Source organism: Carassius gibelio, chromosome B6 (genome assembly GCF_023724105.1).
Source record: "Carassius gibelio isolate Cgi1373 ecotype wild population from Czech Republic chromosome B6, carGib1.2-hapl.c, whole genome shotgun sequence".
NCBI lineage: Eukaryota > Metazoa > Chordata > Actinopteri > Cypriniformes > Cyprinidae > Carassius > Carassius gibelio.
The window spans coordinates 24,395,716-24,456,663 of NC_068401.1; the positions used below are offsets into that span (position 1 = coordinate 24,395,716).

At 36.5% G+C, this 60,948-nt stretch overlaps 1 protein-coding gene and 1 long non-coding RNA gene across 3 annotated transcripts; both read right to left on the reverse strand.

The window, feature by feature from the left end:
- Positions 1-26,595: 26,595 nt before the first annotated feature.
- LOC127960068 (uncharacterized) lies at positions 26,596-34,407 on the reverse strand. 2 transcript variants are annotated; one of them, XM_052559617.1, is made up of 10 exons: positions 34,286-34,407; positions 33,087-33,175; positions 31,162-31,264; positions 30,868-30,973; positions 30,528-30,580; positions 29,718-29,787; positions 29,243-29,299; positions 29,066-29,125; positions 27,947-28,140; positions 26,596-27,316 (listed from the first exon to the last, which is right to left on the reverse strand). In XM_052559617.1, the coding sequence occupies exons 1-9, from the start codon at positions 34,388-34,390 to the stop codon at positions 28,097-28,099; spliced, it is 687 nt and encodes a 228-aa protein (XP_052415577.1). In that variant the 5' UTR covers positions 34,391-34,407; the 3' UTR covers positions 26,596-27,316; positions 27,947-28,096. The 2 variants fall into 2 exon arrangements, with proteins under 2 accessions (XP_052415577.1, XP_052415576.1); XM_052559616.1 differs by having other exon boundaries at positions 29,243-29,302.
- A 511-nt stretch (positions 34,408-34,918) lies between these two features.
- LOC127959879 (uncharacterized) lies at positions 34,919-56,193 on the reverse strand. The gene is made up of 3 exons (XR_008154312.1): positions 56,092-56,193; positions 35,352-35,383; positions 34,919-35,167 (listed from the first exon to the last, which is right to left on the reverse strand). It is a non-coding gene; the product is annotated as an uncharacterized LOC127959879 (long non-coding RNA).
- Positions 56,194-60,948: the final 4,755 nt, after the last annotated feature.

Here is a 60,948-nt window from a genome sequence, read left to right on the forward strand (position 1 = left end):
TGCCAGTGATTCATTAGATCACAAGATATGTAGTAAATTCAGGTAGTTAAAAAGCATTTAGTAGTGGTCAGTTAACTATTTATGTGAGCTCATCTAAAGTGAGTCTAGTTATGCCTTGTAAAGCATTTATAAAGGATATTTAAAGGCTCAGTTATCTTCTAAACAAAAAACGCTGCACAGTGATACAGAACATAGAAATATTAGCAGCCTTTAAATCTCATTTGTAAAAGCTTTACAAGGCATAAATAGTCCTCACTTTAGATGAGCTCACAAAAATAGTTAACTAACAACTACATATGTTTTATAACTACCTGAATTAACCCTGAATTACAGTAGATATACATGTTAATACACTATAAGTAACTATTACTATATGTCTGAATAAAAAGATGTATGAATGCACATTTAAATAGTTTATGAATCATTTACTTACAATTTCTAAGTGATCTTATGAACCACTGACAACTCCTTAATAACTGGTGTGTAAATAATGCTATACTTAATTTAGAAATGATAAATTGATCATTAATAAAGTATGAAAAAACAATTATTAAATACATTATAGATATTCTTTTAAATCAGGTATAAAGCATTTATATCTGTATGTATAAACTGCTTATAAATGTCTATTAATGCTTTATAAATGATCCATTAACTGTTTCCTAATGCTTAACTAATGATTAATAGCATGCAGTTATTATAAAGTGTTACCAATAAGTATTTAAACTGAAAATTAAAATTTGTTGGGAATTTACTCACCCTCGGGCCATCTAAGATACAGAGGAGTTTGTTTCTGTATCAGAACAGTTTTGGAGTAAATCATCTACAGTAATTGGGCGCCGTGAGAATAAGAGTCCAAACAGCTGATAAAAACATCACAATAAACCACAAGCAATCCTCATGACTCTAGTATGTCTTATGGGGACTTAATTATCATTAAGTCCATAATTCTTCATTCTTAATAATGCTTTGGATATGTTTCTTACAAACATGCAGCTTTTTAAAGATATGTCACTGTCCATGGTGCTGAAGGAAACCTCTTTTGGTATTATTTCTTTGACTTTAAATTCACTAAGAGATGAAAATGACAATCACGTACCCAAGGATAATAAGCCCAGTAAATGGCGTGAATCTTTTAGCTTAAGGAAAAAATAACAATAAGAAACATCTGTGCATTAAAATTGTCTAAGCAACACAGGTGTATGTGTATGTGAGTGACTCCAGGCAGCCCATGGGAGCTGTAGTCAGCCGTAGAAGAAAATGATGAGAAAGAGATAAAACAGGGGAAGAATGAGATCAGAATAGGGCCTTCGGGACAGCTTTAAAGTATGGCAATGTACAGACCGTAAAGCAGGAGATTTCACTGGGCTCAAACTCCCAGCAGTCTCTGCCGTAAACACAGATACAGAGAAATATATTTTTTGTCACAGTGTAGATCTGTGCACAGTGATAAACCTTGGGAAAGCAACACGGTTGAATACAGCAGATAATGTGTCATGCTTCATGATGTGATTGTTATAAGCACTTTCCATGAATATGGTACAAAAAAGAGATACAAAAAACACTTTCTTGCAACTGGTCTTTCAGCAACTGGTCAGTGAAAAGAAGTGCTTAAAAATTTGGAAAATGTTGTTCAAACCCGAGGAGTTCTAACTAATTACTATATGAGCCATTTTATTTTCTGATTATACAAAATGTTGTTTGTAATTACAATTATTTTTTACTACAATAAATAAAATATTTTTTCACATTATATTAGATTATAGGATACAGTTAAGAAGTTCTAGACCTCAAGGATTTGTTTAGATTAGTTAAAATAACATACATACTACGGAATCATGCTACTGCAAGAACAAAATGATCTCTAAAGGTGGAGCTGGGGAGGAAGTAGATAAATAAGAGATCTTATAACTGCGCTGCAGGACGATTACCAGCTAAAGAACAAAATAAATGGTTATGCAGATTAGGAAGTACGTTTGTTTGGCTACTGTCACAGTGTTGAAAGAACAAATCATCACTCAGAGTTTCATGACTAAACTATGAAAACAAAAATTTGTGTCAGAACGAATCATCAGATTTGCAAATGACACAGAGTTTATTAGAAGCAATGATAAGACAGTATACATAAAAGAGGTGAGGGGCCAGTAAACATGATGCAGAATTAACAATGTCTTTGAATGTCAGCAAGACATAAGTATCTTGTCAACTTCAGCAAGTGTTTTGCCGACCATTTCCCTCTTGCATGTCTGGAAACAAATGATTTCTCTTCAGAACACCCTTTTCTCTCTGTGAAAGGCACAACATGTTTTCTGTTTTAAAGGAGTCTCATGAAAGCCAGTATATGAGCTCCTATTGTTTGCTGCTCCACATCTAACACCAGGACCTTCACTAGTAGATGCAGGTAGATGAACTGCATACTGGGTCCAATAATACATGTACAGTTACTGAATGAGACCCATTGTAAGTAACAGTGTGCATCCAAACTTAAAAAGAAAAAATACTTCTGTTACAACTATGGTTCATGCCTGAACACTAATTGAAATCACATTGGTTTTTCTTATAGTAATGTGATTTACAGACTACAAACAAGGTTACCCTGCTCAGTATAAACACCCTCTTATGAAACCTTTTTTTTAAACAAAAAAGAAAAAGAAAAAGAAAACTGTCATTCAAAGGCCTTCGGTTTACGCCACAAAATCCTACATCATAGACAGTGAAACAAATGCTTGCTTATAAAGTTTTAGCTCATTATATAAACCAGGTCTGCAGTTTCTGTGGTTAGCTAGAGGCTGGGTTTGTGAGGGCGACTTCAACAAAAGCTCTGCTGAGTCTGGAGGCTCTGACAACACTGCAATTTAACAGCAACCCTTAATGGGCTTGAACAAATCTGCCACAAGCCTTCCTGAGTACATGAAAGCAACAAAGTGCTTATTTTGAAATATTGTGAAGTCACTCAACATGTAAAGGGCCTGACGAGAGAGTTGTAGTAATTCAAAACCTGAGAGATAGAGAGAATTCACACACAAATTTAATCCAATCACCTCTGCAATGAAACAACAGAATGTAAAGATACAAAAGTTTTTACACATAATGAAACACAAACAGCTCTTCATTCCTGTGGGCTTTTCACGTCTGCATCATTATGATTCATCAATGTTTTTCTGCTTGCGTCAAACACAATATCAGCTAAATTTAGACTAAGGAAATGGAGTTAATGAATGGTACATGTGTTGTGTGTGTTTACAGTGCACACATCAAGAATGAGTAAAGGCAGAGAAAGATTTACAGCTGTTAGAATAAATGAATAGCTCACCCAGAAATGAAAATATGCTACAAATGTACTCAACCTCAGGGAATCTAACATGTAGATGAGTTTGTTTCTTCATCAGACAATTTGGATGGGAGTCCAAACAGCTTATAAAAACATCACAATTATCATTTCATAATTGTTTCAAAGACAAATCTACAATTAATTTATTTGATGCTACAAAAATGTACAAAAGAATGCAGAAGGGATTTTTTTTAAAGTAATGAGCATCTAAAAATTTGGTCTGTTATTGTATCAATTTAGAAGTTCTGGAATGTAGTGTACGAGTAGTACCATCTACTTTTGATTTTAAGGCAAGTTTTTGGGCTTTGATGAGCCTTAGTGACCATTTACATTCATTTAATGTAAATTGAAAACAACAGCATGAACATTCTGCATAACATCCGTTTTGGTGTTGAAAATGGCACAACGTGAAGGTGAGTAAATGATGACAAACTTTAAATTTTTCCTTGAACTATACTTTTAACCATCAAATATGTTTTGACTGGCTATGATCATGTCATGTCATGCAGATATTTCACCTTAGGTGTGGACAGACAAATTTCTTGAATCTTATCACATCAAACCTGGTTAGGACAGTGTAAGGCGAAAGCAAAACCACAGACTCTATTCAAACCGTCTAGACTGTGAGAATCCATTCCATCAATACATCTTTCATCGGGTGGCAAGGATCAGAGTGACTTTACAGAACATTTAATTTCTCTGCAATTACAGAAACCAGTCTAACCTATGGATCTCGTCTATATAGTTCTCACTTTTATTCATTTTGATTTCTCTTATTTCTTCTGTCTGTCTCTGTTTGTGTGTGAAAGCTAAGGTCACTAAGCAGCACCACAGTATATGTCTTCTCAAAGAACTTACTGTATTTACCTATTTTCATTGGCTGCTCACTGCAATATCTGGATTTTGACAATTATTTGCACTGAAATAAATGCCAGAGATGGTGCAAACAACTGTTCTCACAGACCAGTGAATCCCAACCGGTAATAATAAGGCATGTTAGATATTTTAATCAATTAACATAAATAATAGTTATTAAAGTTAATATGTTTGTTCTTTTTAGAAATTAAACACAACTAAAAGTGTCAGATTCTGTTATTTGGTTTGATGATGCTGTGCTTATATAAAACACTGGAGAGAGGTAGATTTATGCAACAATGTATTAATCTCACTTGAAAAAAGAAAACACACACACATTCTTTAATCCACACAATGCATACAAATGAATGAATACTGGAAACACCATACTGCATGCATATCTCATAATTAAATAATAAATCTGTTTTTCCTTATACTTAATCTAACATTTTCCCCCTCACACTTAATCTAGCAAAGTTATTTTTCCTGCTGACTTGTGATTTCCTTCACATTCATGTTTGTATAAATGAATACCGTGTAAAATATAATTAATTAATAGATACTTAAAATGTCATGACAATGTCTATACAAACAATCTATTTATAAATAATTTTAAACAATTATCTCTCATTCAAAATGTCCATGTTTTCTGGTGTTATTTGGTCTGTACTAACTCCAGGCCAGCAGACATTATGGACCAGCATGGGTTACATATTCAGTCCAAATACAATAATCTATACCAGTTCCGTATGGAATATGCCAGAAAAAGAATGAGGGACAGCTGTGCCCTTGTTAATATGTAAATGAAATGGCTTCACTGTCCTGGTTTTATTTGCAATACTAGATGATTCAATAATTCAGAAATAATGTGCAAGGTTTGCATGCCATGCTCCTGGTTTTTATGTAGAACTATAATGAATAGAGCAACTAATTTCTTAATATTATACAAAGTAGTGTCACATTCATTAGCCAGTGGTTAACCTTTGTTTAGGCTTCCTGTTTCCTTCAAGCTCAGATGAAGTGATTGAGTCCTTCATGGTGTCGGGTACACATGCGTATCACATAGGGCTCTTTTACAGCCACTTATAGGTCAATTGGTGCTTAGAAATCACAAGCACAGATGGTATACAGTAATTAACATAACTTAAATTCCCCACTTCAGTGACTGGATGTTTTTGAGTCCCAAATGGATGTCATATCCTTCCTTTAAATCTATTGCACCTGCCAAGATCTTAATGACATTACGAACCTATGTGATAATTTAGTCTCAGAGTTGTCCCTTTATGTAGTTTCCAGTCAAACTGGTGTGTGAAACCATTCAACAAAAATTCATAACAAAAAGAACAACAAAAATTACCGGTCCTTACACATTTACATTTGGACATGGTAACATACAGTTTAACATACAAAAAAAGATGTGTAATTTTGTTATTTTCTCGTAAAAAACATTAAGTCAAAATTAATTGACTTAAATTACTCATATTTAAATTAATGATAAAACTACACTACTGTTCAATTGGGTTAGTAAGTATCTATATATACAGGTGTTTTGATCATTGTCTGTTTGAAAGATTCAGCTTTTCACATCAGAGCTGTGAGTGTAAATTTCAACTTACAAATACAAATATTAATATGACAAGTTCTCACATTCAGATTTTCAACCTCTCGAGTTTTGCTACTCTATTACCTTCATAGAAGGAGACACCAAAGTGTATCCCTCTTGTGTAAAGTTCCACCTACAAAGCTAAGAGGCTGAGAGTGAGAGAGCTAATGAGTAAAACTGCCAAAACTTCACATATCCTTTTTTTTTTTGCACCTGCTGTGCTTTTTCACAGCCTTCCTCTACTGATGCACTCAGCCCAATACTTTATTTCTCAAGTGCACACTGGCCTTTAAGCCAGATTGGTGCTGATTGAGTTTGTGATATCCTGAGGCCATCTTAATCACTACCAAACACACAGATACACATACATCCTGATGAGAAGTACTGTGAGCAGAGTCTTCTGAGAGAGATAATGACCATTAAAGAGGAGAACAAAGAGATACAATCACACCATCAGAAATTAGCTATCCTCTATGTCCTGATTAGCTGCTCTACCCACAGAAGAATTCAGATATCAGCACCTGGACCTGCTCAAACACCATTTAGAAGTTAATGTAGATGTGAATAAAAAGAACTCAACTTCCTCAGCATGTTAATGGTGCATAAAGTGGAAGTGGATCAAAAGTACCTCAATAACAATTTCTTTCACAGTTTATTCCCTCAACAAGCTGTCAGACTGTGTTTTAGAGGCCATTTATCTGTCAAATTATAGGCTGATGGAGGTGAGGGGTTGTGTGTGTGTGTGTTGGAATGAATCAGTGTGCCTGAACTCACTAAATATTGCTGAGGTAACATGCTGTCAGTGCAGTTTGCCAAAGCAATGTAGTGTCCACAGTAATTAAACACACACAGAGTCAAATGCTCACATATAGTACGTAAAGGTAAATTATTTCATACCAGAATGAAAAGAAATTCTGATTTTAATAAAAAATGTTGAGTGTTGTGAACAATCATTTTGAAACCTTTAATCTCAATTAACATTTACAATTACATTAAGTCATTTTGCAGATGCTTTTATCTAAAGCGACTTTCAATTGGGGAATACATAAAGCATTTTTTCTTAAAGAGGCAAACAGATACAGTAAGTGCTCGTAATACCAACTATCAGCCATTTGTTCAAATAAGTACAAGCTAGAAATGGAAGGTATAAATAAAGGAAATACAATTTCTTTTTTTATTATTATTATTTTTTTAGGATGAAGTCAAGTAGTGTCAAAAGAGATAAGTGATCAGCTGTAACTTGAAAATTGTAAGGGATTCAGTATTCCGGATAGGGGTGGAAAGATAATTCCACCAGCCAGGAATGGTGATCGAGAATGTTTTGGAAAGTGATTTTGAGCCTCTCTGTGATGGGACCATGAGGTGTAGGTCTTAGTGGATCTTAGACTTCTGGAGGGGATGTACAGTAGATTCGTAATAGTGGGTGGAAGTAGGCGGTTGCTGAGGCTGCGGCTGTGCTATATGCAAGCAACAGTGTCTTAAAATTGATTCGACCTGCAACCGGTAGCCAGTGCAAGGAAATAAAAAGAGGTGTAACATGGGATCTTTCTAGCTCGTTGAAGACCAGCCATTCTGCTGCATTCTTAATCATTTGTAGAGGTTTGATTGTGCTTGAGGGAAGTCCAGCCAGAAGAGTATTGCAATAGTCCAACCTAGACCTAGAAATGGCAAGGGCCTGGACAAGAAGTTGTGCAGCACGCTTCATAAGAAAGGGGTTGATCTTTCTGATGTTGTGCAATGCAATTTTGCAAGATCGAGCAGTCTTTGCAATGTGGTCTTTGAAGGTCAGCTGGTCATCAAAGATTACACCAAGATTTCTGACCAAAGCTGATGGGTTAATTGAAGAAAAACATCCCAGGTTACAAATGTAACCATGGTTCCCTGAGTAGGCAACAAGACACTGCATCCTCTAGGGGTCGCTATGGGGAATGCCTCGTCGTGACCCATGTCTGAGCATACATTGATAAAAGTCAAGTCAAGTCACCTTTATTTACATAGCGCTTTAAACAAAATACATTGCGTCAAAGCAACTGAACAACATTCATTAGGAAAACAGTGTGTCAATGATGCAAAATGACAGTTAAAGGCAGTTCATCACTGAATTCAGTGATGTCATCTCTGTTCAGTTTAAATAGTGTCTGTGCATAAAACACCAACAAGTTGGCCGGCGACATCCATGAAATTCCTTATAGTGCCGTGCCAGGACTGATGATCACTAAGGCTCTAAACCTTTGATCTGGCCGCCTGATACCGGAAACATGAAGCTGGAACCAGGGCTATCATACTGGCTGGACATAATGCCGACGAGTGTTTAGTAACCACTGTAATTGAGCACTGCAAAGAAAACTCACAGAGGATTAGTACACACATAACCAACAGCAATTTGAAACATATATCAGTACATATAGAATGGATCATACTCACCCACCCTGGTTCCTGCGCTGGAGCCCCACTCAAGGGGTGACTCCCTTTAATCCGGACCATCAGTAAGGTGGTTACTATGAACATAGAACCAACCAAAACATCATAGGTCCAGCATAGGAGACTGTTATGCAAGAAGTTCCCACCTAACCTTGGTCAGGTGGAGAGCTGGTGGGAATTAGCAAGGGGCAGATGTAAAAACCCCAAAGGGAACAAGTAGATACTTAAGTATCGCTCGGATTCTGACGAGAACGCTGATACCTCATCTGGATCACATCCCTTAGGTCTTGCCTACCTTCCCGTGACCCACGATTCCTCTTAACCCTACCCACAGGTGGGGGAGGCGCGTGAGTCGTGACACTAGCCTTCTGTGCCCTTCTCTGATCCTCAGATCTAGACGGACCAGGACCCCTATGTTGTTCAGGCTCAGACCTGGACCTTCGTGGAATGAAGGATTTGAAGGCAGCTGAGTGCGCCTTCCCCTCCCTGAACTTCTCGACTACCGTCTCAACGGAGGTACCGAAAAGTGAAACCAGAGTATCGAGAAGAAAACCCCTTTCTTTCTTCACGATGTCTGTGAGGTTCACCCACAGATGTGCCTCTGTTACCACCATGGCCGCCATATACCTTCCCATGGTGGAGGCGGCCTGCTTTGTAGCACGGAGAGAGAGATCTGTGGTGTGGTGCAGCTTGGCTACCTGATCAGGAGAAAGGCCTTCGCCTTTATCCAGGTCTTTTAGCAGATCAGCTTGATATGCTTGAAGCACTGCCATTGTGTGAAATGAAGCCACAGCCTGAACTGCTGCTGCGTATGCCTTGCCATTTAATTGAGATGTATCCTGAAGGGGCTTAGATGGCAAGGAGGGAGGTTTAAGAGAGGACGTCTCCCTCACAGAAAGATAGCTAGCCAGCGTCTCTTCTACAGGGGGCATCCTCTCATAGTCAAAAAATCCTCTCAAAGAAGAAAATGGCCTCTTCCATTCCTTTTCGATCTCTGCATGGAGATCAGGCAGAAATGGAAGGCTCACCTGAGCTGGAGGGCTATGGTCAGAAAGATAATGCTCGTCAAGCCAAGCTTGCCGCATCACCTTGCTCTCTCTTGTAAACCGCCAATGAGCTCCCCATATGCAGAGCAGAAGGATTGAGAAGGCTCTGTGCAGTTACCGTTGGATCATCTGGCTGAAATCAGAGATAGAACTGTGTATCATCAGCATAGCAATGGTAGGAGAAGCCATATGCCTGTATGATAGGAACTAGTGATGTTGTGTATATGTAGAAGAGGAGGGGTCCAATAACTGATCGCTAAGGAACCCCAATGACCAGTTGATGTGCTTTGGATACCTCCCCTCCCCAGGCCACCCTGAAAAGACCTACCAGTTAGATAGGATTCAAACCAGTGAAGTTGAATCCCTGTGATGCCCAGTGATGAGAGGGCGGACAGGAGGATCTGATGATTGACAGCGTCAAAAGCAGCAGATAGACCCAGCAGTATAAGAACTGATTATTTGGAATCAGATTTTGCAATCCGCATGGCTTCCATGACTGACAGTAGTGCAGTCTCAGGCCCCGTTTACAATAGTGCATTTATATTATAAAACGGCGTTTTAGAATTAAAACGATCCGCATTTACACAGGCGTTTTAGCTGGATTTCAGAAAGGATCTCCATCTATACTACTTACCCGAAAACGCATTTCACGTGACCATTCATACACACTGGGCATATGGGTGAAAATGTAAACAAGAAGTCGGTTGCTAGTCACTAGATCCATAACCTCCAACAGCTCTACATACGCAGGGCAGAAGGATTGAGAAGGCACAGCCTCAGCTTCTTTGCCCTCCTCGGATACCTCCTGTTCTTTTTGGGTAGAACCCAGCAGAGCACTAACCTCAGTATCAGAAAGTGTTAAAGATATAGTCAATAGCAGGTTCAACAATGAGCATGATTACTGTTCATGATACGGTTACCATCATTTTCTAAAGTCTCCATTTTGGTCTGTTTACACTAAAACGCAACCCCAGAGTTTTCAAACTAAAACGGGTTCAGCAGCGTTTGTCTCAGTTTTCGAATGTGGAAAACGCTGGAGTAGTGTAAACAATAGGCGTGACTGTATCAAAAGTTATGCGTTTTAAATGAAAATGCACAAGTGTAAACGGGGCCTCAGTTGAATGATCACTCCTAGAACCTGACTGTTTAGCGTCCAGTTTGTTGTGTTCTGTGAAAGAAACAATGATACCTGGTTGAAAACAACTAGTTTGAGGGTTTTCATTATGAATGGAAGGAGAGAGACAGATCTGTAGCTATCTGTAAGTGAAGTGTTTAATGTAGGTTTTTTGAGCAATGGGGTTACCCAGGCCTGCTTGAATGCAGTGCGGAAAGTGCCTGTGAGGAGAGATGTGTTGATGATGTGTGTGAATGCATGTAAGAGTGTAGGAAAGATTGCTTGGAGAAGGTGTGAGAGGATTGGGTCTAGAGGGCAAGTTGTAGGATGGCTGGAGTGGAGAAGTTTTGATACTTCTGCCTCAGTAAGGGGACAGAAGTAGAAGATGGGAGTTTAAGTTGTGGATGTGGTTGGTTTGATAAACTTCTTTAAATATTTTTTTCCCACATCAATATACAATCCATACATCACACTGACAATGCAAAAAACAGAATTGGCACAACTTCGTACATTTATATAAAATAAAAAGCTGAAATAAGTACATTGCATAAGTATAACTAAATATTTAGCTGAAGCACCTTTACAGTTTTAAGTCTTTTTTGTCTTATGCAACAAGCTTTGCTCATCAGCATTTGGCAATTATCTGCCATTCTTCCCTTCATCTCTTCAACTTTCAGGCTTTGTCAGGCAGATGCACATTTCCAGGTTTCTTCAGAAATATGTGATTGGGTTCAAGTTCAGGCTGAGGCTGGGCAACTTAAGGACATTCACAGAGCTGTCTATAAGCCACTCTTGCTGTGTGCTCAGGGTCACTGTCCTATTGGAAGATGAACCTTCTGCCCAGTCTGAGATTCTGAATGCTCTGGACTGGGTTTTCATCAAGGCTATCTCTATATTTTGCTGCACTGAGCATTTCTTCTACTCTGATGAGTCCCTCAATCCCTCACTGTAAACCAGCCCCACAACATGAGGCTGCTACCAGCACACTTTACTTTTGAGATGGTACTCTGAAGGTGATGAGCAGAGCTGGTTTCCTTCAAACATTATGCTTAGAATTGAGGTTAATCAGATCAGATTATCTTGTTTCTCAGACTCTGAGGGTCCTTTAGGTGCTTTTTTTTTAAAATGCCAAGCGTGTTTTCATACGCTTTTACTGAAGAGAGGATTGAGTTTGGCCACACCCTCATAAAGACTGGATCAGCAGAGTTTTGGAGTGATGATTGTCCTGTAGATTTCTCCTATCTCCACATATGATCATGGAGCTGAACTAGAGTGACTATCAGGTTCTTGTACACCACACTAACCAAAGCCCTTCTCTATCAGTTGTTCAGTTTGGCCAGGAGGCCAGCTCTCATGATTTTAGTCCTTTTTTTCAAACTTCTTCCATTAAGGGTTACAGAGACTACATGCTTCTGTGACTCTTCAATGAAGCAGGATTTTTTTTTCTGAACTCTTCTACGGATGTGTGGCTTGATGCAAAACTGTTTCTGATCTCTACAGGCAGTTATTTTGACCTCAATGCTTAATTTTTGCTCTGATATGCATTATCAGCTGTTAGACCTTTTATTAAGATGTGTGTGCCTTTCCAAATCATACCCATTCAATTGAATTTGCCACAGGATAACATCACTTGATAGATAGTGACATCTACAAGCAAAATTAATACTCCTGAGCTACTGAGCAACTGTCCCAGATAAGGTTATGAATATTTATGCAATGGGATCAATTTAGTTTTTTATTTTTAATAAATTTGCAGAGTTTTTTTTTTACTTTTTTTCTTACAATTATGGTTTATGGAGTGTAGATTGTTGTGGGGGAAAACTTAAAAAAATAACTTTAAAAAACTAACAGTTTTAAAACATAAGGCAGCAATATATATATACATATATATATATATATATATATATATATATATATATATATATATATATATATATATATATATATATAAGCAAGAACATGAAATGTTGCAAATATGTTTCATCATGTCTTTCAGTATACATTTTTATTAATTATTAATTTCTACCCTTGTACAGCTATTCATCTTTTATTTTATGTGGTGTAGTAGAAGTTAAAGATTTCTTTGATCATGTTCTAAATGTGGGCACTTAGTGAGTAATAACATTTATGAGTGGTCGAGAGCTTGAAATTTTTTCTCTCTAGCTAATCTTGAGGATGTGACAGAAACCACATTTGAGAATGATAGAATTATGAGTTACCCTGGAAATCCATCAGAAAATTCTGCCCTGTGGTGAAAATACATGATATAACATCCACCATCGCTGTAGAAAGCGTAGCCAGAAAAAGATCACCATCAGGACAAACACAAACAATCTAAAGGAGTGTGCAAAGGAAAGCAGAGACATGTTTGTATGCTTTCAGAGTAGAGTATAAGGTTGAAAACAGGACTCGAAAGCTGGAAAATATAACACTATCAGCATAATTTACCCAGAACATTCTAAACATGCTGAGGTTCCGAGAGTCAAAATGAGGCAGAAATATGGTCAGCAAAAAATAACAGTGAAAATGAAATTCCTGTAATCATTTACTCACCTTCAAGTCATTTTAAACGTTGAACATGAAAGCTGAAAATCTGCAGAATGTTCAAGCTGCTGTTTATCATAAAACAAAATGAGATGTGGACCAGAAACTACCATTGCTCAACATTAAGGTAATGCAAATGATAAAAGAAGTAAAAAAAATAAATAATAATAATTCAAATGTCAAGGACAAGCAAGTGCATTTTGTATGTGTACTTGAACTGTTTGCATTCGTGTGCATGCGTGTGTGCATGTTTGTGTTCCTGCAGAAAATCATTCATCATTTGATTTTGCCTGGAGGGATGTTCATCACAAAAACCAACTGAGAAAACCCCTCCAAATGAAAAAGCTCAGACTCCCCACCTATAGACATGAATAACTTCATACTTCTGTGACTGATAATATTTTATTTCATCGCCTTTGTACCAATCAATAAATATCTATTTTATGAAGTCTAACAAAAAAATGATTAATGATGTTATTTAGGGCCCAAACAGAAGACAAATGAAGACATTATTCCCTCATTTTATGAACTGATACACAATTCGAGACTATTCTGTCTCCTTTTTCTCTTTGTGTGCCTAAAAACTAAATTCACTACACTGTAATGTTTTGATCAGAATTAACAGTTTACCCATTCCGTTAAGATATAAGGTAATGAAACAGAGGTTGTTGTTTGCTATAATGTATCAAGCTGTACACGATGATGAAAGAAAAGAAAAAAATAGGATAGAGGAGGAATATTTGATAGAGTCAATCCTGAGTACTTGTAGCAGACAGAGCAAAAACTAATGCAGAGACTGTTGTTCTGTTGGCTTTGCATAAGAGCCTACCTTCAAACATGTGATACATTGTTTTCCAAAACTGTGATCAGAGTCCTGCTCGTGGGAGAAAACCTGATGGGTGAACAACTTATATTTGATCTAATATTTTAATGTTTACAGTACATGACTGAAGTTTATCAATGATGTGTTTTGATTGGTTTTCCTTCATGGGGGTCATGTGTTGCATCAATGTCTTAGATGGTACAATTTTCAATGATGCTCCTGACAATGATTTTCCCCCAGCGCTAAAACAAATGTATGCCTATTTGTTTGAAAATCCAGTTGTTGTTAATGCAAGAACTCTTTTTATGTTGCATGCAATGGAAGTAGCAATATTGAGAAACATCTGAGTGAACTTGGTCCTATGCATTGTTGTTTTAAATGGACGGAGGCAGGTCTGAATGTCAGCCTGCAGTCTATTTTAAGAATGGGACGGGATTATGAGTTATGACATTTTGACAAAAAAAAAAACAAACAAAAAAAAATGCATAGATTATAGTTCACAATGCGATCAATGAGATGCATTAACACAATAGATCTATAGATGCAGTCTTTAGATGCAGTTTGATATGTCATCAACTGATTAAAGACCACTGAGATGGAGATTCACCTACAATGAGTCTGCCAGTGTGAGAAGTTTTTAGGCATGGTCCTTCAGTATGGCTTCTCCCACAACAAACCGCCACGTTTTTTTTCAGTTTTTTAAAAAAAAAGACGAGCTATGATCAAAAGTAATGCTATATTGTTTTTGTTGTCTGTCACAGAAAATATCACAGACTGATGAAATAAAACTCCAGAAGAGTCTTCTTGTGTGTGTGCGTTAGCTGGGATCATGTTTGTAAAGTCTGACAAGCAACTATCATAAAGGAATATAATAAACTGTAGAATGTTCAGTCTGGAATCTGAAAGAGAACAGAGTATGATATGCTTTTACACACTTTATGACTCAACGTAAAAACGTAACTTACAGCCATCTGTCAGACAAACAGACAAAGAAGAGGCGTCAAATCTGTATGAGATAAAGTTCCGTGCTGTCTGAATACATTTAAAAATTGTTTTTGCAGTTTTATTTACACTCTACAAATCACTGTGTGGGTCATTGAAGTTCAGTTAAAAGACTGAGAAAGCTTACCAGAGATAGCAGAAGTTAGACTGTTGGTTACAATATTAACTGAAGAGAGAAGGTTACACTGTAAAATAAAAATGGTGACATTTACGGTAAAATACACCACTTTTTGGTGGTGATGAGATGTTTATATATATATATATATATGTTAAAATATATATATTTAGTTTATAGTTTATATATATATATATTACTGTTAAAATCACAATCATTTTTACAGTGTAGAAGAGCCATTTTTGCTTGTTGTGCCAGGCAAGAATCGCATTTGTGTTTCTTAAGGAATTGGGTCAGAATCAGGAGATAATGCTAGTTTCACTGCTAAATTGCAATGTACATATTGAACAGTATACAATCCAAACAAATCTACTTTTGTTTCTATAGCACATTTTACAAACACAAAGTTTGCAAAGTGTTGCCCAAAAGACTCAGAACATACAAAGCAATTAAAATATATAGAATACAAAATATAAAAATAATAAAAACCACAAAGGACTTTAGACGAGCCTTAAAACACTAGCTGCTAACACGTAAGTATTTGTACGTTTTACTAATGATTTAAATTGTACGTTTCTATGTGCATGAAAACGTAAGTAAATGTAGGTGTGGTAGAACCACATTTAACGTAAAAATACACACGTATTCTCATGAGATCACGTTGTCAGTTCGGACATGGAGGGGCAGAGCGTTCCATAGTTTAGATCCCACCACAGAAAATGCCCCCCCCCCCCCCCCCCCCGAGTTTTAAGTCTTGACTTAGGGACTGCAAGCTGTAGCTGTCCCTCCGACCTCAGTGTCTGCGCTGGCGTATAAATTTGGATGAGGTCCGAGATGTTGGGGCCAGTCCATTCACAGCTTTAAAAACAAACAATAAAATCTTAAAATCAATCCTAAAACAGGAAGCCAGTGCAATGAGGCAAGAATTGGAGTTATATGAGCGCACTTTTTGGTTCCTGTTAAAAGACGTGCTGCAGAATTTTGGACTAACTGTAAGTGTGAAAGTGAGTTTTGATTTATACCAATATAAATTGCATTACAGTAGTCTAAACAAGAAGAAATAAAGGCATGTGTAACTTGTTCAAAACTGTTAAAAGACAAAAATGGTTTAACTTTGGCTAAAAGGCGAAGATGATAAAAACTAGATTTCACTACTGCATTTATTTGTTTGTTTAGTTTAAAATCTATTTTTACCCCAAGGTTAGTTACAACAGGATGCACAAAATAATTGAGGGAGCCCAAACCTATAATGGGATTAGTGGGGCCAAACTAGATAATCTCGGTTTTACTCTCATTTAGTTAAAAAAAAGATTTGGGCCAACCATGCTTTGACGTCATTTAAACATTCAAGAAGTAGTGTCAGGGGCCTTCATGCTTTCTGATTGGCATATACACTTGACAATCATCAGCATACAAATGATAGGAGATGCCATGCTTTTTAAAAATTATTCCAAGTTGAAGGAGGTACAATTAAAAAAGAATAGGACCAAGAATTGATCCCTGGGGGACCCCACAGTTTAAAGTTGCAGTTGATGAAGTAGAGTTCTCCATTTTAACAAAAAAGCATCTCCCTGAAAGATATAACTGTAACAACCACAGATACAACCCGTGTGGTACTCCTCTTTTTCAAACATAGTTTTATTATTATTATTATTATTTTATTAGGTTTTTAATGCATCTTTAAATTACAGAATATTTCATACAAGTGTAAATATAATTACTTTTTTATGACACACAGTTTATGATTACATCCGTTTCTTGCTTGCAATGGATTTTTTCTCATGCTAAGAACACACTGTCTCAGCACACTTAGGAAAGTTTAATAATTTGAAATGGTTTTAAATTATCCCCTAGCCTCCTTTTTACTCAAATGTTTCTGAAGTTGTAAGTTCCAAGTTTTCTTTGCTCTCATAAAGTGGGGCACTGAGCCACTGGCTCCAGAAATTAGAAACTAATCTGAAGAACAGATGCTGAGGCATAATTTGATCACTGGCTTCTCTCACCGTGATTAGTTCTGTTTAAATATCTCAGTTCTATTTTAGAGCCAGGAATTCCAGATAATGTGAAGTAAAGTTGGCATGAGTGCAGGTGTAAGCAAGCCCAGGTACTGTCAACTTCCCACAGGACATTTCTAGGTAATTTCTTCTAACTGATGTTCAAAGTGTGCTAAGTTATTTAGTATGGTGTTGTTGAGTCATTTGGAAATCGTTGAGTAAGGAGTATGCACAGCGAGTCCCCGGAGGTTCTATATTGCTCAGCATTTGTCTTGGCATTGATTCTGTGCATATGCTCTTGTTCCGGTGTGTTATGACGATCACTGTATACTCTGCTGTATATGCACATTTAATATGACACCGTTTGAGTACATTAAGAAAGATGACCTGGGATCAATTTATCATATATATAGAGTGGTGGCCAAAATTATTAGAACATTAGTATTTCCATCAGCTAAAAATGGTTTCAAGTCAGTTATTTCTATCTTTTGTTGAAGTGTGTGAGTAGGAAATATCACTTAAAAATTTGAAACATTCATTTTGCCATTAATTGTAATAATCCAGTGACATTTTTGTTTGCACAAGGAGTCTGGCAACAGCTAGTGCTCCACAGAGATCTGATCTCATCATCATCCATTCTGTGGAAATGTCTCCAAGATGCTTAAAGAGACCTACCTGCAATGCTACCTGAAAAACTATGAGCAAGCACACAGAGGGCAAAAGCTCCTTTAAATGCAAAGGGTGGACACACCAAATATTCATTTAATTTAGTTAATAGATGAAGAAAATACTAGTATTTGGCCACCACTCCACACAGCACGTCCTGATTTTGCCAAGTCCTCGTTGTCCTGAGACCAATATTTTTTTATGATGACCCTGGGACAACAACTGCCTCAGCCAATCAAAGTTTATGACGTCATCACTATGTGCGCAGTGCAGAGTCCGCCAAAATAACAGTAACGTCCCTCTTACAAATTCAAAGAAAAGAAAAACTGTCCTGCATCTGCAAGCACCGTGATACCAGAGAAGATAGCAAGTAAAAAGGTAAGACCACAACTTTTTATTTTCTCGTATAAATTTATATCAGTATATTAATGATAGTACAATTCATTTTTATTTTTAGATTATTTTTACCACCGAAGTTTTAACGTTAGTTTGCATTGGAAAGTTAGCCTAAATAGCCGTTCCTACTAGTCCAGACTGATTCGGTTAAAACAGTCTGATAAATGTTGTTTTTACATTTATTTCATTTTTTATTTTGTCCCAAACTATAAAAAGGCTGCGATTAAATAGTGGCCGTATTGCGATCTTATTTTCTGCCGGTTTAGCGCTCGGACTGCCGCCACCACAAATTTTCTTAATATTTCTCTCGTTAACATGTGAAGTTACATCACTGTGCCATTGTCCATTTCCGTTTCGTTGCATCCAGTAGCATTCAAAGACAAACGTCCGAAATGCGGAACAAAACAGCGCTAGTTTGCTCGCCGCACGGACCATTCAGCTCGGTCCACCATCAGAGAGTACTGCAATTCGCTGCGAGATCCAGGTAGAAGCGATTTATTACTAATCTATTACTGTAATAATCCGTGATCACTGATTTATTCTGTCACATATAAATATGATGACCTCAAGTCATCACTGATTTATTCTGTCACATATGAATATGATGACCTCAAGTCATCACTGATTTATTCTGTCACATATGAATATGATGACCTCAAGTCATCACTGATTTATTCTGTCACATATGAATATGATGACCTCAAGTCATCACTGATTTATTCTGTCACATATGAATATGATGACCTCAAGTCATCACTGATTTATTCTGTCACATATGAATATGATGACCTCAAGTCATTACTGATTTATTGTTACATATGAATATGATGACCTCAAGTCATCACTGATTTTTTTGTTACATATGAATATGATGACCTCAAGTCATTACTGATTTATTGTTACATATGAATATGATGACCTCAAGTCATCACTGATTTTTTTGTTACATATGAATATGATGACCTCAAGTCATTACTGATTTATTGTTACATATGAATATGATGACCTCAAGTCATCACTGATTTATTGTTACATATGAATATGATGACCTCAAGTCATCACTGATTTATTGTTACATATGAATATGATGACCTCAGGTCATTACTGATTTATTGTTACATATGAATATGATGACCTCAGGTCATTACTGATTTATTGTTACATATGAATATGATGACCTCAAGTCATCACTGATTTATTGTTACATATGAATATGATGACCTCAAGTCATCACTGATTTATTGTTACATATGAATATGATGACCTCAAGTCATTACTGATTTATTCTGTCACATATGAATATGATGACCTCAAGTCATTACTGATTTATTGTTACATATGAATATGATGACCTCAAGTCATTACTGATTTATTGTTACATATGAATATGATGACCTCAAGTCATTACTGATTTATTCTGTTACATATGAATATGATGACCTCAAGTCATTACTGATTTATTCTGTCAAATATGAATATGATGACCTCAAGTCATCACTGATTTATTCTGTTACATATGAATATGATGACCTCAAGTCATCACTGATTTATTGTTACATATGAATATGATGACCTCAAGTCATCACTGATTTATTGTTACATATGAATATGATGACCTCAAGTCATCACTGATTTATTCTGTCACATATGAATATGATGACCTCAAGTCATCACTGATTTATTCTGTTACATATGAATATGATGACCTCAAGTCATCACTGATTTATTGTTACATATGAATATGATGACCTCAAGTCATCACTGATTTATTGTTACATATGAATATGATGACCTCAAGTCATCACTGATTTATTCTGTCAAATATGAATATGATGACCTCAAGTCATCACTGATTTATTCTGTCACATATGAATATGATGACCTCAAGTCATCACTGATTTATTCTGTCACATATGAATATGATGACCTCAAGTCATCACTGATTTATTGTTACATATGAATATGATGACCTCAAGTTATTACTGATTTATTGTTACATATGAATATGATGACCTCAAGTCATTACTGATTTATTCTGTCAAATATGAATATGATGACCTCAAGTCATCACTGATTTATTGTTACATATGAATATGATGACCTCAAGTCATCACTGATTTTTTTGTTACATATGAATATGATGACCTCAAGTCATCACTGATTTATTGTTACATATGAATATGATGACCTCAAGTCATCACTGATTTATTGTTACATATGAATATGATGACCTCAAGTCGACACTGATTTATTCTGTCACATATGAATATGATGACCTCAAGTCGACACTGATTTATTCTGTCACATATGAATATGATGACCTCAAGTCATTACTGATTTATTGTTACATATGAATATGATGACCTCAAGTCATCACTGATTTTTTTGTTACATATGAATATGATGACCTCAAGTCATCACTGATTTATTCTGTCACATATGAATATGATGACCTCAAGTCATCACTGATTTATTGTTACATATGAATATGATGACCTCAAGTCATTACTGATTTATTGTTACATATGAATATGATGACCTCAAGTCATTACTGATTTATTCTGTCAAATATGAATATGATGACCTCAAGTCATCACTGATTTATTGTTACATATGAATATGATGACCTCAAGTCATCACTGATTTTTTTGTTACATATGAATATGATGACCTCAAGTCATCACTGATTTTTGTTACATATGAATATGATGACCTCAAGTCATCACTGATTTATTCTGTCACATATGAATATGATGACCTCAAGTCATTACTGATTTATTGTTACATATGAATATGATGACCTCAAGTCATTACTGATTTATTCTGTCAAATATGAATATGATGACCTCAAGTCATCACTGATTTATTGTTACATATGAATATGATGACCTCAAGTCATCACTGATTTATTCTGTCACATATGAATATGATGACCTCAAGTCATCACTGATTTATTGTTACATATGAATATGATGACCTCAAGTCATTACTGATTTATTGTTACATATGAATATGATGACCTCAAGTCATTACTGATTTATTCTGTCAAATATGAATATGATGACCTCAAGTCATCACTGATTTATTGTTACATATGAATATGATGACCTCAAGTCATCACTGATTTTTTGTTACATATGAATATGATGACCTCAAGTCATTACTGATTTATTGTTACATATGAATATGATGACCTCAAGTCATCACTGATTTATTCTGTCAAATATGAATATGATGACCTCAAGTCATCACTGATTTATTGTTACATATGAATATGATGACCTCAAGTCATCACTGATTTTTTGTTACATATGAATATGATGACCTCAAGTCATTACTGATTTTTTGTTACATATGAATATGATGACCTCAAGTCATCACTGATTTATTCTGTCACATATGAATATGATGACCTCAAGTCATCACTGATTTATTGTTACATATGAATATGATGACCTCAAGTCATTACTGATTTATTGTTACATATGAATATGATGACCTCAAGTCATTACTGATTTATTCTGTTACATATGAATATGATGACCTCAAGTCATCACTGATTTATTCTGTTACATATGAATATGATGACCTCAAGTCATCACTGATTTATTGTTACATATGAATATGATGACCTCAAGTCATCACTGATTTATTGTTACATATGAATATGATGACCTCAAGTCATCACTGATTTTTTGTTACATATGAATATGATGACCTCAAGTCATTACTGATTTATTCTGTTACATATGAATATGATGACCTCAAGTCATTACTGATTTATTCTGTTACATATGAATATGATGACCTCAAGTCATTACTGATTTATTGTTACATATGAATATGATGACCTCAAGTCATCACTGATTTATTCTGTTACATATGAATATGATGACCTCAAGTCATCACTGATTTATTGTTACATATGAATATGATGACCTCAAGTCATCACTGATTTATTGTTACATATGAATATGATGACCTCAAGTCATCACTGATTTTTTGTTACATATGAATATGATGACCTCAAGTCATTACTGATTTATTCTGTCAAATATGAATATGATGACCTCAAGTCATCACTGATTTATTCTGTTACATATGAATATGATGACCTCAAGTCATTACTGATTTATTGTCACATATGAATATGATGACCTCAAGTCATCACTGATTTATTCTGTTACATATGAATATGATGACCTCAAGTCATCACTGATTTATTGTTACATATGAATATGATGACCTCAAGTCATCACTGATTTATTCTGTTACATATGAATATGATGACCTCAAGTCATCACTGATTTATTCTGTTACATATGAATATGATGACCTCAAGTCATCACTGATTTATTCTGTTACATATGAATATGATGACCTCAAGTCATTACTGATTTATTCTGTTACATATGAATATGATGACCTCAAGTCATTACTGATTTATTGTTACATATGAATATGACCTAAAGTCATCATATGAATGCTAATGTATTATTACGGTTTTAAATCTGTTTAGAAGAAGTTACAGTAAGCATTGCATTGTTTTCTTGAGATTATCATGGATTTTAACTTGACATTATTGATGTTTAGTCTAATTTTTCGGGTCCCTTTGCTTTTTAGATTTCGACATCAGAGATGGAGGAATTCATAAAAACAACGGTCTACAAAGAGGAGCGCTTTAAAGGAAACAAAAAAGAGACTGATATAACAGTCCATGTTTTAGAAAAGGATTTAGATGCCTGTGCATTTATACAGCAAAGACTCACTACCATAAACACCTCCAAAGATGCCAACTTCAGGACTGTGAATTCTGCAAGTTTGCAAAATCAAAAAAATGGATATTTCTTGTTTTCATGCAAACGGTCTGGAGCATGCACGCAACGAAGTCGACGTGCCAAAGGATGCAAGGCCTATGTTTCCTTTAAAAAGAGGACAGACTGGCTCAACAAACTGGTTATAGTCGAAAGGCTTTACACCATTCATTCAGGACATGACCCATCAAGTTCTTCTGAGGGCCACTTAGAAAACATTAGTCAAGAGCTAGTCAAGCATATCCAGGATTTAATATCTCTTGGTGTTAAACCAGATACAATTCTCCTAAAATCACATGAGTGGTCAAAAGAACAAGGACATACTGATCTCAACAACCGAGCTTATTTTGTTACCCCAAAAGATATTGAAAATATTCGCACATGTATGATGCGAAAAAATCAGCAACACAAAGATGATGCCACTAGTACCTCACGCCTTCTGGAGGGCCCTTTTAAAGACTATGTTATTTTTTATCAGCCTTATAGTCCTCAAACAGATCTTGTCATAGTTCTGCAAACACCGTCCATGAGAGACAACCTTCAAGAATACGGAAGAGATATTGTTTTTATGGATGCGACACATGGTGTCAACCAGTACGGTTTTCCTTTATTTACATTACTTGTCAGGGACAGTCATGGTCATGGAATCCCTGTTACCTATATCATCTTGGGGAATGAAAAGCAAGAGACACTTCAGTTGGCACTGGAAGAACTGAAACCAACATTTCCTGTACCTCCGAGGTAAATACAAACAGAAATGAATAAATTAAATTAAAATGTTTAATATAGTTTTTTTAATATATACAATAAATGTTTCAATACTGTTTTGGGTATACTCAGTTTCTTAAAGGGTCAGTTCAACCAAAGATCACCTGAATGAGTACATAGCAACTGCAATTAATGTACCATATTTAATCTAGTGCACAGCAAAGTGTATCCTCTGCACAGGATGTCTAAAAACACATGGCTATATGTATTACACAGATTGTGTAATTAGGAGTCAAGCACCGATTTTGAGTCTATGGTCGCCCATAGAACTGCTTTGTGGGAAAGTTATGAAATTTGCCACACTGATAGAGGACAGTTTCACCATTAACTGCAGTAAATGTCTCCAAACTTTACAGTGCCACCACATGTACAAATTCATGTTTATGTTAAATGTAATTTCTTAACAAAATTATTTTTTTCCCTGATTCCTTGGCTCAGTACAATTCAGTTGGTGCCATCATGTAATTGTGCAATTATCTATGTCCTTTTCCATAAAATAAAATTTTTCCCGGTAATTTTTCCCACCCAAAAAAAACAACAACAACTAATCTTCCCTTAAATGGTTGCTCCAATTTTCTAGAAAATCAAATCAGATAATCTTCAAACTATGCTGGTAAAAAAAAGTTATCAGAAGCTTTTTGATAAACCCAACGATTCTTGAATAACATGCAAACAAATTCGAAGAAGGGCATGCAAACTTGGACTCAAGGCTATATTTCTGCAATGGTTTAGCATATTTAGACCAAACTTGCTACTTGGTAGATGTTACAGTACAAATTGGTTTGGTTAGTAACTTCTAAAGATGGTAAACAACAAAGTATAAAACATAAGGCATTTTTATCAGCAAATATCTGTAATATGTTATATTTTTCTCTGGCTTGAAGCTTAAAATGTTTCTATTTTTATTAGGTGCTTTATGGTTGATAAAGACCAGGCTGAAATCAATTCCATCCGTAAGGTATTCAATGAGTCAGACGTTCTCCTCTGTTGGTACCATGTAACACAAGTAAGTACGAAGTTAAGATATAATTCTTTTTAAAATGAATATTAATATATGGTTATAATATTAATACGAGTTGAAATTTATATTACAAACAGTTTTAGCATTTACTGCAGTTATTATTTAGTTATTTAACTTTCATTGGCTAAATTAGCAGTGGATAAAAAATAACTATAATGTAGATACAACTGAGAATACAGCTAGCCTATAAAATGACTTAATGTTATCTGGGTAATAAACCTCAAAGTGGCTTCATGTCAGTCTGCCAGTCATCAGCACAGTTTTAATTATTATTCCTGATTACATTACAGTTTGGCTCCTAATTCAGTTTTTATTTTATTTTTTTTGGGAGAAATACATTTTTGGGGCAAAGTTTTCCTGGGCTATAGTAATAACATATTTTTGTTGTTTTGTTTTGAGTAACCCTTAACTGTAAAAAATTGTTGCCATCAATTGATTGTAATAATTCTAGCCAAGTGTCAGGCCAATGGAAGTTCTCACCTGTTTAAATTACTTTCCATTTGCCCACCATTTATTACACACAGGCAGTAACTCGATGGCTGTCAAGATCTGAATCTGGTGTGAGTGGACCTGAAAAGGCAGATTCAAGAGCGCACATCATGCAGTTCATGTCAGAGCTGAAATCCTGTTCAACGGTGTGTTTCTATTTCAATTGTTTTAAAGTACAATTTTATCTTGTAATGTGACATTCATGAAACTTTGGTAACAAGCTTGTAACAATATTTCGTTTATAAAGTATAAAGTTTTTATAAAATGTTGTGTACGTGTGTGTCTGTATATATATATATATATATATATATATATATATACATACATACATACATACATACATATATATGAACAACTACTCAGACAGTGTGCAGATGTATTACTATGCAAAATAAAAAAATTATATTTTAATATACATGAAAATGTTATTTATTCCTGTGATCAAAGTTGAATTTTTTAAAGATTGTTTTGATGAATAAAAAGTTAAAAAGAAGAGCATTATTTATTTAAAATATAAATATTTTCTAACAATATACACTACCATTATTGATAAGAAGTGATAGCAAAGATTTACATTATTTGCAACTATTTATAGTTTGAATAAATGCTGTTCTTTTTAACTTTTTATAAATCAAATAATCCTGAAAAAAAGTTTCCAAAAATAAAATTAAAATAATAATAATAATATGGCAGATTAATATGATTATTTAATTAAAAAATCAGCATATTAAAATGATTTCTGAAGATCATGTGACACTTTATACTGGAGTAATGGCTGATGGAAATTCAGATTTACATAACAGAAATAAATTATATTTTAAAAGATAATAAAATGGAAACCATAATTTTATATTGTAATAACATTATGAAAGATTACGGTTGTAAAGTCTTACTGATCCCTAACTTTTAAACAAAACTTGTGTACACTTTATGTCTGTAAGCATTATATTTGATACATTTGTAAGCATCTCTATTTATATTAATCATCTGTTAATTATTACATAATTACATAATGTTAAATAAGTTAATAAACACATCTCATATTTCTATCTATGTAAATATATATATATATATATATATATATATATATATATATATATATATATATATAGTGATCTATTAAGCATTACATGTTTTATAATGATTAATAAAGGTTATTTAAATTGTTGGCCTCTTCAGGTCAAAAGTTTACATACACTTTACAGTATCAGCAATATGTTATTTTAAATTAATAAGTTTATTTTAGTTCTGTCTTGAATAAGATATTTCAGATGACAGATCTTTACATATATCATGGACACACAACTGCAGGCCCATGCCAATAACTTGATTCGAACAAATAAGTATAGCATTACTGCAAAGCCTCAAAAAACATTAGAGGTTGAAAGCTTATTTGGAAGAGCAGCATCAAAACCGTGTATTGTGACAAGTATATGTGACTGCTGTACTTTCTCATACCATAAAAAATGTGCTTGTCTACTGCTTGCGAAGGGACTTTTGAATGAGGTGATTGAGACAAAATCAAGAAGTTCTATGAACAATTCAGTAGAGCCGATACAAATGTAACTGAGAATGAAAGTGCATATTAAGATATGCGTCGTACAACTATCAGGAAACTGGAAAGCGTACTGAAGATTCTACAGACATGGGAGAGAATTCCAGAGGATATTGCCCATAAAGTGAATGAACTAGAAGTGCAAACAAAAGAAGAAAGTATGAACATTAATGGATTTGGGAGACTTTGTGATGCGGACATGTCACGTTAAATACATCCACTGTTTGCAACAAGAAAAAGAAAGACAGACAGAGAAACTAACTCAAAAACAAGGACATCTGTCACATCAAGTTTTCCTGTTAAGTCAAGAAGAAAACGCAGAGCAAACAGTGGGCCAAAAAAGTAATTCAAATAAAGTTTAAAAGAAATGTTTTATTCAAGTGCATATTTTTGCCATTTTTATCAAACTTTGTATTTGTTATCTAATACATCTGTTACCTTCAGTAATCCAATATATATTTACTATAAAAAAATAAAACTTTGTATTTTGTATTTGTCTAGAATGAAATAAAAATCAAATTATGATCAAGTAATCTGAACTTTCCTGTTTTTGTTTACAAATCTGAACTGATTTGTATGATGTGACTTCCACATTAGTATATGTGTGCCCCTTATGGGTGCTGAGTTTTTTTCATACAGTCCTCTAAAAAGGAAAAGAAAAAATCTGCGGCTGTAGGTCCAAAGCGGTGAGTGGCCAAATCCAGCTCTGATTCAGGGCCAAGGTTTTGCACATTAAGCTTCATTTGTTCAATGGTTCTCCTGCAAAACAATATTTAAATGTACATGTTACTTGAGCTGCTATCATCACTTTTCTGTTATAAATCACAAAAGACATTACATTTTTTGCTCTAGTTGATTAACTGACTTCTTGATACAGGGACTAGTTGACAGGCTAAAAAGGTTTGTACAATGGTAATGTAAGAATAAAATGCACATTAGGCCAGTTAATTTTAACAAACAACTAAAACATCTACAAAAAGTGCTATTTTTTCACTGTGTGCTAATAAAAACTTAAATTCAGTAAGATTTTAATGCCAAAAGAGGGTTTGCGCTAAACCCTTAGTAAATATGGCCCTTAAAACCAAGGAACTTTTGCCATTGGTCGTACATTAAAACAACATTCAAGATGCCCAATCCTTAAAATGTATTTAAATGTTCAGCAAAGCAGACATAAGTTTAAAAATCATTATTTTTCAAAAAGGATGTCAGGCTGAATACAATAAATAATTCATATTTCTTTGGGAAAATAAATACTGATATACAGTGTCACATCTTAACTCACTCCTGGATGTTTTCCTCATAGCCAATAAAGAAAGGTGCAGCCACCAATATATTATAAGACATGATACCAAACAGAGGAAGAAAGAGAGCTTACACAGACATACTTACAGTGTTGCTGGGATGTCCTCTTCAGGTATCCCAGAAAGTAGTTGGTCTTTTGGCACATGTTTGGTCAGTGCCATTCCAAACCCCTTGGCAAGGTCTTCCGCCTCTCCCTCTGTTAAAGTGCTGAATATCGTCACCTTTGTCTTTGCCTTTCTAGGCTGCTGCAGCACATTGGGTGGAACATCTTTTTTGCCAACCTATGCATAAACAAGTACAGTGTCACAGATGCAAAGCATGTGAGCAGAGAGCTTTCTAAATATCACTCATGTATTCTATAAATAGCCATAAGAGGCAATGTGGCAAACTGTGTATGATTTGTGACCACTAATAATCCAAGATGATGCACCTTGCATTTAAAAAACAGTGATATTTATGCTTCTTATTAACTTGCAGCCCTTAAACTATTTTATTTGGCCACTACATCTTATAACTACTTTTGTGCTTTTATACGTAAATGTAAGCAATACAAACCCTTATTAATGCTCTGAACATGTTTGTGGACATGTTTTCTCCTTTGACTCTTCTCTTCAGCTCATCTTCATCTACCTGGTAGGTCTTTCCTTGTGCTGTTAGCCTTCCTAAAACTTTATACACTTTCTTTTCTTTTTCCTGCACTCCCTCGTGTTCCCTATGTCTTTCTCCATTGTGCTTATGCCTCTCTTCCTCCTTGGTTTCCTCCATCTCTTCCTCGCTGCAACAGGCCACAGGTTTACCTATGGCCTCCAACATGGATATAACTTTCTCTTCTGTTCAAAAATATGTCAGAATATGTGTGATTACTAGCTAACAACACCTGTTTCTAAACAAACAATACTTGTGTCTAACACAAACAAACTAAACTCAGACACTCCTTTTCTGACATGATTTCTGATATGAAAAATGACAAATATCGACTGATATGTCGGTTGACCACTAGAGAAAATAACAACAAACAGACCATATATGAGAACTAGGGCCTTGTTTTGGCCTGCAAATGTGCATAGTGTTTACACTGACTCATCGAATATGAATTGAAAACTAATTTGGAAAATGGCTATCCCAGGTGAAGTGACTGTAATAGTGCAAATGAGGTTTAGCCAAAGTTCAGTTAGGTCAGTCAAATGCAAGAATTAGAAAAGTTACCCTGTTGTAGTGCAGAGCCTTCATCAGATCCAGAGGTCTCAACTAACACGTCTGGGTCAGCTGTGTTAAACAGAATACATAAATGTGAGAGATAATCTAAATGAGACTTCATTACAACTGGTGCAAGAGATCCAACCAGTCAATAACAAAAAAGTCATTAATATAATATATAATTACCTGCGTGTGCTGCAGTATCTGATGCAGGCAAAGAGATTTGGGCCAATGGGTTGCTGTCTTCTGTATAGAAAGTTATACACAAAATTTTGTGACATCACCTACAACAAATGTGCTTATGACTAGTGCATAAAAACATCACTACAGTCATAAAGAAAACAAGATGAGTGCAAAACCTTTTTGGTGTTTAATGTTACTGGAATGAGTGAGTGAGCAAAGCCTATGTGAATAAAAAATACTAATTGCATTTTTGCATTACATTTTCATTTGTTGAGATAAAAGAGCCATGCAGTAGAGTTCACTTCTGTTATGACATTACTTCTTAGATTTACTCATTAAACAGACAATCAAACCACATTTGCCACTTGTTAGGGAACCATGCATACCCTCATTGTATGTGCATTGATAACAGGACAAAGGAGATTGCTTAATGTACCGTATGTGCATGCGTGATGAGACAATTCAAATACAGTTTTACCTTGACATATGTAGCACATGGGTGTGGCTGCACACAGTACATGCAGCACTGCCCCACAGGTACATGCCATCTGTTAAAACAAAATACAGTGAAATCACATATACAATAGGGATGTGAACCTCATGTATACAAGTCTCATATATATATATATATATATATATATATATATATATATATATATAAGGCTGCTAATATAGATTATTTTAACAATCTGTTGATAAGGTTTTAATACAGTAAATGCTTAAAAAAATTATATTCTATACATTGACCCAAATTACCCAGTCAATACACTTAACTCAACCCACTGATCATCTGACTTTAAACTTTCATACAGTGTGAATCCATATGCATACAGTAAATACACATTTAATTCACAAATAATGGAAAGTAATAGTATTAAATGAGCAAGAAATATGTCAAGGGTCCAATTTTCGGAAGGCGAGCTTGTGAAAGGGTTATGTGTAATATACTTATTTACAGCACAGCTACCAGAAGCATATTATGATTTTTTTATTCAACTTACATCAGCTGAAATACGGAACCTTAACTTAAAAATGTATTTGCCTGATTTTCGTAAAGTTTGAGATATATGTGTCCTAGTGCCATAAGATAGACTATTTAAAGCTATCCCACATAACTGTGCAAAACTACAGCTTTGATGAGTTCAATTCAGTTAATTGAGGTAATGAAGGTATAAATGGCAAACAAATGTAGCAAAGTTATAAGTAGATTTGTGGCCCTAAAACGACAGCAAAAATATACAAAAAATAAATAACTTATATATACATATACATACATAAATGCACTTACTTTCTTTCTTCCTGAAATATTTTTGGCACAAATTCCACATTTTTTGGTTCGATCTGTAAACATATACAAAAAAAAGTGTTTATTAATTTTTTTTTTTTTGCTTGCATGCACTTTGGTTTATAGATTTTTATTTATTTATTTTGATTGAATAAATATACATTTACTTATTCAACAGTGGCCTGTTACTTTACTTATTTGACTGACAATGGAGGATCTGATTACCCAGTATCCTTCAACAACAGTTTTAAATGAGCAATAAATATGGCAAGGGGCCAAATCTCAGAACTTTTAAATGTATAATAATACCCATTTAAAACATTTCCATCAATAAGGCACATACCTAAAGATTCAAACAAAAGTGAGGACAGGCGCATTCTTTCCTGTTGTATTACAGGGCACTGGAAGGAGGTTATAAAGCCACCAGCCTTCAGAAATTCAGTGGCAAACTTAAAGGAAGACAAACATTTTTAAAGAATAAAAATAAGATAGAGAGAAACCTATCTGTCACTACAGAATCTGACAATTATTGGCACTTTAATAAAACCATGTACAAAGGAAGATTATGTATGATAATAAGTTTAAATTTAATTTGTTTAAAAAACATGCATGCAATGATCTATGCTTGATAACTTACTGCAAGTGTGTGGATACCACATGACACTGAATCGGTTTGCAAATTATGTTTTGTGGTTTTGAGGTCCCACTCTCCTTTTACTCCCCTTGAGGCTGCAAATGCACTGTAATCAACAAAATCACAATTGCCACTAGCATCAGAGATGTATAAAGTACTAGAGAACCATACTTGAGTAAAAGTACAAGTGCTCTATCAAAAAAGTGACTTGAGTAGAAGTAGAAGTGCTCTTTAAGCATCACACTCAAGTAGAAGTACTAAAGTATTCAACATTTTTTGTACTTAAGTATTGCAAGTAGTCTATTTTAAAATTTACTACTCAAGTACTGAAAGTAAAAGTAGAAGTATTGTGTTATGTAGCTATTAAAGAAAATAGTCAAAAGTTTGAACATATTGTTTTTACTATTTCAAATGATTAACCTAAAGGACAATCACAATTCCTTTGACTGTAACTTCTTGTAAACAAAAAACAGTTACTAGGGTTAGTTAGCCCAATTTGCAAAATGATGTCATTAATAACTTACCCTCATGTTGTTTCAAACCCATAAGACATCAGAGGGTCATTTAGAATTTTTTGAAGCATCGAAAATACATTTTGGTCCAAAAATAGCAAAAAACTACGACTTTATTCAGCATTGTCTTCTCTTCTGTGTCTGTTGTAAGACAGTTAAAAACAAAGCAGTTTGTGATATCTGGTTCGCGAACGAATCATTCGATGTAACCGGATCTTTTTGAAACATCCCACCAAACCGAACTGAATCGTTTTAAACGGTTCGCGTCTCCAATACGCATTAATCCACAGATGAATTAAGCTGTTAACTTGTTTAATGTGTCTGACACTCCCTCTGAGTTAAAACAAACCAATATCCCGGAGTAATTCATTGACTCAAACAGTACACTGACTGAACTGCTGTGAAGAGAGAACTGAAGATGAACACCGAGCCGAGCCAGATAATGACTCGTTCACGAGTCATGAACCGTTTCTGTAAGACGCGTCCGATTCGTGATACTGATGATGATACTGCGCATGTGTGATTTAGCGTGAAGCAAACCGACACACAGAGCGTCTGGAACCGAACTGATTCTATTGGTGATTGATTCTGAACTGATTCTGTGTTAATGTTATGAGCCCAGGTGCAGTCAACGCCAATGACGCCATTACATCGAGCGCAAAAGAATCGGTGAACTGTTTTCTTCAACTGGTTTATTGAATCGAACTGTCAGAAAGAACTAACGTTACTGGTCATCCGAAAACCGATGCAACCGGTTCTTGACTCGTGAACGAGTCATTATCTGGCTCGGCTCGGTGTTCATCTCTCTCTTCACAGCAGTTCAGTCAGCACGCGCAGTCTCGCTTGATTCGCTCAATGATGTGCCAGCTTCATCAAACCTGCCATCTACAGTTCTGGCAGTGGTTTGTAATGGAATGATTCGTAACCTTTTTATAATTGTAACGAGTAACGATGCAGCACATAAAAAAAATATCGGAGTAAAAGTATTAAACTCAGCGAAAATATGTACCGAAGTAAAAGTGGAAGTAGGAGAAAAAAATAATACTCTAGTAAAGTACAGATACCGCCTTTTAGTACTTAAGTACAGTAGTGAAGTAGTTCTACTTCGTTACTATACATCTCTGACTAGCATACAATTCCAACAATTAATTTCAAAATAAACATTTTGTCATAATCTACTCTTTTTTGTGTGTCCTAATAACAAACTTAAGATACAGTGAGGAGTACTTGTGCTAGTCACGGGAACTAATTGTGCAACAGTGGGACTGTATACTGGATACTATGCGAGTTGTGGATGTGAGGCATTTGATTAGAAATCGGGTCAGCTGGAAAATTAATTATAGTACTAGCAGGTACTGCCATTTTAGATAAATTGGCACTTAAAGTAGACTTTTAAACAAAACAATGAATACTTACGACCAGTGCTGAGCAATTGCTTGGCATTGCCACTCTGTCTCTCCAAGTGAGTTAAAGTAGGTGATGCACCTTCTGTCAACATTGCAATGCTAAAACAGAAATATATGAAGTTATAATAACCATAAGACAATTATTGCAATACCATTCACTCTGCCTTATGGCAAAACATGTAGTCCTGACATGCTCAAAGTGCCATGCTCCAACAACTCACACCAGCAGGAAATTGCACCAGTTTATATGATCCTAACACCTAAGAGCAGAGGTCTCCAAAGGAACCGCTTTCCTGCAAAGTTTAGCTCTAACATACAATAAAACTCACAAGAACCAGGCGCATTCTTTCTTGTTGTATTACAGGGCACTGGAAGGAGGTAATGAAGCCACCAGCCCTCTGAAATTCATTGGCAAACCAAAGAATGACAAACATTTTATAGCCCCCATATAGGATCTCTCATTTGAATAGATATGATATAGACATTTGATATAGATAACATGAAATAATGCACCTGGTTCTTGTGAGTTTAATTGTATGTTGGAGAACTTTGAGCATTTCAGGACTGCATGTTTGGACAATTAAATACACAAGAACCTGCTAATTAAGGTCTCACTAGGCATACAAGAAAATTTTAATCAAGTGTGTTGGTAAACTCAGCAGGTAAGTGACCCTCCCAGACCAACTGAAGACCCTGCCTTAAGAGTTTGAAGCCAAGGGGGGCTAAACTGACCTAGTAATTTTAATTACCAGGAACATTTAAGGGGAACAAAAGGATTAATGTGTGGTGTAGCTTATAATAATATGAAACATTTTATTCATAATTTGAACATGTAATAATATATATTAGTTTTTTTTTTTCCTTGAAAGTTTAGAAATGTCAGGGTTTCCCGCAGCATTTGTGAGCTCAGAGCTGCTGTTACTGGAGCCGTTACCGGTGAAACTTCTACCTCTCCTGCTATTAAAGTGTGTCCTGTTGGCAGAAAATGAATTTGCGGAGTGCCGCCACGAATAGAGTGTAAGGCTGTGGGAAACACTGAATATACCTGAACTATGTTGCACATTATGTCTATGCTCTATGCTAGCAGAGGTAGACATATCTATTAAAATGAGTGATCCTATATGGGGGCTATATGTCATTTTTTTTTAGGCAAGAATAAAATAGAATCCACATGCGAAAATGTTTTATCCTCAAAAAGGTTTGACTCACAAAAAAGCTCCAGTGATTGCCATTCTCGAGATACACTCCAAACACCTCTGTTGCCCTTTCCAAAATGTTGTTCTGTTGATTTAGAGAAGTGCATGTGACAATCATCTACAGAATCAGGATGCTTTGATTAGCCTAGAAGCTATTCATTAATATAATACCTAAAAAAGAATAAATAAATAAATAAATAACAGTGATATACCTTGAGAAAATAGTGGCTCTTTGAAGGCAAAACAAAATATTGTTTTCCATTTCAACAGAGTTGAATATATTAACGTTACAAATCAAGCTGAACTGTACAGTTTTAAAATTATATTCGTATGTGTATCATTAATTTCTATTTTATTATTAATATTATGCTTATTTAGGTGTACTCTTCAAGATATTGCTGATAAAATTTCACTTACCTTGCTAAGGATATCATGACCTGAATATTTCAAGGACAAATGTGAGATTTAAAATAAATAAGTAAAAAAAAATAACTGCTCTATTTTTTTGTCACACAGAAATGTTGTGAATCATTTATATCACTAGTCCTTTTTCATACTCTTTAACTATGTAGAAAATAAAAACCTAACTTGGCAAGCAAATACATTTTGTAAAAAAATATTTAGTTAAAAATATACAGAACTCCAGTGGACAAGTAGAACAGAAAACATGTTTGAAGGCTAAATTCTAGAAGTAGGCCATGGTGGCTTGTTTTGGTGGTAGGAAATACGTGACAGAAAATAAGTGTAAGAATTTATAACGGATAATAATTTACCTCGTCAGAAACTTGCTCATCCCTCATTAAAATGTTCAAACTGTTCACTTGAATGTCATATGGCCCCACACTTCCTAATGTGAATCTTGGGCTCTTGTTTTGGAGACACCTTAATGTCTTATCTACGCAGATGAATAATAATTAATAAATGACACATTTTGCAACCACACTAATTTTCATTAACAATAAATATGGGAAATGCAGATCTGAATACATTGTAAAGGTATTTTTATAACAACATGCTGTAAAATAAGTTGCTTATCATGTAGGTTATGGAGAAGCAATCCCCCTTAAGTGAAATCATACCTTCCATTGTGTGCTCTTGGTCACTTGGTGCCCTTTAAATACAGAAGTAACAGACAGTTTTTAATGATAGATCTTATCTCATTATATTGTATAGGTCATTATATAATCATGAGGAAAAGTTTTTTTGAGCAAACTGTAATATCTTAGATCCATCTGGAATTTTGGATTCCAAGATGTTACAGTGAACTGAAAGTTGAAATACATTTAAAGCTGCAGTAGGGAACTTTTGACGCTCTAGCGGTTAATAAACAGAACTGCTTGTGTTGTGCGGAAGAACATTGTAGCCGGAACTACTTCTCTCTGTTTATGTCTATGAAGAATCACAAAGGTACTGGATTACTCCGCCGCGGTATCCCCGAAGCAATCTAAAATAAATCAGTAATGACTTGAGGTCATCATATTCATATGTAACAATAAATCAGTGATGACTTAAGGTCATCATATTCATATGTAACAGAATAAATCAGTAATGACTTGAGGTCATCATATTCATATGTAACAGAATAAATCAGTGATGACTTGAGGTCATCATATTCATATGTGACAGAATAAATCAGTGATGACTTGAGGTCATCATATTCATATGTGACAGAATAAATCAGTGATGACTTGAGGTCATCATATTCATATGTGACAGAATAAATCAGTGATGACTTGAGGTCATCATATTCATATGTGACAGAATAAATCAGTGATGACTTGAGGTCATCATATTCATATGTGACAGAATAAATCAGTGATGACTTGAGGTCATCATATTCATATGTAACAGAATAAATCAGTGATGACTTGAGGTCATCATATTCATATGTGACAGAATAAATCAGTGATGACTTGAGGTCATCATATTCATATGTAACAGAATAAATCAGTGATGACTTGAGGTCATCATATTCATATGTGACAGAATAAATCAGTAATGACTTGAGGTCATCATATTCATATGTAACAATAAATCAGTGATGACTTGAGGTCATCATATTCATATGTAACAAAAAATCAGTGATGACTTGAGGTCATCATATTCATATGTAACAGAATAAATCAGTGATGACTTGAGGTCATCATATTCATATTTGACAGAATAAATCAGTAATGACTTGAGGTCATCATATTCATATGTAACAATAAATCAGTAATGACTTGAGGTCATCATATTCATATTTGACAGAATAAATCAGTAATGACTTGAGGTCATCATATTCATATGTAACAATAAATCAGTAATGACTTGAGGTCATCATATTCATATTTGACAGAATAAATCAGTAATGACTTGAGGTCATCATATTCATATGTAACAATAAATCAGTGATGACTTGAGGTCATCATATTCATATGTAACAGAATAAATCAGTGATGACTTGAGGTCATCATATTCATATTTGACAGAATAAATCAGTGATGACTTGAGGTCATCATATTCATATGTAACAGAATAAATCAGTGATGACTTGAGGTCATCATATTCATATTTGACAGAATAAATCAGTGATGACTTGAGGTCATCATATTCATATGTAACAGAATAAATCAGTGATGACTTGAGGTCATCATATTCATATGTAACAAAAAATCAGTGATGACTTGAGGTCATCATATTCATATGTAACAATAAATCAGTGATGACTTGAGGTCATCATATTCATATGTAACAGAATAAATCAGTGATGACTTGAGGTCATCATATTCATATGTAACAGAATAAATCAGTAATGACTTGAGGTCATCATATTCATATGTAACAGAATAAATCAGTAATGACTTGAGGTCATCATATTCATATGTAACAGAATAAATCAGTAATGACTTGAGGTCATCATATTCATATGTAACAGAATAAATCAGTAATGACTTGAGGTCATCATATTCATATGTAACAGAATAAATCAGTAATGACTTGAGGTCATCATATTCATATGTAACAGAATAAATCAGTGATGACTTGAGGTCATCATATTCATATGTAACAGAATAAATCAGTAATGACTTGAGGTCATCATATTCATATGTAACAATAAATCAGTAATGACTTAAGGTCATCATATTCATATGTAACAGAATAAATCAGTGATGACTTGAGGTCATCATATTCATATGTAACAGAATAAATCAGTGATGACTTGAGGTCATCATATTCATATGTAACAATAAATCAGTGATGACTTGAGGTCATCATATTCATATTTGACAGAATAAATCAGTGATGACTTGAGGTCATCATATTCATATGTAACAATAAATCAGTAATGACTTGAGGTCATCATATTCATATTTGACAGAATAAATCAGTGATGACTTGAGGTCATCATATTCATATGTAACAGAATAAATCAGTGATGACTTGAGGTCATCATATTCATATGTAACAATAAATCAGTGATGACTTGAGGTCATCATATTCATATGTAACAAAAAAATCAGTGATGACTTGAGGTCATCATATTCATATGTAACAGAATAAATCAGTGATGACTTGAGGTCATCATATTCATATGTAACAATAAATCAGTAATGACTTGAGGTCATCATATTCATATTTGACAGAATAAATCAGTGATGACTTGAGGTCATCATATTCATATGTAACAATAAATCAGTGATGACTTGAGGTCATCATATTCATATGTAACAGAATAAATCAGTGATGACTTGAGGTCATCATATTCATATGTAACAGAATAAATCAGTAATGACTTGAGGTCATCATATTCATATGTAACTGAATAAATCAGTAATGACTTGAGGTCATCATATTCATATGTAACAGAATAAATCAGTGATGACTTGAGGTCATCATATTCATATGTAACAGAATAAATCAGTGATGACTTGAGGTCATCATATTCATATGTAACAGAATAAATCAGTAATGACTTGAGGTCATCATATTCATATGTAACAGAATAAATCAGTAATGACTTGAGGTCATCATATTCATATGTAACAGAATAAATCAGTAATGACTTGAGGTCATCATATTCATATGTAACAGAATAAATCAGTGATGACTTGAGGTCATCATATTCATATGTAACAGAATAAATCAGTGATGACTTGAGGTCATCATATTCATATGTAACAGAATAAATCAGTGATGACTTGAGGTCATCATATTCATATGTAACAGAATAAATCAGTGATGACTTGAGGTCATCATATTCATATTTGACAGAATAAATCAGTGATGACTTGAGGTCATCATATTCATATGTAACAGAATAAATCAGTAATGACTTGAGGTCATCATATTCATATGTAACAGAATAAATCAGTAATGACTTAAGGTCATGTAAGGGAAACAGGTCAATTTAGCTCAAAGGGAATCATTTAAGATTTTAAAGGGAATTTGAACAGAATCACTGTTTCACGGCTGCTCACGGAGACGCGCCTGCGGTTCAGTGAACGAGCCGTTTAACATCAAATCTGCGCTGGATACTAATATCCAAACTATAGTGAAACACTATCAATTAGCACAGTAACAAGATCGACAGTTTAAGACATTAACTTGTAAGCACAAAACACAAGATACTTCTCTTTTCAATATGAATAAGGCTTTATTAGATAAATCTAAGACATATAAACTAATCTAACACATAAACGCACGCACACACACATTCACACAAGTTGCAGGAAGGTCGAAAGTTAGGGAAAGATGAGTTTAAGAGAATGGAAATATGGAATCCCAAGTTAACAGCAATACGTTAAATTGCATAAACATGAACAACCATCAATCACGTAATTAGCGCTCGCATTGAGTTCCTCAATGAGGTTAAAATTATATTAGATACACCAGTAAAGGTCACAGTCTGGAGGTAAAGTTACTTGCATCTCCTGTGAAGAAGGAGCCTCGGTGAAAGGGCTATCCCGAGGTCGTTGATTGGCTGGAAGTTCAGTCTCTGAAGTGACGTCTTGGGAAGCCCGTGGTTGTTGGGCGTTGGCTGAAAGTGCAGAGTCGTGTTCGCTGGTTGAAGTTGAATGGACGTTACAAAACTTAACTCAGAACACGAAACTCTCAAACGGAAAAGAAAAGAAATAAAGTTTGACGAGACTAGGTTGTGTTCCTTCTCATAGTAGCAGCAGGCAGGCACGCTGGAACCGCGCTCAAAGAACAATGATGACTACCGCATGGCTAGATGCTACAAGCTAAAGCTAGGTAGCAAAGCTACAAGCTAAAAGCTAAGAGCAGGCATGACTGATAGCACAAGCAATGCTAGACTAAAAGCCGACATGGCTAATAGCAGCAGCTAGACTAGGACTAACAGCAGACTAAAAGCAAGGCATGACTAAAAGCCAAATTACATGGGGTCCAAAGTATTTAAAACTTCCTTGTTGGCCACCCCTCAAATGTTGCCTTGACCAATCAGATATGTTCTTTGGGTGGGTATCATAAATCATTTGTTTATCTTACCAAGCATGTGGTTCTTGCCTCACAGGGTCTAATTTTGGACATGATTCCTATAACATGATTATGATATATTTTACAAATAAATGATTGTCAGGACAATATCAAGCAAGAAAATGCGATTATTTGAATACTAGACATGACTAGGTATCCTATAGTTATCAAAAGACATACACAATAAGTGATTATACATGATAGTCAAATGTGTGGGTTACACGTAAATGAATATGGAGTTAAGCAATGGAATGATTCATTCATAAGTCTTTTTTGAGTTCATTCTGGTCCATATATAATGTATAAAAAGGGTTTCTTTGCCATTCTCTGGCAAAGGACTTTTCTGTGAAGACAAAGGTTTAAAGCCCTTCCCCCTTAGGAATTTCAGTCTGGTTTCACTGGCTGGGGGGGGAAGTCAATGCAAGTATTTAACTTGATCTCCTGGGTTTACATGTGATGTCCAGCGTTGCATTCCAATCACGAACAATAAATTTGACAATCTCTTCTTCGAATTAAAATTGTCAATAATTGTTCTATTGGTGTTAATGTTGAAAGCTGTTGTGTGAACAAGTTGGTTGGTTGGTTATCTTGCTTGGTTCCTGTGGCACTAGAACTGATTTATGACTTCCTTGAGGAATTCAGCTCATGTTTCAATGCACACAGCTCTGATAGACTCTTTGATTTGTCTGATTTGACTCATTTCTGCTACATATATCCCCCTTTCGATCGGCGAGGTGTTTAGGTGAAGACATCGTCGATCGCTGGAGAAACAAAGGCAGAAGAAGCAGACAAACACAGCAAACAGCAAGACAACACCTCCATGACAGTTACTGTACTGGTGCAGGCATCAGGTTATTTAGGTACACATGGTTAAGTTCAATTAGTCAATGTAGTTTAGCACATTGAGGATAGTTTAGATCGTCTTGGAAATTGTTTTTATTTTGATTCATCAATCAAATTTGTGGTTAACTTTGTTTGGTTCTTCTAGGTTGTCTTACTTTACATGTTTACCATTAGTTTTCTAGTAATTTCATTTTCAATTCAATGGATTGACCTATCATGCATGGAGCTCTCTGGCTTCCATTCAGTTTAGAGTGGCTGGCGGATATTAGGTGTTGCGAGTCAATCCTAATATCAGACCTTCGACCCTCGCAGGGTGTCTAGGCGTTTCACCTACTCAGGAAAGAGGGGAAGGAGAAGGATAGGTAAAAGAAGAACAAAACAAAACAAGGCTGCTGTGGGTTTTCCTAGCATGTGTTACAACTACTATTGAGCTAGGATGTCAGGTGCAGCTAGTGTGTCGTGAACCTTAACTTAGTGTCAGGTGTTCTACCTATTGTGAGGATGGCTGCACGTTTCTTCATGGTGGGTATGTGTAACTTTGTTACGCTAAAAGTTGGATATTCTACCTGTGGGAAGAATATGTTTGTTGACTGTGTTATCAGTAGATGTGTTTACCTCTGGGTGTAGGTAATGTTGTGTATTACTGGTGTAGTGCATGTGTGGTCAGATCTGTTCAAGTCTGTGTTGTCTCCCCCTTTTTCTAGAATGTCACTTAAGACTGGCTCTCAGCATCCTTGGCTTGGATGAGGGCGTGTCCATGGTCTAATGAGGGGTCAGTCCAGCAAGGCAGGAAGTTCTTTAGCAGACAGTCGGAGGCAGTTTGGCATGGCTGTGTGAAGCTGAGTTGCAAAACTTGTCTCCTATGTTGCATTCTTCTTGTGATGCCTTCTGGCTGTAGCAGACTTTCTGACCTTCTGTGCTCTGGTGGTTGCTGTTGCACAGACAGGGAATTTGGAACTTGGAGTTGGAGTTCATTTGACAGTTTGTTAGTGACTGAGGTGATGTCCTTTAGTACCTCAGATTTTTCATCAACAGTTGGCCGTGAAAGACTTGTTCGTTCTGGGTTGTTGTTGAACAGGTGCTTGTCATCTCTGATGTGGTGCACCAGGTGATCACCGGCCTTCCGTTCTGTCGCTGGTCACAGCGAGCATGACTCAACTTTGTGGTCATATGCATGTAAATTGTCTTGAAGGAACTCTCTTAGTTGTTCCATGACTTGTTCCGTGTCTTCTAATGGTAAGCGGTTATGTTCTTGTGCATACTCAGCACTGTGCATGTCTGAGTGGTGCTGAGGTGGGTTTTGTTGTCGCTTACCCACACGAGTTGCTCTTGGATGAGTCAGGTGATTACCCTTGGATCTCTGGTTAGGTTTCCAGATGTTATCCTTTTGGTTTCTTGAGAAGCGTGGCTGGTCCCATGGATTTTTCCAGCAGTTGGGCTGAAAGCGGTCGTGGATATGGGCGTCACGTTCTCTGTGCTCTTGATGGAAGACTCTGGTGTTGTGATGCCACTGGGTGTCGTCCAGTGCAAGGCTTGAGTCTTTGTTGACAGAGTTCAAGAGTGTGGATGTTTTGTTACCTTTCTTTGAGGCCAACTTCTGCTTGTTATAGGCCTTCTGTGTTAGGTCACGCAACTGTTGGATGGTCATGGAGTTCGGACAGGCCATGACACCTAGATGGTGACTGACTCCAGGGTGCAGATTCTTTAGGAAGAGGGTTTTGAAGTTCACATCCTCTTCAAGGTCAGAGTTGTTGTGTGCACCAAAGTAGGATTGTCGGAGTCGGTTGTAGTAAGCTTGTGGAGTCTCTTGACGACCTTGTTTGGTTTCCAAGGCAGTTAACAGTCCATGTTCAGACTCTGGGTCTGTAAACTCTTTAATCAGGACCTCACGAAGTCGCTGGTAGTTTGACTTGGTTTGACTGGGCTGTCGATCTAGAAAGTTTCGTACCTCGGGACTGGACGTGGCTCTAAGGAGGTATAACCAGTCTCTGTCAGTCACATGAGGTCTCACTTCCAGTTGAAATTCGATATCTCGCAGGTAAGCTTGGATGTCGGGGCTCTCTGTGGAGTTCGGGTTGAACCTGCTGATGTTTTTAGACAGCTTGTTGAGGTCTTTGATTGTCATCCCGTGTGCAGCTTCAAGGCCTTGGACGGGAGGTTTTCTTTCGTTGGCAGGAAAGGGTTGTGTGGCGAAGGCAGGTGAGGTTTTGGGTTGTGGCCCTTCGCTCCTTTCGTCATATGCCAGTTCTTGGACGTGGGACTCTGCTCTGCTCAGCAGTGATGAGGCTAAGGGAGGTTTCTCTTTCCTTGGCTCTAGTTTGTGCTTGTAAGCATTTTGGAGTTCTTTTCTGACCATGTAGAGCTCATCATTGGTATCGTCTAGTTGTTGGGTCAGATTGTCCATTTCAGTTCTGTACCTTTCAAGGTGGTCTTTCAAAGCACTGATTTCAGAGTTTTTGTTTCTGATGTCTATCTTGGCTTTCTCTAGTAGCTGTTCGGCATACTGGAGTCTGTTTACCAGGTCTTTCTGAGCAGCCGTTGTATGTTGCTGGTCGAGCTGAGCTGCTGCCAGGGCTGCTTGGAGCTTCATAACTTGTTCTGTTGTATCCTGCTCCCTCTCGCTGGGTGCTTTGAGTTGATTTTGAACTTTCACTTCCAGCTTGTCTATGCGACGTTGAGCACGTGTCAGCTCCTCTTGAAGGTGGGTGATGTGCTTGTCGCTCAGTTTCAGCTGGGTTGTGAAGGCATAGCTTAGTGAGCTCGTGATCTTGACTAGCTCCTCGTGGTTGTTGTTCTGGCTTGAATCTTGTGTCAGGAATCTTCTCAGGATTAGGATTATTATTAAAAATAATAACAGTTCAAATGTCTTTGGAGTGAGGCTGTCTGTTATGCCTCTCAGCCAAATGTTCACATCTTCCCCATGGGCAATGGGGTCTGCAGTCTGCGGCATGTTGGCACGCTGGGGAGAAGAGAGACTGACACAGATCTGTGTGGAGTAAAAGCCTATGTGTGGTGGGACAACTAAGTGTTGTATCAGTGATTGTGAACCACTAGTGAAATGTGGTGATGACTGTGTTGCTCTCAGGGTGTCTAAGTAGACTAGAGATGCGAAGACTTTGTCACTCTAATGAGGAAGAGGAAAAGAGAGACAGAGGTGAAAAACAAATTCAAATGACAAGCAAAATTTCTGTTTTTCAAATGAGGAAAATTATTTTTTTCAATTAAATGTTATCAAAAACATAAACAATATTATTATATTTCTTGCTTTGGACAAAAGAATACAATAATAATTCTGATATCTCTTTTCTTAGTCTGACAGGATTGACACCGTACACCTTTCAGTTGGACCGCTCACCAGGGAGTCAGCGAAGGCGACAGTTGCTCAACACGTATCTATTAAATTGATCTCAACGATGGATGAGATGCTAAAACTTGGATTGCGTTTCCAAATGTAGGGAGGTTAGGAAGAACAAATGAGAGGATGATTACAATCAAATTCATAAGGATAATTCGTCGTCTTTGGCACGATTGTGTATTTACTTCACTTAGAATTGATTGATGGTTCTTACATGTCCTACAAATGTAAAAAGAGAAGAGGAAAGTAAAGGAGAGAGAGGACGGAGATGGTAAGTCTCAGAAGCGGTTACCTCAACTACAAGGAGAGCGTTGTGTTAGTTGCTGCACAACTAATCAAACAAAATAAACTTTAAATGAAAGAGAGTTGTCTTTCTAATTTATTTGAACTCGTAGTGAGGGATAACAATGTCTCCTTTTAGGGCTCAGGTTTGTCGTTCCCAGGCTAGGATACACAAAGTAAAGAAATGGTAAGAAAAAGTAAAATTAAAAAAATTAATAAATGGGCAAAATATGCAAAAATGAAATAAAAAAAAAAAGGAAATCAATAAGTAAAACAATAGTGGTTAAGTGTATAACCAAAATAGGAAGAGGGGTAAAACGCATTCAAATAATTAAAGGTCTGAATAGCATATATTCAGATGGGTAATAAATAAATTAGGAAGAATAAGTTTACTTAAACTTCCAAAGTTCAAGGCTTATTCATTCCTAAAATAATAAGACCCAAAAGAGAATACTAGAAATAAAAGATCATATGAAATGATCTGAGAGGGAAATTTTAAATGATTCAAAATAAATTTAATGTTTCAATTAAATTTCAATTTGACAATTAATAATTGTGAGTCAGTATTTCCCTTTCTAGTAAAATGAAAATAAGTGGTCTAGTGAGAAAACAGAGCGATAAAAAGAAAGAGACTAACAAGTGTTAGTTAAGATGTTGAAAATGGTTAAATCACGTCAGCGTTGCCCAAACACACATTATTCTACCACTGGATGGTAATGCTAACGGCTAACCTTTGAGGCTAGTGGCTTTAGTATAGACTTCAATGTAAATGCAATGGTTTCGTTAGCTTAGCGACACCGCAGAGTTTGTGCGCTGCGCGTGCACAGTTCAGAGTTGCTCCGGAAGTACGTTAGGCTTCCGGGTCACGGTCGTCACTATGGCAACCAAAACACATTCTAGTGGATCAGCACATGAATCGTTGCATTGTTGCAAATACAGTTAAGCATGTTACATGAAATGTCGGCTCATTTCAACACTGTACCAATAACAACACCGCCTTTCAGTTGGTTTTGCGATGTGGCACTTAAACTCTCAGTTTGTATAGAGTTAAATTTATCTTAATTCAAATAGCAGCTTCCTGCTGTAGTTAAGGGAACACAGTTATATCAATCTCAGCAATTTGAATCTCCGTGCCAGTTTTTCTGGACACAAACATAAAAGTTTTCCTTCGCTGTTGGTACACAGTTAAACTTTACTTGATCAAGCTTTTAAAACACTCCCATTCAAATTACTCTCGGACACACGCAGTGTTACGCGAGATTGCATTCACTTTGTGAACGGATACAAATGGGCAAACATTGTTCTCTAATGTTTAACGTTAATTTAGGGGAGTAGAATATCAAATTTGATTCGGCAGTGGAACACGCACTGGCAATCAAACTATATGAAATATGAATACGGGGACTTTGATAAATAGATTGAGGAACCCGCTCAAAACTATTCTTTATTCACCGATTTATATCCCTTTTGAAACACTAACAGTTTAGCTCCGTTCAGCAAACAGTGACTGAGATAGCGTTTGAGACACTGGAACACGCAGTGAAATCAAATCAGCTATAAAACAAGGCATTACACAAATGAGGAACACGCTCAATTTCTACCTTATTGTACGATCTCAGATGTTTACTTTTAAGTTCACTTACTGCTGTTAACAAAGGGGAGACGGACTCGAGTTAAAGTCTCCTCTAGCTCCTTTCATTCAAGCGGGAGGGCGCGCGCTGCTTACGTCACGCAAACACACACACATACTCAGGTCTCGGAAGCTTTTCATCCGTCATTCCTTTAGCAAAATCAAAGATTAAATAACTTGGTTTATGCTCACAATTTAGGTTAAACTGCCTGCATTCTCCACCATTATAAATGTAAGGGAAACAGGTCAATTTAGCTCAAAGGGAATCATTTAAGATTTTAAAGGGAATTTGAACAGAATCACTGTTTCACGGCTGCTCACGGAGACGCGCCTGCGGTTCAGTGAACGAGCCGTTTAACATCAAATCTGCGCTGGATACTAATATCCAAACTATAGTGAAACACTATCAATTAGCACAGTAACAAGATCGACAGTTTAAGACATTAACTTGTAAGCACAAAACACAAGATACTTCTCTTTTCAATATGAATAAGGCTTTATTAGATAAATCTAAGACATATAAACTAATCTAACACATAAACGCACGCACACACACATTCACACAAGTTGCAGGAAGGTCGAAAGTTAGGGAAAGATGAGTTTAAGAGAATGGAAATATGGAATCCCAAGTTAACAGCAATACGTTAAATTGCATAAACATGAACAACCATCAATCACGTAATTAGCGCTCGCATTGAGTTCCTCAATGAGGTTAAAATTATATTAGATACACCAGTAAAGGTCACAGTCTGGAGGTAAAGTTACTTGCATCTCCTGTGAAGAAGGAGCCTCGGTGAAAGGGCTATCCCGAGGTCGTTGATTGGCTGGAAGTTCAGTCTCTGAAGTGACGTCTTGGGAAGCCCGTGGTTGTTGGGCGTTGGCTGAAAGTGCAGAGTCGTGTTCGCTGGTTGAAGTTGAATGGACGTTACAAAACTTAACTCAGAACACGAAACTCTCAAACGGAAAAGAAAAGAAATAAAGTTTGACGAGACTAGGTTGTGTTCCTTCTCATAGTAGCAGCAGGCAGGCACGCTGGAACCGCGCTCAAAGAACAATGATGACTACCGCATGGCTAGATGCTACAAGCTAAAGCTAGGTAGCAAAGCTACAAGCTAAAAGCTAAGAGCAGGCATGACTGATAGCACAAGCAATGCTAGACTAAAAGCCGACATGGCTAATAGCAGCAGCTAGACTAGGACTAACAGCAGACTAAAAGCAAGGCATGACTAAAAGCCAAATTACATGGGGTCCAAAGTATTTAAAACTTCCTTGTTGGCCACCCCTCAAATGTTGCCTTGACCAATCAGATATGTTCTTTGGGTGGGTATCATAAATCATTTGTTTATCTTACCAAGCATGTGGTTCTTGCCTCACAGGGTCTAATTTTGGACATGATTCCTATAACATGATTATGATATATTTTACAAATAAATGATTGTCAGGACAATATCAAGCAAGAAAATGCGATTATTTGAATACTAGACATGACTAGGTATCCTATAGTTATCAAAAGACATACACAATAAGTGATTATACATGATAGTCAAATGTGTGGGTTACACGTAAATGAATATGGAGTTAAGCAATGGAATGATTCATTCATAAGTCTTTTTTTGAGTTCATTCTGGTCCATATATAATGTATAAAAAGGGTTTCTTTGCCATTCTCTGGCAAAGGACTTTTCTGTGAAGACAAAGGTTTAAAGCCCTTCCCCCTTAGGAATTTCAGTCTGGTTTCACTGGCTGGGGGGGGGAAGTCAATGCAAGTATTTAACTTGATCTCCTGGGTTTACATGTGATGTCCAGCGTTGCATTCCAATCACGAACAATAAATTTGACAATCTCTTCTTCGAATTAAAATTGTCAATAATTGTTCTATTGGTGTTAATGTTGAAAGCTGTTGTGTGAACAAGTTGGTTGGTTGGTTATCTTGCTTGGTTCCTGTGGCACTAGAACTGATTTATGACTTCCTTGAGGAATTCAGCTCATGTTTCAATGCACACAGCTCTGATAGACTCTTTGATTTGTCTGATTTGACTCATTTCTGCTACATATATCCCCCTTTCGATCGGCGAGGTGTTTAGGTGAAGACATCGTCGATCGCTGGAGAAACAAAGGCAGAAGAAGCAGACAAACACAGCAAACAGCAAGACAACACCTCCATGACAGTTACTGTACTGGTGCAGGCATCAGGTTATTTAGGTACACATGGTTAAGTTCAATTAGTCAATGTAGTTTAGCACATTGAGGATAGTTTAGATCGTCTTGGAAATTGTTTTTATTTTGATTCATCAATCAAATTTGTGGTTAACTTTGTTTGGTTCTTCTAGGTTGTCTTACTTTACATGTTTACCATTAGTTTTCTAGTAATTTCATTTTCAATTCAATGGATTGACCTATCATGCATGGAGCTCTCTGGCTTCCATTCAGTTTAGAGTGGCTGGCGGATATTAGGTGTTGCGAGTCAATCCTAATATCAGACCTTCGACCCTCGCAGGGTGTCTAGGCGTTTCACCTACTCAGGAAAGAGGGGAAGGAGAAGGATAGGTAAAAGAAGAACAAAACAAAACAAGGCTGCTGTGGGTTTTCCTAGCATGTGTTACAACTACTATTGAGCTAGGATGTCAGGTGCAGCTAGTGTGTCGTGAACCTTAACTTAGTGTCAGGTGTTCTACCTATTGTGAGGATGGCTGCACGTTTCTTCATGGTGGGTATGTGTAACTTTGTTACGCTAAAAGTTGGATATTCTACCTGTGGGAAGAATATGTTTGTTGACTGTGTTATCAGTAGATGTGTTTACCTCTGGGTGTAGGTAATGTTGTGTATTACTGGTGTAGTGCATGTGTGGTCAGATCTGTTCAAGTCTGTGTTGTCTCCCCCTTTTTCTAGAATGTCACTTAAGACTGGCTCTCAGCATCCTTGGCTTGGATGAGGGCGTGTCCATGGTCTAATGAGGGGTCAGTCCAGCAAGGCAGGAAGTTCTTTAGCAGACAGTCGGAGGCAGTTTGGCATGGCTGTGTGAAGCTGAGTTGCAAAACTTGTCTCCTATGTTGCATTCTTCTTGTGATGCCTTCTGGCTGTAGCAGACTTTCTGACCTTCTGTGCTCTGGTGGTTGCTGTTGCACAGACAGGGAATTTGGAACTTGGAGTTGGAGTTCATTTGACAGTTTGTTAGTGACTGAGGTGATGTCCTTTAGTACCTCAGATTTTTCATCAACAGTTGGCCGTGAAAGACTTGTTCGTTCTGGGTTGTTGTTGAACAGGTGCTTGTCATCTCTGATGTGGTGCACCAGGTGATCACCGGCCTTCCGTTCTGTCGCTGGTCACAGCGAGCATGACTCAACTTTGTGGTCATATGCATGTAAATTGTCTTGAAGGAACTCTCTTAGTTGTTCCATGACTTGTTCCGTGTCTTCTAATGGTAAGCGGTTATGTTCTTGTGCATACTCAGCACTGTGCATGTCTGAGTGGTGCTGAGGTGGGTTTTGTTGTCGCTTACCCACACGAGTTGCTCTTGGATGAGTCAGGTGATTACCCTTGGATCTCTGGTTAGGTTTCCAGATGTTATCCTTTTGGTTTCTTGAGAAGCGTGGCTGGTCCCATGGATTTTTCCAGCAGTTGGGCTGAAAGCGGTCGTGGATATGGGCGTCACGTTCTCTGTGCTCTTGATGGAAGACTCTGGTGTTGTGATGCCACTGGGTGTCGTCCAGTGCAAGGCTTGAGTCTTTGTTGACAGAGTTCAAGAGTGTGGATGTTTTGTTACCTTTCTTTGAGGCCAACTTCTGCTTGTTATAGGCCTTCTGTGTTAGGTCACGCAACTGTTGGATGGTCATGGAGTTCGGACAGGCCATGACACCTAGATGGTGACTGACTCCAGGGTGCAGATTCTTTAGGAAGAGGGTTTTGAAGTTCACATCCTCTTCAAGGTCAGAGTTGTTGTGTGCACCAAAGTAGGATTGTCGGAGTCGGTTGTAGTAAGCTTGTGGAGTCTCTTGACGACCTTGTTTGGTTTCCAAGGCAGTTAACAGTCCATGTTCAGACTCTGGGTCTGTAAACTCTTTAATCAGGACCTCACGAAGTCGCTGGTAGTTTGACTTGGTTTGACTGGGCTGTCGATCTAGAAAGTTTCGTACCTCGGGACTGGACGTGGCTCTAAGGAGGTATAACCAGTCTCTGTCAGTCACATGAGGTCTCACTTCCAGTTGAAATTCGATATCTCGCAGGTAAGCTTGGATGTCGGGGCTCTCTGTGGAGTTCGGGTTGAACCTGCTGATGTTTTTAGACAGCTTGTTGAGGTCTTTGATTGTCATCCCGTGTGCAGCTTCAAGGCCTTGGACGGGAGGTTTTCTTTCGTTGGCAGGAAAGGGTTGTGTGGCGAAGGCAGGTGAGGTTTTGGGTTGTGGCCCTTCGCTCCTTTCGTCATATGCCAGTTCTTGGACGTGGGACTCTGCTCTGCTCAGCAGTGATGAGGCTAAGGGAGGTTTCTCTTTCCTTGGCTCTAGTTTGTGCTTGTAAGCATTTTGGAGTTCTTTTCTGACCATGTAGAGCTCATCATTGGTATCGTCTAGTTGTTGGGTCAGATTGTCCATTTCAGTTCTGTACCTTTCAAGGTGGTCTTTCAAAGCACTGATTTCAGAGTTTTTGTTTCTGATGTCTATCTTGGCTTTCTCTAGTAGCTGTTCGGCATACTGGAGTCTGTTTACCAGGTCTTTCTGAGCAGCCGTTGTATGTTGCTGGTCGAGCTGAGCTGCTGCCAGGGCTGCTTGGAGCTTCATAACTTGTTCTGTTGTATCCTGCTCCCTCTCGCTGGGTGCTTTGAGTTGATTTTGAACTTTCACTTCCAGCTTGTCTATGCGACGTTGAGCACGTGTCAGCTCCTCTTGAAGGTGGGTGATGTGCTTGTCGCTCAGTTTCAGCTGGGTTGTGAAGGCATAGCTTAGTGAGCTCGTGATCTTGACTAGCTCCTCGTGGTTGTTGTTCTGGCTTGAATCTTGTGTCAGGAATCTTCTCAGGATTAGGATTATTATTAAAAATAATAACAGTTCAAATGTCTTTGGAGTGAGGCTGTCTGTTATGCCTCTCAGCCAAATGTTCACATCTTCCCCATGGGCAATGGGGTCTGCAGTCTGCGGCATGTTGGCACGCTGGGGAGAAGAGAGACTGACACAGATCTGTGTGGAGTAAAAGCCTATGTGTGGTGGGACAACTAAGTGTTGTATCAGTGATTGTGAACCACTAGTGAAATGTGGTGATGACTGTGTTGCTCTCAGGGTGTCTAAGTAGACTAGAGATGCGAAGACTTTGTCACTCTAATGAGGAAGAGGAAAAGAGAGACAGAGGTGAAAAACAAATTCAAATGACAAGCAAAATTTCTGTTTTTCAAATGAGGAAAATTATTTTTTTCAATTAAATGTTATCAAAAACATAAACAATATTATTATATTTCTTGCTTTGGACAAAAGAATACAATAATAATTCTGATATCTCTTTTCTTAGTCTGACAGGATTGACACCGTACACCTTTCAGTTGGACCGCTCACCAGGGAGTCAGCGAAGGCGACAGTTGCTCAACACGTATCTATTAAATTGATCTCAACGATGGATGAGATGCTAAAACTTGGATTGCGTTTCCAAATGTAGGGAGGTTAGGAAGAACAAATGAGAGGATGATTACAATCAAATTCATAAGGATAATTCGTCGTCTTTGGCACGATTGTGTATTTACTTCACTTAGAATTGATTGATGGTTCTTACATGTCCTACAAATGTAAAAAGAGAAGAGGAAAGTAAAGGAGAGAGAGGACGGAGATGGTAAGTCTCAGAAGCGGTTACCTCAACTACAAGGAGAGCGTTGTGTTAGTTGCTGCACAACTAATCAAACAAAATAAACTTTAAATGAAAGAGAGTTGTCTTTCTAATTTATTTGAACTCGTAGTGAGGGATAACAATGTCTCCTTTTAGGGCTCAGGTTTGTCGTTCCCAGGCTAGGATACACAAAGTAAAGAAATGGTAAGAAAAAGTAAAATTAAAAAAATTAATAAATGGGCAAAATATGCAAAAATGAAATAAAAAAAAAAAGGAAATCAATAAGTAAAACAATAGTGGTTAAGTGTATAACCAAAATAGGAAGAGGGGTAAAACGCATTCAAATAATTAAAGGTCTGAATAGCATATATTCAGATGGGTAATAAATAAATTAGGAAGAATAAGTTTACTTAAACTTCCAAAGTTCAAGGCTTATTCATTCCTAAAATAATAAGACCCAAAAGAGAATACTAGAAATAAAAGATCATATGAAATGATCTGAGAGGGAAATTTTAAATGATTCAAAATAAATTTAATGTTTCAATTAAATTTCAATTTGACAATTAATAATTGTGAGTCAGTATTTCCCTTTCTAGTAAAATGAAAATAAGTGGTCTAGTGAGAAAACAGAGCGATAAAAAGAAAGAGACTAACAAGTGTTAGTTAAGATGTTGAAAATGGTTAAATCACGTCAGCGTTGCCCAAACACACATTATTCTACCACTGGATGGTAATGCTAACGGCTAACCTTTGAGGCTAGTGGCTTTAGTATAGACTTCAATGTAAATGCAATGGTTTCGTTAGCTTAGCGACACCGCAGAGTTTGTGCGCTGCGCGTGCACAGTTCAGAGTTGCTCCGGAAGTACGTTAGGCTTCCGGGTCACGGTCGTCACTATGGCAACCAAAACACATTCTAGTGGATCAGCACATGAATCGTTGCATTGTTGCAAATACAGTTAAGCATGTTACATGAAATGTCGGCTCATTTCAACACTGTACCAATAACAACACCGCCTTTCAGTTGGTTTTGCGATGTGGCACTTAAACTCTCAGTTTGTATAGAGTTAAATTTATCTTAATTCAAATAGCAGCTTCCTGCTGTAGTTAAGGGAACACAGTTATATCAATCTCAGCAATTTGAATCTCCGTGCCAGTTTTTCTGGACACAAACATAAAAGTTTTCCTTCGCTGTTGGTACACAGTTAAACTTTACTTGATCAAGCTTTTAAAACACTCCCATTCAAATTACTCTCGGACACACGCAGTGTTACGCGAGATTGCATTCACTTTGTGAACGGATACAAATGGGCAAACATTGTTCTCTAATGTTTAACGTTAATTTAGGGGAGTAGAATATCAAATTTGATTCGGCAGTGGAACACGCACTGGCAATCAAACTATATGAAATATGAATACGGGGACTTTGATAAATAGATTGAGGAACCCGCTCAAAACTATTCTTTATTCACCGATTTATATCCCTTTTGAAACACTAACAGTTTAGCTCCGTTCAGCAAACAGTGACTGAGATAGCGTTTGAGACACTGGAACACGCAGTGAAATCAAATCAGCTATAAAACAAGGCATTACACAAATGAGGAACACGCTCAATTTCTACCTTATTGTACGATCTCAGATGTTTACTTTTAAGTTCACTTACTGCTGTTAACAAAGGGGAGACGGACTCGAGTTAAAGTCTCCTCTAGCTCCTTTCATTCAAGCGGGAGGGCGCGCGCTGCTTACGTCACGCAAACACACACACATACTCAGGTCTCGGAAGCTTTTCATCCGTCATTCCTTTAGCAAAATCAAAGATTAAATAACTTGGTTTATGCTCACAATTTAGGTTAAACTGCCTGCATTCTCCACCATTATAAATGTAAGGGAAACAGGTCAATTTAGCTCAAAGGGAATCATTTAAGATTTTAAAGGGAATTTGAACAGAATCACTGTTTCACGGCTGCTCACGGAGACGCGCCTGCGGTTCAGTGAACGAGCCGTTTAACATCAAATCTGCGCTGGATACTAATATCCAAACTATAGTGAAACACTATCAATTAGCACAGTAACAAGATCGACAGTTTAAGACATTAACTTGTAAGCACAAAACACAAGATACTTCTCTTTTCAATATGAATAAGGCTTTATTAGATAAATCTAAGACATATAAACTAATCTAACACATAAACGCACGCACACACACATTCACACAAGTTGCAGGAAGGTCGAAAGTTAGGGAAAGATGAGTTTAAGAGAATGGAAATATGGAATCCCAAGTTAACAGCAATACGTTAAATTGCATAAACATGAACAACCATCAATCACGTAATTAGCGCTCGCATTGAGTTCCTCAATGAGGTTAAAATTATATTAGATACACCAGTAAAGGTCACAGTCTGGAGGTAAAGTTACTTGCATCTCCTGTGAAGAAGGAGCCTCGGTGAAAGGGCTATCCCGAGGTCGTTGATTGGCTGGAAGTTCAGTCTCTGAAGTGACGTCTTGGGAAGCCCGTGGTTGTTGGGCGTTGGCTGAAAGTGCAGAGTCGTGTTCGCTGGTTGAAGTTGAATGGACGTTACAAAACTTAACTCAGAACACGAAACTCTCAAACGGAAAAGAAAAGAAATAAAGTTTGACGAGACTAGGTTGTGTTCCTTCTCATAGTAGCAGCAGGCAGGCACGCTGGAACCGCGCTCAAAGAACAATGATGACTACCGCATGGCTAGATGCTACAAGCTAAAGCTAGGTAGCAAAGCTACAAGCTAAAAGCTAAGAGCAGGCATGACTGATAGCACAAGCAATGCTAGACTAAAAGCCGACATGGCTAATAGCAGCAGCTAGACTAGGACTAACAGCAGACTAAAAGCAAGGCATGACTAAAAGCCAAATTACATGGGGTCCAAAGTATTTAAAACTTCCTTGTTGGCCACCCCTCAAATGTTGCCTTGACCAATCAGATATGTTCTTTGGGTGGGTATCATAAATCATTTGTTTATCTTACCAAGCATGTGGTTCTTGCCTCACAGGGTCTAATTTTGGACATGATTCCTATAACATGATTATGATATATTTTACAAATAAATGATTGTCAGGACAATATCAAGCAAGAAAATGCGATTATTTGAATACTAGACATGACTAGGTATCCTATAGTTATCAAAAGACATACACAATAAGTGATTATACATGATAGTCAAATGTGTGGGTTACACGTAAATGAATATGGAGTTAAGCAATGGAATGATTCATTCATAAGTCTTTTTTTGAGTTCATTCTGGTCCATATATAATGTATAAAAAGGGTTTCTTTGCCATTCTCTGGCAAAGGACTTTTCTGTGAAGACAAAGGTTTAAAGCCCTTCCCCCTTAGGAATTTCAGTCTGGTTTCACTGGCTGGGGGGGGGAAGTCAATGCAAGTATTTAACTTGATCTCCTGGGTTTACATGTGATGTCCAGCGTTGCATTCCAATCACGAACAATAAATTTGACAATCTCTTCTTCGAATTAAAATTGTCAATAATTGTTCTATTGGTGTTAATGTTGAAAGCTGTTGTGTGAACAAGTTGGTTGGTTGGTTATCTTGCTTGGTTCCTGTGGCACTAGAACTGATTTATGACTTCCTTGAGGAATTCAGCTCATGTTTCAATGCACACAGCTCTGATAGACTCTTTGATTTGTCTGATTTGACTCATTTCTGCTACAGTCATCATATTCATATGTAACAATAAATCAGTGATGACTTGAGGTCATCATATTCATATGTAACAGAATAAATCAGTAATGACTTGAGGTCATCATATTCATATTTGACAGAATAAATCAGTAATGACTTGAGGTCATCATATTCATATGTAACAGAATAAATCAGTGATGACTTGAGGTCATCATATTCATATGTAACAGAATAAATCAGTGATCACGGATTATTACAGTAATAGATTAGTAATAAATCGCTTCTACCTGGATCTCGCAGCGAATTGCAGTACTGTCTGATGGTGGACCGAGCTGAATGGTCCGTGCGGCGAGCAAACTAGCGCTGTTTTGTTCCGCATTTCGGACGTTTGTCTTTGAATGCTACTGGATGCAACGAAACGGAAATGGACAATGGCACAGTGATGTAACTTTACATGTTAACGAGAGAAATATTAAGAAAATTTGTGGTGGCGGCAGTCCGAGCGCTAAACCGGCAGAAAATAAGATCGCAATACGGCCACTATTTAATCACAGCCTTTTTATAGTTTGGGACAAAATAAAAAAATGAAATAAATGTAAAAACAACATTTATCAGACTGTTTTATTTAGGCTAACTTTCCAATGCAAACTAACGTTAAAACTTCGGTGGTAAAAATAATCTAAAAATAAATATGAATTGTACTATCATTAATATACTGATATAAATTTATACGAGAAATTAAAAAGTTGTGGTCTTACCTTTTTACTTGCTATCTTCTCTGGTATCACGGTGCTTGCAGATGCAGGACAGTTTTTCTTTTCTTTGAATTTGTAAGAGGGGCGTTACTGTTATTTTGGCGGACTCTGCACTGCGCGCATAGTGATGACGTCATAAACTTTGATTGGCTGAGGCAGTTGTAGTCCCAGGGTCATCATAAAAAAATATTGGTCTCAGGACAACGAGGACTTGGCAAAATCAGGACGTGCCTCCACACACAAACACACACACACACACGCACACACACACACACACACACACACACACACACACACACACACACACACACACACACATATATATATATATACAGCAGAGGTGTCAAGTAACGAAGTACAAATACTTCGTTACTGTACTTAAGTAGAAATTTGGGGTATCTATACTTTACTTGAGTGATTATTTTTCAGCCGACTTTTTACTTTCTACTCCTTACATTTTCAGGCAAGTATCTGTACTTTCTACTCCTTACATTTTAAAAATAGCTTCGTTACTGCTATTCATTTCGGCTTGTTTTCATTCCGGCTTGTCATCATTAAAAAAAAATCCAGATAAATCGCGCCATCCGGATGGAGTGAATTTGATTGTGGTTGGTTGAGAAGTATAAACAGATACCATTCCGACACCCTATTGGTTTGTACGCGATCCATCGCACCTGCATCATGTGACACAAATCACATCACACTCCAGCAAGGACATAGCCAGTTTTGGGTTCGTTTATCAAAAAATATATTTCTTTAAAGTAGGGTTGGGTGTGGAACCTGTATCCGATCGCCTCAGAGTCAGTCCCCTTAAATTTCATTTGAAACCGGCGTCAGACCGGTCTCCCGTCTTTCAGCGCGCTCTTCAATCCGCAGACCGCGAGCGGAGCAGCGCATGCGTTGCGCAAACAAACAGAGGAAACAAGGTATGCGTTTATCGATAGATTGTTAGAATATCCGCATCTGTGCAGTTCTTTGTCATAAATACAGTTTACAAAAGGTCACGAGGAAGCAGTCGGTTTCTCATCTGTAAAGTTTTCACTCATCACACCACAGCCGTTTCCTCCAGCGAAAATCTAGCCCTTAACACATATGAACGACCACATACTTTAATTACACTTATTTTTAATATACTTAATTTAATCATACGTTCTTTATACATACACTACTGTTCAAAAGTCTTAGACACGTTAGTATTTTCACTTAAAAGAATGGTGTTAGGCCAGTTATTTATATATTTTGCTGTAGTGTGTCATTATAAAATATCAGTTTACATTTCCAAACATTCATTTTGCTGTTGTCAAACTGCTTGTGCATTCAAAATAGCACTAGATTATTATTAAAATTAATGGCAAACTGATATTTCCTACTGACACACTACAACAAAAGATATAAATAACTGGCTTAAAACCCTTTTTTGGGGTGAAAATACTAATTTTTCCATAAGACTTTTGCACAGTACTGTATTTTAAAAACGAAATTGTTGCTACTTTATAAAGAATGAGCATACAGTAATTCACAGACGGATTAAAGACAGTAACAGACAGCACTCATCTTAACTAAATATCAGAGTGATTGACAGAGATACAGTAGAAACATTATGTGTGGTTTTGTATTAAATAATGACCCAGATTGTGAAATACATTTATTAGCCTTAGATTAAGGGAAGCATAACTTGAGAAATGAGAGCATCCAGGGTGAAAGCTATGGATTTATTTTAAATATTTGTAATGTTCTTTAAACTTATCCATAGTTTTTTTTTTTTTTTTTTTTTTTGTGGTTCTTTTTTTTTTTTTAAGTATTGGTTCAGGCACAGTTTAGGTGCATAGCAGATGTACCGAATACAAGAAGCTATCAATCAAGAAGGTATCAGGATTATGACTTATTTTTCAGTTTTAGTTTTTGATTAATCACTTGGATTAATCATTCATTTTGACAGCACTATAATGTTTATTGTAAATAGACAACCATACAAGTGTAATTGTCACTAAGCCTGCACCAATGTTCTTGTCCATTGCCCTTGCAGATTCCTGCAGCTAAGCTTGGATGTACAGTACATTTACATTCCATTAAAGGTTATTGATGACATGCCTCTAAAGTTTGACTTTTTGGACCATAACAATAGTTACTGGTAACTAGTCATCATATCTATAGTCCTTTAATGTATTTGCATTGTACTAAAGTGTGTTCATTTTAAATGGGCATATATGCGGCTGATGTAGACCTGAAGGTTGAAACGTTGCTTGATTAAATTCCTCTGGAGCAGTAGTTTTCAGTGTTCAGATTTGTTCTTTATTTGTCTATATCATTCAGTTGTCTTGCACCTGCGTCCTAATTGGATGTTTGGGATGTGCACACCATTTTTGTATTTTCATATATGCGGCTGAAACAGGTAGCCTAGTGCATCCCAAATTTTTCAACATGAACATTTTAATATAACATTATAGTCATTATGGCCTTTAGAAAAATGTTTTTTGAGGAGGTGGGGTAGTGCACAATAGGCCCCTGTGGTGCGGCCTAAGCTTTTTTTCTTAATGGCATTTTTTCCCCCTTACATTACTTTTACTTTTATACTTTAAGTAGTTTTTTAAACCAGTACTTTTACACTTTTACTTGAGTAAAAAGCTTGAGTTGATACTTCAACTTCTACAAAAGTCTTTTTAAACCCTAGTATCTATACTTCTACTCAAGTAATGAATGTCAGTACTTTCGACACCACTACAGTTCCCCCTCCCATTTATTTATTTATTTATTTTTCTTTTTAATAATATGGAGAACAAATGGAAATTGTGTTTGCCACAGCATCCTTACAGTGAGCCCCTTTAATTTAATATTTTACCAATATGTTTATACTATTTGGTTCCACTATTAAACTAAATTACTACTTCTATTAAAACACCATTACAGGGAAAATTCTATCATCATTTACTCACCCTCCACTTGTCTCAAACCTGTATTCTTTCCTCTGCTAAACAAAAAGGCTTAAGTATTCTAATCTGATATTGTTTAGAACTGTGTAGAAAATCAGAATCTGAAGTGTTAATTTAGTAATACTGTAAACCATAGCAACACAGCAATGTGCTAAAAAACACTCAGAACACCTTACGTATTCATTCATGTAAAACCACCTACAGCACCATGGCATCATGGCAGAAAGTTTTGTATTGGCAAACACAAATTCTTTTCTTCAGAAAATGTAAACTTGTAGTTCTTTCATATCTCTTCTTTACCACATGTTACACACACACAGAGGGACAAACTGCTGACATAGACCATCCTGTTGTCAGTGACTTTCAAAATAGGTAAAAATGTACAGTAACAAAAAAAAAAAAAAATTCTTCTAAACCTTGTCTTATAACATTTCTTGAATTATATACTGCTTCAGAAGGTATCAGGGTTTGGAGGAATGTAGGTCTTAGAAACAAAAAAGATGGCCATGGCAAAGTAGCAGACTCTAAAAAGATGTTTATTCACAGTGATATTTTCATTTTTGAAATATGAAGTTGTTCTACTGCTACTGTCTTATTACAGTACTGTTAATCTGTTCCTCAAGAGCTTTTAGCTACTAAACTGGTACTAAATTACTAGTTCCCCCTCCCAGTCTGTACAAAACACAATTATGTACTGTACAATAACACCACAGTGGAAATTCATTTTTATAATAAAAGTACAATAAATACTAGCTGCACTCAAGTTTTGCAAGGTATCATGTATTGTCTTGTGTTATCTTATCAACATAATTCATCATATTTTGTCAGTGGAAACAGATCACTGGTGATGATTGATGTTTATTAATATAACCTTCAATTCAATCTCATTACATGTCAGTCAGCAGCCTATATTGGGCCTTTGGGTTGCTGTGGAGGGAATCAATCCCATTAGACTCAATATATTTGTTTGTTTTACCTTTAATAAAAAATCTGCAGCAAACATAAATGTTTAGAAAGCCAGCAGTCCAATTTTCTTAAAGATTCAATTGACAGACAAAAAAAATAAAACACTAAATCACGCCTAAATCATAGAGATGTTCCGATACCCTTTTTCTCTTCCCGATACCGATTCCGATACCTGGGCTCAGGGTATCGGCCGATACCGAGTACTGATCCGATACCTGGGTGTATATCTGTATATACAGCTGTATATACTACTAGCCCTGTGTAAATTGCTAGAATTTTTTTATGGTGTGCTTCAGACAGATCCCTCAATAAAACATGAACAAATACATGGTGAACTACTGTATTTATTACAGTATTTTTATTATCTAACATGAATTTGACAGTATTATTTATTTTCTTATGCAAAAAAGAACTTCAAATGCAGCCAAAAATCTAACACCGCAAACTAAAAAAGGTATTTAAGTTTTACAATATAACTGTATAAAAAAACTGCAACAAATAAGTCTAGGAATATAAAAAAAGATCTATTAATCAGATAATCTCTAACAAGTAAAAAACAAGTAAAAAACAAGCAACCATCTAGGCATAATTATTATTATTATAGAGATGTATTATTATTACTGTAGGCTACAACAGTAGCTTTATATATTGTCAATTTACTCATGTAAACCAAACATTTATTTTAATGGGCTGCCATGAAGATCTTTGAGTGTCTGTGTTTATGATATGACAGTATTCTCAAATGAAACGGTAAATTCTCATGAAGTGACGGTTTATGCGTTCGTGTCCTCATGACACACAGCAGAGACTACAAAACAGCGAGCTCTCGCGCATCTGTGCCAGTCACCCACAGAGATGTAGATTTTGCGGGAGTAATATTTAAATAGTATTTTGCAGTTTAATATTCACAGACACTAGTATATATTCGGCTACTGTCTGGAGCCCTGCGTTTTGACTTACACGG

What these genes read in the sequence shown, in the direction of transcription:
- LOC127960068 (XM_052559616.1), bottom strand. Translation starts at nt 34,390, where the DNA reads ATGATTGTCACATGCACTTCTCTAAATCAACAGAACAACATTTTGGAA. An exon ending in GTGGTATCCACACACTTGCA is followed by an intron (nt 30,974 to 31,161) that starts GTAAGTTATCAA and finishes TCTTCCTTTAAG; the next exon opens with TTTGCCACTGAATTTCTGAA. An exon ending in ACTTTTGTTTGAATCTTTAG is followed by an intron (nt 30,581 to 30,867) that starts GTATGTGCCTTA and finishes ATATGTTTACAG; the next exon opens with ATCGAACCAAAAAATGTGGA.